This window comes from Gossypium raimondii, chromosome 1, assembly GCF_025698545.1.
Source record: "Gossypium raimondii isolate GPD5lz chromosome 1, ASM2569854v1, whole genome shotgun sequence".
NCBI lineage: Eukaryota > Viridiplantae > Streptophyta > Magnoliopsida > Malvales > Malvaceae > Gossypium > Gossypium raimondii.
Window position 1 is genome coordinate 30,754,722 of NC_068565.1, and position 72,089 is coordinate 30,826,810.

The following is a 72,089-nucleotide window of genomic DNA, read 5'->3' on the forward strand; positions in this document are numbered from 1 at the left end:
CTCTTAGCATTCTCACTAAATATCTATTAATAGCTTACCTTAATGCTATATAATGCAATATATCATAAATATGCATTAACTAATATTATTTTTGGGTCATAGACATACAAACCGAAAACTCGCATCATCCGTCATCGACTCTCACCTTCCCTTTCCCGTTCGACTATCCTACATTGTTTTTAGGTACAACTAATAATTCAGAAATGATATAATATCAAATTCTATTCAAATCACATTCAATTTCAAGGTCATATATATTTTACAAATTATTCAATTTAATCCTCTATCTCGATACTCAATCAAATTCATATCAATCTTTTTCAGTCAATCATAATCAAATATAAATTCATTAAATATCTCAAATTGCAATTCATCATATTCAAATTATCAATCTATTTATCATTTCTTTACGATTTAATCAATATCGCACCTCCTTGCACTAAATTATAAACAATTAAAATTACAACCACACAAAAACGATTTCATAATTCAAGAATATGATACAATTATACATAACCATACTCTATGAACTTACTTGGTTAAAATAGTAAACAAATTGAAACTTTAAGGGCTATTGAACAATTTTCTTTTTCCGCGATTATTTTTGATTTGGTCCAATTTCCAATCAATACAATTATTCCATTCAATTGATCAATTCAACACATCTTACATCAGCCTATTATAGACATACATCAATTCAATTTTATTTTTAGATTCCCATAAAGTTTTACATTTTATTCAATTTAGTCCTTAAAACTAAAATAGTTATATCTTTCAAATTAAAGCTTTGATTTACAATCTACTTCTAATTACATCCTTCCTTAGCCCTCTATCATCTATAATTATAGAAATTTAACATTAAATTTTAAATTTTACACTTTAGTCCCTATATTAAAAACTAACATTTAAACTTTACAAATTAGCCCTTTTCATTTCTAAGCTTAAAAGCTAATGTTTTAACATCAAAACTTCAAGCATTCATCAATGACAACATTTTGAAACTTTAACAATTTAATGAATTGATACATGAGTTAGCTAGATTAAGCTCCAATGATCACAAAAACATAAAGATTACAAGAAAAAGACTAAATTGCACTAACTAAATTAAGCTCCAAAGATTGAACCCTTAAAGTCGAAACTTCTTCTTCTTCAATTTCTATTTCGGCTGCATCTAGCTGAAAAGAGAAAAATGGTTTCTCTTTCTCTCCACTACACTTAACATATAATTTGTTTTATTTTTATTATTTATATTATAATTTAATCAAATTTTATAACACAATTCTTATAAAACCACTAAGCCATCGTCCACCGACATTCTTAAAGTGGTAAAATTGCCAGTTTAGGCCCTAGTTCATGTTCTAATTAAAAATTCTATAGCAATTGAACTTTCATCACTTTTACAATTTAGTTCTTATACCTTAATTAATCGCTAATTCAGTAAAATTATCTATCCAAGATTAAATTTACCTATACAATAATTCTGTAAATATTTAATAAAAATATTTACAAGTTGGGTTTACAAAAAAGAGGTCCCAAAATCGTATTTTTCTGATCCAATGACTTTATGATCATTGCACTTGTACATTAATTAAATATCAATTAAAAAAATAGAAGAACCAAACTTTAATTAAATTTCATACTAACCTCGTAAAATATTAAATAATATTTACAGACTTGAACATCGAAAATGAGGTTTCGACACCATTGACTTTCGAGTTGTTACAAAAACAGCACAATAAACAAGTTTAAAACACTATTTCAAGCATATTTAACACTTTAAATCATGTATTCACAAGCTTGTACTCATCATTACTAAATTCATGCATCAACTTCATTTACTTGGCATGTAAGCAACACCTCAAACATGTATAACATGACAAATATGGCATGCATATCACAATATCCCTAGTTATAACACACATTCACAACACCATACATGTATGATCACATTCAAGATACAAGCTTTCATTGTGATAAGTACTCAAAACATCAAAATAAGTTCAAAGACTAAACTATGGCACTAGATACATGCCACTTGCTACAAAACATATAAAAAGCTATACAAACTTTGCTAAGTCAAGAATTGAGTCCCAGATGTTATTGTATTTCTCGAGTCCTCGAGATCTAACGTTACATAGGCACGAAAATAAAAAAAATTGTACGTCAAGCAATAGGGAACATGATTCAAAACAATAAAAATTTATAACTGAATTAAACATGTACATTAAACATGAAGTTCAAAAATAGCTTAAACCATATCTACATTTCTTGTCTCGTGTTTTTGTTAACATGCTTTCATGCTTGATATCATGTTACATATCATCATCTTGAATTCAACTATAATGCCATCTCAATTACATATAAATTAAAACATGTCATATGAACAAATTTCTTCTTTCATTTCATACTCAAATCCATTGATTCATTTTATATCTGCATCAGCCCTCAGGGCTTGTAATAATAAAAATCGCATGGTCTTTCGCATGTTATCTTTTAATGCTTAGTTTTCATAAACAACTTCACAATAAACATCTAACATTCAATATTCAATGGTATCAAGCAATTCAAATGATTCATAATCCCTGCTAACGAGACACAGACTCAAGATGGATACATGGAATAACCAACCATCACACTCATATAACCGGCACTACGTCCGAAGTATAATGTGCTTCACGCCTCATCAATATAAGCCGAAGTAATAAATTTTCGTGTGTGTCCTCCTAGCACCTCATCGGTACATTCAAAGTAATGTGTACTCTGCATCTCATCGATATAAAATCGAAGTAAACCCTATACACTAATCCTATGGCATGCCAACTATACATGACTCTATCTGAGTACTTTAATAGGGTATTCACTGTTTCAAAGCATACATGATTCACATGTTATAAACCTTTTCATAGCAAGTTCATGTCAATCAAACCATTTGCATATTATTACATAACATTTTCATGCTTTCACATATAATATACAATTAATATGACAATTCTCATCATTCACATATATCATTTACCACATTCATTTCATATACATGTACACATATCCTCAATTTAACCATAACACAAATACTTACCAAGTCATGAGACAAGTATTGTTGTTACTTTAATTAAGTTATATTTAATTAGCCATATACATATTGAATTCGAAGTCATGAAAGCACAAACTAGGATAAGGTTACTCGTTTATAGACTTCACTTTTCCTTTATCCCACAACATCTAGACGCCGTCTTTAGCAACGTACGATAATTCAATTATAGAAACTATATTATTTTTCACACAATCACATGAAAAACACATCAGTTAAACATAATTTGCATTTTATTCATTTTAGTCCCTATAAGCCCTAATTTCTGAAATGTCTATAATTCTCGATATTTAGCATCAAATCAAAATTCAACTTCATATTCTTTCATTAGGGACCTTGTACTTTTAATCTATAGCATAATTTCTTAATAGCTTTCAATTTATTCAATTTGGTTTTTAATGTCACAAATCAACTATATAGTTTAGTTGGATTTCTAATAAAATCCAAAACTTTCCTTTACTTCTTAACTTACCCCTAACATAACCCAAGTTTATTAATCAACAACTCCTAACATTATCAAGCTTGATTTTACAGAAACCATAAATGGTAACTTAACATATACTTAACATTTTGATAATCTAAAACTTGGGTATGATAGACTAAGCTCAAATAACCAAAATTTTATAAAAGTTATGAAGAGAGGATTCAATTACCTATTTCAATTTTGGACTGAAATGTAAAAGAAAGTAAAAGGGAAATTTCTTTCTTTCTTTCAAGCTTTGGATGGCAAATAAGGAAGAATATGACACACGCCCATGTGAAGGCTACAAACGGCCCTATGAAGGGGACAAACGCCCGTGTGAGCAGCTCGTGTAACTCACTATCCAAAAGTGCTAAAATTAAGTGCAGAGTAGACAGGACCGTTTAGAAATCTCACAGGCCCGTCTAGCTAAGGGACATGACCGAGGGGCCAAGGCACACGCCCGTGTAAAAATCGATAAAATCCCCAAATCGTAACCACACGGCTGTGTGGCACCAAAAATTTTCCAAAAACCTTAATTCCCAATTTCACACGGTCATGTGAACCACCCATGTGCGACACACGACCGTGTGAACCACCCATGTGCGACACATGCCCGTGTGGCCACCCGTGTGATCACGAAACCACACCAAAATAAGCTGCAAAATGTTCCTTTGATGTCGAAACGATCCCCAACCCTTAATAACTCAGAAATACACCAAAAACACTCAGAATTTCAAGCAATTCTACAACAATCAGCACTTCAATTGGTCAATTTAAAAAACACACGAAATACGTTAAATTTCACAGAAACAAATCAAAAATTCAATAACGAAAAGAGAGTTTTCGAACAAACACCTTAGACATGATAGCAAACACTAGAATCGTTCAATTCACTCCTCCAAACCAATTCAAAAACCTCAATTAGTATACAAATTAACGAAATTTTCAATTCAATAACAAAATAGAAAATGTAAGAGACATTATCAAAACCCCCCAAAAGCAAAACCTACTTTCTTCTCTTCTGATTTATCGAACACCCGAGAACAAAACTCCCTTGACAACCAACAACAATGATAAAATGGAAGAAGTAAAGAATCAAAATAAACCGAATATTTCCTTGACAATCTTTTTGGGATTTTTTTTCTATTCTCAAAATAAAAATAAATTAAAATAGCTAAAACTAATAAATAATTTAGCAACTAAAAAAAACAAATCTAAAAAAAATTACTCCCTTAAACATACACAAAGATTCAAACCCAGAACCCAGAGGCAAACTAACACACATCTAACCACCAAACCAACAAGCTCATTCTAATACTAGAGCGCGAAGATAAACACAATAGATCAACCTACTCACTGCCCCTAACCACAAAGCTCAAAACTTCTAACCCTAAAATTTAGGGTGTTACATAATAAATTATAATGATAATGATGAGCGGATTTAATCATAATGTTCCAATAACTTGTGGAGTAATAGTGGTTAAAATAATCGTTAAGTCCATTGTTTAATTGCTAATCAAGCTTCACGTATTTTCTAAATTAAAATTCAATATCGATTACACTTTTAAAATTTAGTCCCTGTACTGTAATTAATCACTTTCTCAATTCAATTATTCAACCGTCCATTAGTATATTTTCCAATTAAATACGAAAATTCTTCTATTCATAAATTCACTAACTCAATTTATGAGATTCTGTTGTGGAACCGTGTTTTCCGACAACAACTAAAAATCGAGTCATTACAAGATATACCAATATCATTCCAAGGACACGATGAGGACATCGTTAGAATAGGTGAAAGAGAATGTCACCACTAGCACATAGAGGATCGTAACCAACATACAAAAACAACCCAAGGCAATTGTTTGAGTAAATTGGGCTTACTTAACCCACTAGGAATGACTCAATTCTTGGAACATTATGGAAATCCCATTTACTTGAAAGCCTAGTGACCTAGTAAACACTCCACTAGGAATAACTCAATTCTTGGAACATTATGGCAATTGTTATCAGGTTATTTTATAATCATAAGGGTAAGATTATAGAGAGTTCAAATTCCTTAGGAATTTATCTTGTAAATAGACAGAGCCAAGTGATGTAATTCAATGTGTATTGTTAGATGTAGCGAAGCTCAACTTTAAATAGAGACCTTTTCCACCTGATTTTGTAACTTGTATCATTCAAAATTCATTAACCAAATTGAGATCATTGATTTACTACATAGCTTTCTTGAGCATTATTTTCTTTCTTGCTCGTTCTGCATAGTCACATAACTTTCTTGAAGCAAATTTATAGCCTAAATTGCATGATTTGCTAGGCTAAAGTTCTAAGTCAGTTACAATTAAAAATGATTTTTTCGAAAAAATAAATTTGGAAGGAAAGAAATAAAAGAAGAAAAGCAAAAAGTAAAAAGTTCGAAGTTTGAAGTTTCAAGGTTCTTTTTAAATTTTATTTTATTTTTATTTCTTTTAATTTTCTATTTTAACTTTTTTTTTCAATAGATTCATTTTAAAGTTTTTTCTAAAAGGAAAAATTCATTTTAAATTATGCTCCAAACTTGACATTTAATGATTTTAATAGAAAAAAATCTACTCAATATAACTTTGGCATATCAAAGATTAGGAACAAACCAATCAATTGTATTGATTGAATCAAAAACCGATTAATACATCAACCCAGGCAAAGACAACAAAAAATCAGTTGACAGGAGAATCTTTGCATACTGTTTAAACCAAGATATATACTCTTTAATAATTTTTTATTTTTCAATTTTTATAAACTTTTAACATTCTATTTTATTTGATCGAAGTGAACCGATCAAACTGAAATTAAAAAAAAACTAATAAACTAAACAATTCGGCAACCAATCTGATTTCAAAAATATCACAATTAACTCCAAAATATAACAACAAATTTTGACTCTAGATTGTCTGGATCTGTGAACTACTCTGGAAAGATAACAAGTTATAAACGGCTGCACTAACTACGAGATTTTTCTTCGTTTAGTACCATTTGCCTGTTCAATAGATGAGTTATTTAATATCCTAGAATAAAAAAAATCATTAAAAATCATTGTATAATTGCTATTTAAGAGTGTTCATGATTTTTCTGTACATCCGTGACAACCTCACACTCGATTTGGTTCCTAACAGAAAGCTTTATAATGGAACTTCAAAAAAAAAAAAAAAAAAAGCAGCACTACAACAAAACTGACTAATTTTACAGATCTCTAGGGGTAGGCTATCAAATGAGGGGTTTGGGGAAAAAATTTGTACAACAATGTTGTTCCAAATCAATTTATTTTGTTTGGTTTGTTCAATATGAGTTATTTAATATCCTAGAATAAAAAAATCATTAAAAATCATTTGTATAATTGCCATTTAAGAGTGTTCATGATTTTTCTGTACATCCGTGACAACCTCACACTCGATTTGGTTCCTAAAAGAAAGCTTTATAATGGAACTTCAAAAAAAAAAAAAAAAAACAGCACTACATCAAATTCACTAATTTTACAGATCTCTAGGGCTAGGCTATCAAATGAGGGGCTTGGGGAAAAAATTTGTACAACAATGTTGTTCCAAATCAATTTATTTTGTTTGGTTTTGGCTTTGGCTTCGACCTCATGCTAGCTCTGCGAGCAACATCCCATGCTTTCTGAGGTGCATATACACCGAGTTGTGAAGCAAAAAAGGACTCGTAACCAGGAGAGTCAAAGGCAAAGCCCGTGTGTTTGGATAATTCCCTTGGTAATTGAGATAAAGCATAGCTTCTAGCCTCATCTGGTGTAAGCTGATTATCAATTCCCAGTAAATCTGTACGACCACTATCATCAGCTTCATCCTTGTGAATTTCCTGAACAATCTGATAATCATAGGGGAAGAACCATCTTTGCACACTGGAAACAAAAGTAAACACGTTAAGAAAAAATCATACAGCATAGAAAATAAGAGCGAGGAAAAAGAATGGGCTATGTATGGCTTTAATTTTGGCAGCTAATACAAACACAACTTGAAACTCATGCCTTGGAAATCTATTGCGCACCTAACAGCCTTATAGTGTTAAATGATTTTCATGCAGCAAATTATGTCAGAGTAGAGAACTTGCAGTTATTTCTCATTCTTACCCTAAGTAAAGGAAATCTCCCAGAAGTGCAGCAACAGGAACAAGAAGAAGAGTGATGTAGAAATAGAATGTACTCATCAAGACGTATATGACCCAAAAGATATTCTCCTGCAGTAGCAAATACAGCCATTAAGTTGCATGCCTCAATCCAAATGGAGAGAGAAAGCTGATGAAATGTGATTATCCACTTACCTGTCGATCATATGGAGTCATAATACCAGAATATAAGAAAATAAACAAGAACCACGCTACAATGCTTCCTCCAACACTAATGTAATGCCATCTTGTGATTGAATTACAGATCATAAGAAGGCGCAAATTGACAGTTACTACAACACACGTGAAGGCCATTGTGCTGACATCCCATAGACCAAACATTTTACCAGATGAACCTTGACTTGTAGAACTGGAAACTGTCACAAAGTAGTAGAAGACTAGAGATTGATAGACAGCAAAAAAGGCCCATATTGCAACAACTCTCCACTTGAAGAACATATTTTTTATTCCCTCCTTGTATAATTCAGGGTACCTCTTTGAAAGGGATGAACTGACATCCTGGACATCAAACAAAGTCTTGAATAAATCAAGCTTATAACAGGGGAACAAAATTCTATTAAATAAATGGAAAATTTGCGGTACCTTATCAAAAAGGCCAACAATAATCACCGGTAGTGCAGTGAATATGACATTATACAACGACTGGAACCAATCGTCATAGAATCTTTGACCAGAAAATCCAGTATAAAAGGTGAACCAAAACTGAGTCAAAGTGAATGTAAGATTCTTGTAAAAGAAATACGTCACAACCTGCAAAACAGGGTGCCATGAATATCATCACCAAGCAGCAGTTTTAAATTGCTTTGAAGGGAAAAGAAAAGTCAAACCCTGCATGATATAAAAGATAACACCAAGGCCCATACATCCAACAAAAAATGTTAAATGTTTCTGAAAAGAAACTCAAACCTTGCATAATCTAATATAAGACCATCGTCCATGAACAAGGAGCAAATCTTTAAGAAAACGAAACTGAGCAATTGCAAAATCACTAGCCATAACTGCTTGCATCCCCTCAAGCCCACTAATCCCAACACCAATATGAGCAGCTTGAATCATGCTAACATCATTGGCACCATCACCGATACTAAGTGTAATTTTACGTGCACCTTTCTTGACTAGACTTGTTACCTGCAAATGCAAAAGTAAATTTAGATGTTACTTTCAAAACAACAGAAGTTAAACCATATTTCCTCTTTCCTATCAATAGTTTGAACTACATTTTCTTTTCTTACATTGAAAGAAAAAAAACAAAATTTTAATCATAGTTTCATATGAACTTCAGCACTCAAAGAGAGCTCATTAAAATAATCCTAGTCATCACAGAGAAAATTGGTTTAGGGCAGAGTTAACACACCAAACACTGTTAGTTTGATAAAGTTCTAAAAATGCATGTAATGGCGCCAATCCTCAAAACCTGTCAACATTGCAAAACATTGTTCAAAATAATATAGACCACAGCGAACCCAGTCACTTCACCAAGGTATCTTCAGAAAAATGTCATGCCATTTGCAAATTGTCATCAATTTACTAAATTGACCTTTTATCCATACATACCAACACCACTGAAAGCTAAATTAATGATGTTTCATTTCAGTTACCATCAGGAACCTACCTGAGCTTTCTGTAGAGGGGAGACTCGACAGCAAACAACCGAAGAACAATTCAAGCTCAAATTGAGAAGCATTATTCGTAAACTTGGGTCTAAAGCATACATCAGACATTTTCCATCTATAATAAGTGCTAATTTTGGTCCAGAGACACCGTGAAAATATTGCTGTGCCTCATCAAGGCACTTCTTCAGTTGTTTTTTAACTTCCTCCTTGATAAAGCGTGCAATTTCCACTTGGTCCCCCTGATAAGTAAAAGAATAAACATGAATATATAGAATAGTTTGTATTACAGTAAATCCTAAACTAAAAGCAACTAAAGAAAGACTAGTTTTAAATGCTTACCCTTTCTTCAACTTCTCTAATAGCATCTGTTTCAGAGCTGATAATGAATTGTTTCATCTCATTGTTTAGTAAGTTGCATGCTGCGACATTATTAGAAACAAAAGAGAAATGAAGATTGTTAACCATACAAGGACTGAATACATTATCTGATTCCAAGGAAAATTGACGCAAAATAGAATCTCCCATTGAATCTTACCATAAGCTATATTTATTGCAGTTTCCATCTTGTCCCCTGTTAGCACCCAAATCTTAATCCCAGCTCGGGAAAGAGTCTCAATGCAATCTGGCACTCCTTCTTGAAGCTTGTCTTCTATCGCAGTTGCACCAATTAAAATGAGATCCTTTTCTATGAGTTCAGCTACCTGCATAAGTTACAAAAATGTGCATGATATAATAATCATTAAATTACATCTCTATAGAGGTAACTCATCTTTCCAGTAACAGTAACCTGAAAGTTCAAAGCTGATTAAAAAAACCCTAATTCCCTAATCCAGTTAAGCCTAATACAACTACAATGAAATCATGATTCCTGGCTTCATGGATAATAAAAAACTCACCCTTGGTAAAAAATATAAAGAACCACTTTTGAAAGAAATATTTTATTTATAATTAAGCTAATGTTTAAAAATAAAAATCATGTAAAAACATTTGAACTAGAAAATAGAATTATATCTATCAAAATTATAATAAAAGAATACAAAAATATATATTTCACATGACATTAAAGAAAGGTTCAAAGAAAACACGAGATTTAGTTTTGAACTTGGCAAAAGGTATTAGCTTGAAAGTATAAAATTATAATATAAGATATATATAATTTTGATAGAAATCTTGATTCACATATTAAGTGGGTCATATTGATTGTATCTGATCTTACATGTCAAGTAATTCCCTAAACCAGATACAACTAGAATGGAACCATGATTACTGGCTTCATGGATAATAAAAAGCCACCTTTCATCAAAAATATTAAGAACCACTTTCGACAGATGCATTTATTTATAATTAAGCTAATGTTTAAAATATAAATTATGTAGAAATATTTGAACTAGAAAATAAAATTATATCTATTAAAATTATAATAAAAGAAAACAAAAATATATATTTCACATAACATTAAAAAAGGTTCAAAGAAAACACTAGATTTTATTCGAACTTGGCAAAAAGGTATTAGCTTGAAAGTATAAAAATTATAATATAAGATAAATATAATTTTGAGAGAATCTTGATTCACATATTAAGTGGGTAATATTGACTGTATCCAATGTTACATATCACATAATCTTGGTCATAAAAGTTTCCTACAATTTAGATGGGAATTAGATATTCCTCCAAGACAATGATCTGATCACTCTCAGTGATCCAAGATCCCTGCTACAGAATCACCGAGTAGAGAGTCCTTTCCAAGTATCTCATAAATCTAAGTTTCTTGACCATACATCTAATTCAGATTCAAAATGCCTTTCCCTTCCCAGCTAACAGAAGAAATATTCTCCCTATAGATTCACTTATTGCAACCTTGTCAGATTAACTTTGCACCATTAGCCATGTTATGGCTTGAGAAAACCTCCTATTAAAAGCAAACAAACCTCCACAACTTTCATCCCAAAAGGACTGAAATGCCACAGAAGTCAGCTTGATCTTAGTCCCTTGTACTAAGGGGTATATAACTATATTAGGTTTTGACCAAATTAAGATCAAGACCAAGCCATTTCATTTCACAAGATGTTCCTATCATTTAAGTAAAGTGGATCATCCAAAAGATAAGGTGACATTAACAGCAAAGCCAGCCTAGTAAAGAATAACAGATTAGCGCCAAGATTTCAGTAAACAAAATCATTACAGCATTATTATGAAAATAGTAAATAAATAAAAAATAAAAATCAAAGCAAATAATAAATGAATCAATATAATTCTTTAAATGAAGAGAAGATAAAAATATCATTATTACAAAAGAAAAAAATATATACTTAGTTTCTTCAAGGAGAAAATGATACCACATAGATAAACATACCTCATCCAACTTCCTTTCACGATCTCGTAGAGATGACTTGGCTTGGATGAATTTCTCATTCCAGCTCTCATAAACGTCTGGAGCTAGATCTTTATAGGCTAGGCAAAGGGTTCGTAATCCAGCAGAGCCAAATTTTTCCAAATGTTCCCTGGTCACCTTCTTTAAGTCATCACTTCCACCCACCAACCTCTCATAAATGACAGTATCAGCTCCCTGTGAAAAGCATGGTTCTGGCCCAGTGTCATCCTTGTTTTTTTTTCCCCGAGAAAACATTTTTAATGCTCATACTATTTGAAAACTTCTGAAGATTCAGTACCTTACAGTATAGTACCAGCCTTCCATCTGGATAACGGCATACAACAGATTGGCGCTTCCTCGTACTATTTAGTAAAGAAAATGAGTTACACATTAGTGCCAACCAGAAAGAACTCATACAAAATGATAGGAGCAAAGATGCATCCAAACCTATTGAACTCGAGAACATTTAAAATCTCATAAGACACATCTTGGATTTTACCCATCCTCTCCACATGAGATTCACGAACATATATCATTGTAGGGGTACGCCTACAAAAGGAAAGAAAAAAAAAAGAGCGTCAAATCAAGCTGCAAAATCATGCAGCAACAGTAACCTCCTCAACCTAGCTCACACCAAAAAGGAAACAACAATCATAATGCCCAGAAAAAACGATCAAAATTTGTCAGAGATGAAGCAGGAGCTTTGTTTTCTAATATTTTATTATTTCAGTTTTATTTATTGAGTTATATTATGGATGGCTAGGATTACTAGTTATCTTTAGGGTTTAAACCTAGGACTAAGAATTAAACTTTATTTGCAAGAAATCCTAGCAACTTCAGTTGCAAGAAAGGAAACCTATATAACTAAGTTATAGGCTGCACAACCATCATTATTATTCTCATTATTTTCTTTAAATTAATAGAAAAACGAGGTCTTCTATAACCCTAAGTTTTCTAGAGTTTCATGTGTCCTATTTGTTTGTTTAGTCCTAATTCTTTAATTGCTGCTGTTTTCTCCACTAAACGACATCAATTTTGGTGTCAGAGCCTAATTAGATCCTAGGTTTATATTAGGGTTTGCTTTTAAGCCATGGTTGGAAGAACAGAGTTTGAGAAGGAAATCAAGATTAAAAAAAAGATTTGGCCGTGCTACTAAGTGCGATTAAAAAATTGTCCGGTGCAGTTTATGCTTGGTTGCGACATCAACTAAAAGGAACCTTCATGGAGATTTCGAAAGGTGCCCACAACTAGTTTGATATACCGGAAGGTAGTCTCACTGATAAATCTGATTCTAGTGAGAAAGAAAACCCCTTTCATGATTGAGGTGGATTGAAGGAACAGTTGGCACATGGCCCTGAATTAAACAAAGATGAAAGTAAAGTTGAAGTTACCGATTTTCTTTGTAAGATGTATGTGGAAGATCAAGATTATGATCTAGTAGAACCAATCTATGATGAATATCCTGAAGAAAGTGAAGAAGATGATGTGTATCCAGTTAAGAAAAAGCCTTGGGTTGTCCAAGGAATGATAGCAAAAATATCAGCAGAGGATTGGAGGCAAGTAAAAAATCTCTTGAATATCCCAAGGGATACAACATCATGTGATAATTTTGGAGTAAAAAGGATTGATTCAATTTCCATAATTGAATCAAATTCTGCCATGAAAAAATTCAGTGTTGAGCTCAAGAAAAAGCTGGAAAGTTTGAAGGCAAGTCATATTGTGAAGGCGGTGCAGTCTTTTGAAGAAAAAATACCTGCAATCAACACGAAAGTTGTTGCTGAAATTCGAGTTCCGATGGTTTCTAGAGAAAGTCGGTGGATGAAATTCATGAAATGGGTAGAAGTGAGGACTTATTGTTGATAATTTCACGTGAATGTTTGCCTTGGCATCTGAACAACAGTTATTTGTTTGAACCTCTTGATCTAATTTGTTTTTGCTCTAAGACAACATTTATGTGTAGGTTGGACTTGTTTGCTTATGATCATGCCTCAAAGTCTCTTATCTTGGTGGAGAATTGAATGTTACTTGGAATTCTACATGCAAGGGGGGAGATCAGTTCTTTTGGCTTTAGGACTGTAGCATGAGACATTCAATGATTTCAGCTTTCATCTTTTGGGCCTATTCAATTACTAAGTTTTGTGATGGTAAGTTAAAAGTCAGCTTGTCCTTACTCTGAAAGATGCCTATGCTGTCACTGCTATGGGAGAATGTACTGCATACAAGTTCATATATTTGCAATGATGCTGCATTCATATAAGCATTACTGTGATGCTATAATCCAACAGGGTTCATTGCCAAATCGTTCAAGCAAGGTTGCTGGGAGTGTGGTTGATAAATAATGTACAACTTTTCCATTAATTTGATACGAAGGTTGTGTTGAAATATGTGAAACCCATATATTTTGGGATATAATTTTAGGTAGATAAATCTTATTTAGATAGATAAATCTTAGAATAAATCATTTGAGATATTCTAGGAATATTTTATTTTATCTTTTAGTAATTTATTAGAATAAGGGAATTATTTTCCTTATGGTTTAGTAGTTTATTAGAATAAGGGAATTATTTTCCCAATTAGGTTATGACTCTTTTATTTATTTAAATTCAATTGTTTAGTTAATAAAAGACAGAACAGTTTTATTAAATACTCTCTCGAAAACTTTCAGGTTGTTATACTCTGACATATTTGCAGATTCTCAAGCTCCTATATTAGCTCTGCTTCATGCACTGTTGAGGGGTTTCCCAAGGTCCAATAATTCCAGCTTTGAACCAATGAAAATCTTCTCAAATGATGCTGGAAAATGGGTACAGGTACTGAGAGTTGTACTGCTAACCTCAACCATCATCCTTATCAACTCCTAGGTATTCAAATACATGAAACTCATCTATTTTGGAATATATTTAAAAGTTATTTAGGTAGATAAATCTTAGAATTCATTTGAGATATTTTAGAAATATTTTATTTTATCTTTTAGTAGTTTATTAAAATAAATTAATTATTTTCCCAATTAGGTTATGACTTTTTTCTCTATTTAAATTCAATTCTTCAGTTAATAAAAAACATAACAATTTTATTAAATACTCTTTTGAAAATTTTCATAACATCTGAACTAGGTTAAATCTCTAGTAACATAATGGTTAAAACAATCTTCACTAGAGATAAGAGATCCAGCAATCAAACGGAGGTAGAAAGTTTTGCCATTAAAACAACTATCGAGAGCGCAATGACTCAAGGGACAGATGCGTCTCACCTCTCTTTTCAGCTGACATCTCACAAGCTGAATGACAAGAATTATCTCAAATGGTCGCAGTCCGTAAAGTTAGCAATTGATGGGTGCAGCAAGTTAGGTCATTTAACTGGAGAAGTCAAGCAACCACAGGTGTGCAATCCAAAGATAAGCAAGTGGAGGTCAGAAAAATATATGACAATTGCGTGGCTTATTAATTCCATGAAAGCATTCATAGGTAAACCTTTTCTTTTTCTCTCGACTGTTAAAGATTTTTGGGACACTGTGAAAGACACCTATTTAAATTTAGAAAACGTTTCACAAATCTTTGAGTTAAAAATAAAACTCTAGAAACCTAGACAAAGAGAAGCAAAAGTTACTTTTTATTATAACGAGATGATATCTCTTTGGTAAGAATTGGATTAGTGTTATAATGATGAATAGGAGTATCTCGGAGATGGTATAAATGCTACGAAAAAAGAAGAGAAAGAAAGCTTATTTATTTCTGGCTAGTTTAAATAAAGAATTTGATGAAATGAGATCTCAAATCTTAGGGATAAAGCCACTTCTAAGACTATGAGATTTTTTCTGACGTTAGAAGAGAGGAGACAAGGGAAAAAGTAGTGTTAAGGCTAGAATTTTAACTAATGATGATAATTCTACTCTTGTAACTGTTAAAAAATAATGATGATAGTGAAAAAAGAAAAAAAAAACATTGGTGCGATCACTGCAAAAAATATTGGCACACTTGAAAAATGTGTTGAAAGCTCCATGAAAAACCGGCGAATGAAAAAAAAAGAGTGGCAATGGTCATGGTTCACAATCAGGGGATAGTAGAGCTTTCCAAACGACTAATGAAAATTATAAAGGCCATAGTTCTCTAGAACGGTCTCCATTCACTAAGGAACAATTAGAGCATCTACACAAGCTTTTTCAATTATCACAGTTTCGGATGAATTCTTCTATTCCTAACTCATCCAATAATCCTTCTTCCTCATTTACCCATCAGATACTGATTTTTCTATTTTTTTTCAGTGTCAAGCCTTGTAAAACAAACACGTGGATCATTGATTCTAGAGCTAGTGATCACATGACTAGTAGTCATTTTCTTTTCTCAACTTACACACCTTGTGCAAGAAACAAAAAGATCATAGTACCAGATGGGTCGTTCTCGGCAATAGTCGAAAAAGGCACTGTTAAAATTTCGCTTTACTTAGTTTTACATGATATTTTACATGTGTCAAATCTAGTTTGTAATCTCATATCGGTTAGTAAATTATCTTAGTCCTCGAATTGTCATGTTATATTTGACTCCTCTATGTGTAAATTTCAAGACATGGTCTCGAGGAGGATGATTGACAATACAAAATAATCTGGTGGAATTTACTTTCTTCACGACGACCATCTAAGTCAACCAACAACTACTTTATATTTAAATTTTGTTTCTAGTTTTAATAAGGTTATGATTTGACATTATAGGCTTAGACATCCTAATTTTTACTATTTAAGATATTTGTTACCTAATCTATTTAAAAATAAGTCTTTCTTCATATCACTGTGAATTTTGTGAATTGACTAAACATCATCGGTCATTCTTTCCACCTAAAAGATATAAAGTTTCCAAACCTTTTTCGTTAATTCATAGTGATGTTTGAGGACCTTCGAAAGTCTCAACTTTTTCAAGAAAACATTGGTTTCTCACATTTATTGATGATTATACTCGCATTTGTTGGATATTTTTATTAAAAAATAAGTCTAAAGTTAAAAATGTGTTTAAGATCCTTGCACTCAAATATGCAAATTACACGCTTTCATTATTTTGGTCTCAGAGCCAAGATGGTGGTCTCCACTGGTTATTCCTATAACCGCAACAATCCACCACCCCTACCACCATCGATGCCCATCCTACAACTGCTGACACATCCAATGAAGTTGTTTTACAGCAGCTCGCTTACATTACATCCAAGGGGAGGCCATTGACGCTTCCATGAGAGCCCAATCTAAGTGAAAAGGACTAGAAACCTCATTGGGGCAACGTGCAGTAAGCTAAACTTTTGGGACAGACGAAGCAAAAGATGAGAATGATTCCCCACGATGGTTCAGGTATTCTTCTCAACAGCCACCTACGAAAATTAGATTTTCCCGATTCAATGGTGGGGATCCCAACAGCTGGATTTTGAAAGCTGAGAAGCATTACCGGTATTGTCAAACTCCCAATTATCTCAAGGTTGATGTTGCAACTATGTATCTGGTAGGGGACGCACTAGATTTTTTTGCTAAGGTCAACAATAAGCAAACAAGAACCATACAACAATACCAACAAAAATTTGCTAAACACTCTGCTCATGTTAAAAATTGGCCTGAACACATTATCTTTTGGGGATTTTCTTAATGGATTACACAACGATCTCAAGGCTAATGTCAGAATCCACAAACCACAATTCATCTATAAAGCCATGAGTTTGGCACTTGAGTTCAAACAGAAGTTGAGCACTTCTAGTGGACCTCAAAACTTTACTTGGGTTGTTATACCAAACCTAGTCCAGCAATTGTTGTCCCAATAACACCGCACCCTCAAAATCTACAAACCTTCGAACATCAAAAAACCAGGTTTGATCCTCTACCCCGTGGCCATGGGATGTTGAACATCATAATACAGCACCACCTTTGAAAACATGTTTGAAAGAAAAACAGGACAGCAAGTGGTAACTTTATGGACTTTGAAAAAGTCAACAAAGAAGAAACCAACTGCTTACTGAATTACTTCGGAGTTACACAATTCATGGACTCTTCTCCACCTTCTACATGTTCAGCTTAACAAACACCATTAGCACCTTCAACACTTCCATTACGTTACTAAATTTAAGGAATTTGTTATGCTTTCAGTAGTTTAAATTTTTGTTGTATTGTTTAAGTTGTTATTAAGGGAAAAATATTCTAAATTCTTTAATTGGAGTTTTGTCCTCTCCAGACAAACAACCTACTTGGGTGTTTAAGATCCTTGCACTCAAATATGCAAATTACATTGTTTTATCTTACTATAACTCCTATCACATGTGGGGGATTTTTATCAAAGGCTGTCAAAGAATTTCACAAGAACACTAATCAATTATTGGGAGAATTGCACAAGAAGCAAAAGCAAGGGCCAAATATACAAGTATTGGAATGCTAGAGTAAGGATTGTAAGCAATACTAATGATTGATTTATTATCACAATACAGCCTCATTGGTCCTTTCTATTTTATTCTTAAGTCATCTAAGATTATCTTCAACTGGAGTAACTCACATATTCCTAACGCCATTGATCTGAACTCTGCCTTTGTGCTTGATCTTGCTATCTCGTTTTGTTTCTTTTGTTTCTTCTCCATGTTACAAGATTCCCACCTAATAGAGTATAGTAATCAAACGTTGATCTCCTGTCGACCAAAGATCCTACGTAATCTGCATCAGTATAAGCTTTTAACGTCACACATGTGCAGGTTTGTCGCTTAAACAACATTCCTCTTGTTGGGCTGCCTTTCAAGTATTCTCTTGTTTGCTGCTTTAAGGTGTGATTCTTCAAGATTGTGCATAAATTGGCTTACCACGCTCACTGCAAATCCTATATCTGGTCTTGTGTGCCAGATATATCAACCTCCGAACAAGCCTCTGATAAGATCCTCTATCTACGATGGGACCTTCTAGAGCATCAAATTCGGCTGGGCCTCAATTGGTTTACAACCAATCTTCCTTGTTTCTTTCAACAAGTCGAGCATGTACTTTTGCTGGGAGCTGAAAATTCTTTGCTTTGAAAGCACTACTTCAATGCCTAGAAAGTATTTTAATTTTCCTAGCTCTTTGATGTCAAACTCTTTCAGACATTGCTTCAAATTGTTCATCTATTCTACATCATTACCAGTTACGATGATGTCATCTACATAAACTAACAATGTTGTAACTCTCCCAGAATCTGAGTGTCTCACGAACAAGATATGGTCTCCTTGACATTGCTTGTATCTCAACGATACCATTACCTTAGCAAACCTCCCAAACCAAGCTCGTAGTGATTGTTTGAGCTCATAAAGAGCTTTCTTCAGTTTGCACACCATTCCCTCTTTAGATTCAAATCCAGGAGAAACTTCCATGTAAATTCCTCTTCTAGATACCATGGAGGAACGCATTTTTTATATCAAATTATTGTAGATTCCACTCAAAATTACCAGCTAACGACAAACGTATCAGTAGTATGTTCATTTTTTGCAATAGGGGCAAATGTCCCAAGATAATCAATGCCATAGGTTTGAGTGTATCTTTTGGCCACCAATGTTGCCTTGTATCTTTCTACTGAGCCTTCAGCTTTGTATTTTATAGTGAAAACCCACCTACATCAGACCAGTTTCTTCCCTTTTGGCACTTCAACTAAACTCCCATGTTCTGTTCTTCTTAAGGGCTTTCATCTCAATTTTCATAGCATCCTCCCATCTCTTATCTCCTAAGGCTCTATGGTTTAGAGATAGATTTGGATACGACATGAAAAAGATAAAGTGGATGTTTTGTGCAAGTTCTTGTTCCTTTCTTAAGTGAAATTGGCTGGTCTTCAGTACTCGATTTTTTTTGCTTGTCTGCTGGTTCAATTGGCTCAACACTTGGTGTGACACTACCGGTTAGTTTGAAAGTGGTTTCGGGAAATTGGGCAACAGCACGAATAGGAGATTATACTTGTACTGGTCGAGAGACTAGTATTTTCCTCCAAGAATAAACCTGTAGTGGTTGAAGGTTATCTTGGTTTCCCTTATCTTTCATCATTTCAATTGATTTAACTGACTCGATTGATGGAGAAGTAAGAGAAGTGGACTCAAAAAAAACAAATTCAGTTGCCATGAATGGTTTTAATTGTAACGAAGTGGGCTCAGAGACGGTTATGGGTATAGACACATCAAGAAGAAACATATATTTTGCTTTATCTTCATTCAAGGTCTCCCCCTGAATAAGCCTGTTGGAAAAAAGGATTCATCCTCGACAAAAGTAACATCAACCAAGACAGAGAATTTTTTAGTAGGTGGAACATTTATAACCCTTTTGTGTGGAAGAATATCAAATAAAAATGCATCGAAGAGCACGTGGATCCAATTTACTCCTATTGTGAGAATGAACATGGACAAACTCAACACCCAAAGATTTGAGGAATAAAATTGTTTCAATAGAAAATTTTAGGAAAATTTTTTTGAGAATATCAATAGGACTTTTGAACCCAAGTACACGTGTCGGGAACCTATTAATAAGAAAGGCAGTGGTTAATACAGCTTCACCCAAGTATTGTTTTGGAACATTCTTGTGAAACAACAATGATCTAGTGATCTATAGGAGATACCATTCTTTCGCTCACCCCTTCGTTTTGTTGTGGAGTGGTAACACATTAGGGTTCAAGAATAATCCTTGTCTTTTGAAAGAATGGCGATCGAAATCCATTAATTTTTACATCAAACTGAGTATTGATTATGTTGTAAAAAAGAAAACCAATTTAATTAAGTTATAGGTTTCACAATCATTATAATTCTTATTATTTTCTTTGAATTAATAGAAAAACTAGAGGTTTTCTATAACCCTAAGTTTTTTAGAGTTCCATCTTTCCTATTCGTTTGTTCAGCCCTAATTCTTTTTATTGTTGTTTTCTCTCCAAAACCACATCAATAGAAGTATGATTTGACAAATCTATACTCATTTCCTTTGCTAGCTGTCTATCAAAAGTCATAAGTAATTGCCAAATTTGAGGGATCATCTCATTTGTACAAGACATTGAGTTGATGAACTTTAGGAAAAAGCAACCAAATAGTAGCACTATCCCTTGGAAAGAAAATTAACAACTAATAATCAAGAACCACCAAAATAAGTTGCTTCATTAACATTTTTCCTTTCCTTAAGAAATAGAATCATCTAGGAAAGAAAATTGAACCATTCGATAAAAGCTTGAAAAAAATTTATCAGATTTATAAAAACATTTGGTTCACTTGGTACATTGACATCAAGATAGGTATGCTTTACTTCAAAAGCTACCTAAAACAAGAAAAAGACCAGGGATGAATCAAATTTACTTTAGTTAAGTGGAAAACATGCAATCCAATGTTTCAAACAAACAGATTAAAACTAAATCAAAATCAAGTTGAATTCAATTAAATTGTTAATTAGAATTCTCACAAAAATAAATCCTTCCACTTCCGAATGAGACATTGGAAAACCCTAACCTGTAAAAGAAGTAGCCAAAATGCTTTGCGGCCAAAACCAATGCAGCCTCATCTGGGGATGCAGCTTGATATTTGATTTTCTCAGGGGACTCATCACCTTCAGGGAGCACAGTGTGGCATATGGCAAGGCACCTAAAAAATTCCTACAATGAAGAAACAAAACATGCCTTAAAACTTTGTAGTTAATAAATTAGACTATTGTATTATTTCAATTAGGTAGGTATCCAGCAAAAAGTATAACTAGGTTCAAAAATAAATACTAATGAAAAGAAAGAAAGCTAAATTTCAATCATGTTTTATGCACTCCTAAATTACACTATGTGCAATAAACAAATGAATAATGCAATTATATAAAAAGGGAACCTGATAATCAACACTAGAAGATGGGCCCATCATAGGCTCTATTTGTCTACAAACACTAGCTTTGATTATCATATTATATAAAGAAAGAGCCTTGTTATTATAAATTAAGCTTAATAATGCACTAGGACATATTTTGCCTACTCAAAACTAGTTGAGAAGAAAATAGCTTAAAAATTTGAGGAATACATGAATGTGTGCACACATCCATTGGTAATGCCACAAATATACAATTAAGGAATATCAAAAATTGGCAAAGATATCCAGCATCTAATTGACCGTCCAAAGTAACTTATGTAATATTGAACAATGTATATGTTGACAGCTTATCTCAGCATTACTGATTTTTAAAGATTAGATTAACTTAAAATTAGGATTATTGATTTAATGTATTAATTATATTTCCTTAGTTAGGTCTATTCATTTAGTATAAATTGCCATGAAAATATTTCTGTTGGAATATACAAGAGAAAAGGATTCTTATTATCAACATGGTATCAAGAGCTTGAGAATCCAAATTTTTGGAGCCTATGTTTTCAAAATTCCCGAACCCTAGAAAATCCAATTTCGTAATCTCCATTTTCTGACCTATTTTTTTCTCATCGCCCCCTTCAACAAAGTCACAATCTCATCTTCGACGAAACCTCAAAACCTTATGACCAAACTCCCTGCATGTGGCTCTCACGCGCCACCCACAGCTTCGGCATATTTGCTCACACGCCGACGCATGCAACTCACATCCGCCGAGTTTGATTCTCCAACCACCACGATTGGCTTTGTTGGTGTTTTTCAGGTCTTCCTTGTTATTGGCTCTTGTGCATTCTTTTTTTTGAGAAAAAAGTGACAGAATTAAAAATATATATTATTTATGATAACCCCTCGAATCTAACATCCAATTTTTTAAAGTAAGGTAACGCTTTTAATATTCATATTAATGCTTACTAATGAATTATTGATTCTGATGCAAATATACACATGACAAGTTCCTCTAAAAGTTTTTTAAACTACTTCTCAAGTCAAACAAAAGAAGTGTCATGATAGCCAATGAGTCTATTACTCTTGTAATTGGATCAAGTTCTGTCAACTATACACCCAATATTAAACTATCCTCTGTTCTACATGTTCCTCATTTTCCGGTTGACATTTTATCTGTTAGTGCCATCACAAATACCTTCTCTGATCCTTGTGTATTCTAAGACCTTCAAACAGAGAAGAAGATTGACAATGGTAGATTACATGTTGACTTATATGTTGAAGAGCAATAGTGAATCTGTTCAAGCCTTTTTTGGAGGTAACAAGGTTATCAACCAAGAAATAATGCAATGGCATAAGCAGTTAGGACACGTATCATTTTTTGTTATGTAAAAGTTATATCCTAGATTATATTCAGAAACTTGGTTTGATTCATTATTTTGTGAAGTTTGTGAGTTTGCTAAACACACTAAAAATTCTTATCCTTTGAGAAATAATAGAAGTAATACTCCTTTTATGACTATTCATTCTGATGTTTGGGGACCAACTCAACATACATCATTATCTAGTGATTTGTGATTTGTTACTTTTATCGATTGTTGCCCTAAGATGACTTGGGTGTATTTGCTAAAATCGAAAAATGATATGTTTACATACTTTCAATATTTTCATAAAATGGCGTGTACTTAATTTGATGCTAAGATACAGTTTTTTAGAAATAACAATGGTACAGAGTACAATTTTAATACCTATTTGGAGTCTTATGAGATAATCCATCAAACAACTTGTCCCGATACTAGTTCATAGAATGGGGTTGCTAAAAGGAAAAACAGACATTTGCTAGAAGTTGCCCGATCTCTTATGTTTTCCATGAACCATCCAAAACTATTCTGGGGGGACACAATTCTTGTAGTCGCCTACCTTATTAATAAAATGCCACTCAGAACCCTTAATTTCAAAAGTCCCTTAAAAACTTTACAAGGTAAAAATAATTATAATGTTCCTCCTAGGATATTTGGATTATCTGATACATCCATGATCAGAAAGCAGGCAAATTAGATTCACAAGCCCTTAAATGCGTGTTCATTGAGTATTCTCCAACACAAAAGGTTACAAGTGTTATCATCCTCCTTCACGAAAAACTGTCATTAGTATGGATGTTACATTCAGAGAAACTGAGCCCTATTATGGTACAACTCAATCACCTCTTCAGGTGGAGAACAATGAAAAAGAAGTGATACCTGACTTAGTAACTATTGAAAACCTTATTCCAAAAATCACCATTGTTCAAAGGGAAGCTACTGTTCTAGAAAACACTATTGTTCAAAAAGAGATTGTTGGGCGTTTGGACAAACCAGATTTAAAGAAGTATGCAAGAAGGCTTAGAACAAAAAAAGTCATCATGCAACCTACTATGTGCCAAAACTCCTCATCTTCTGGTGAGTTACCCCCTAATGATTTAGATAAACCTATTGCCCAAAGAAAAGGAGTTAAATCCTGTACTAAACACCCTATGTCTAACTTTATTTCTTATGACTCATTGTCCCCGCCGTATAAAGCCTTTGTCTTGTCTTTGTCCTCTATGTCTATTCCACAGGATTGGCGTGAAGCATTTGAAGATCCCAAGTGGAAAGAAACCATGGTTGAAGAAACAAAGACACTAGTAAAGAATGAGAACTGGGAGCTAGTAACTCCTCTAGAAGGCAAGAATTTGGTGGGATGCAAATGGGTGTTTACCATGAAACAAAAGTATGATGGTTCGATTGAAAGGTACAAAGCCAAATTGGTTGCTAAAGGCTTCACTCAAACTTATGGACTAAACTATAAAGAAACATTTGCCCCTGTTGCCAAAATGAACACCATCAAAATTATGTTTTATTGTGCAGCCAACCTTGACTAGAATCTACAACAACTTGATGTGAAGAATGCATTCCTACATGGAGACTACGAGGAAGTACATATAAAGATTCCTCTTGGATTTGATAATGCAATAATGCAGGGAAAAGTATGTAGATTGAAGAAAGCCTTGTATGGATTGAAATAATTTCCTAAAGCATGTTTTGACAGATTTCAAAAAACTACGATCAGAAAAGTTGACTACTGGCATCTTAGGCTTAAGTCATGTAGCCTCTGACAAGTAATTAGCTGATGTGTTCAATAAAGGACTTAACAATAGAAGCTATCATAATTTGGTTTGCAAATTGGACATGTGTGACATCTATGCACCAACTTGAGGGGGAGTGTCGACAGCTTATCTCAACTAATCTCATTACTGATTTTTAGGGATTAAATTATCTTAAAATTAGGATTATTGATTTAATGTATTGATTATGTTTCCTTAGTTAGGTCTATTCTTTTAGTATAAATAGCTATGTAAATTTTTCTGTTGGAATATACAAGATAAAAGGATTACTATTCTCAACACTATATTATTTTCCATTTTGAATTTATAGTAGAAAATATCCATTCTCCCCTTAGACTTAAAATAGTATAATGTTAGAACCTAAAACTACTTGTTTCTATCTATTAAAAAATTCAACAATTAAGGTAAACTGTTAATGACCGGGCAACTCAGATGTCATGTCATCCAATACAGCATATGATTCTTCAATTTACTCTTTTACCATATTTAAAGATCACAGTGAAATGGAATTAGACAAATAATTCATAATGTTCACTCATGCATGGCTTAACAACAATTTACAATAAAGCCAATACCCAACATCCAAGAAAGATCATGCCAATGGACAACATTGCCATATATGAACAAAACAAAACAAAACAAAATTGTGGTTGACAAATACCAAGTACTGTGGATGAAGGCAAACTTGTCAATCCCTACAGCTGAGCACTCAAAATTGTTTTTAAAACTTTATGGATCTCAACTTCAAATCTATATGAGACTATTGAGATGAAGCTCAATTAATTGATAAAATATCAACCCTGATTACTAGGCTATGTTCAAGATCATGGTTGAAAATACAATTGAAAGCTTGCTATCAGTTTTACTTCTAAATGAACTTTCTCAACTAAATTTCAAAAAAAAAGGCTTATGTCACGGTTTGGCCCCCGCTTATACCCCTATTTTTTCACTTTAGTACCTAAACTTTTTTATCCTATTTCAATTCCTAAGCTATTACTCCATTACAATTTTTATTTAAAAATTTAACAATGTTAAAAAAAGTGACCAACCAATGAAAACATGCCAGGCGACATTCCTTTACACATGGCAATTGTTGATGTGGCTAGAGATGAGCATTTGATCAAGTCGAGTCAAATCAAGAGAAAAAAATTTGAATTAATCGAGTTGACAAGTCTTATTTTATCATCCTAACTTGATTTGAAAATTTTTCAAATCAAGTCGAATCGAGTGAAATTGTTCAAGTTAAATTAAAAAAATTTAACTTTTCCAAAGCAAAATAAGAAAAAAATACTTTAGTATGATAAACTTGAATCATTAATTAACTTATTTAGGTTCCCAAAATTATTATTTTAAAAAAATTAAATTTTAACTTCCTTTATATATTCTTTAGATTTTTTAAAAGAATTTTACAATTTTAAAAAAATATAAATTTTGGAATTTTATAAACCTTTTGATTTTTTTTTTTTGCAATTTTGTTGAGAGACTAATTTGTTCATTTTCAAAATTGACAAGGACCAAAGAGGTATTTAGATCATCTGTTATTCAATTGTAAAATTCAATTCGACTCCAACTCAAAACTTGTATTACTTATTCGAGTTTACTCCAAAAACTCGATTCAATTTTTTTGAATCAACTCGAGTTTTGCTCACCCCTAGATATGGCATCCATTAAAAATTCAAGATTCAAATATACATTAACTTATTAAATTCAAAAATTTCAATTTTTTATAATATATAAATTATATAAGATGAAAAATTATAAAACATTATAAAAATATAAAATATCAAATATATATAAATTCACAAATATTATATAAAATTCAAGACATATAAGTACTATAAATTTTATTAAATTAAAATTTTCAATTTTTATAATATATCAATTTATAATATAAAATATTATAAAAAGTAATTAAAATATAAATAATTCAAAGAAGAAATAAAGGAAAAAAATTCTAAAATTTAAAAATATATTAAAATGGTCAACAATCAACAGTTGATCAATGTCGGTCAAAAGCAAATCAATGATCGGTCAATATCAACAAACGACCAGTGGTCAATCAACAGTCAATCACCACATTATCGATCAATGGCCACATCATTGCTGTCATGGAAAAGAAGCAGGCACATGGTGTATTCTGATTGGTTTGGTATGCCACTTTTTTTAACACTATAATCTTTTTGGACTAAAAACTATAATGAAAGAATAAGCACGAAAAGGGATTAAAAAAAACACTTAGATAGCAAAATAGAGAAACAAGTATAATTCTAAGGCCAAATCATGATATAAGCAAAAAAAAAAAGATCTTCTAATCATCAACATTCAAATACCATAATTGCAACATAAAATATTGATAGTGATGTCATAAATATGCCATACATGCATTTTAGGTATATTAACTAAAAGCAGGGCAATAAAAACATATCCAACTAGATAAAACACCTTATACATCGAAATGAAAGTACTTAAAACGTAAATCAACTCCTACAACCACCAAGTATCAAACATGACTAACAAGCAAAAGTCCTTTTAAGAAAATCATAAAAAGTACATCTTATTCTTACCCCCTTAAAACAACACTTTAAACATAATGAGATTGAACATGCGTTTACCAATGAGAACCCGTAAGTACAATGATTCACAGTCAAAATAAGTCCATAATGGTAAGAAATAAAAGCCTTGTAGTAGCAAATCTTTCACATTAATAGTAAAATGCAACTATATATTGCTTATATTGCCAATGACCATAGAAAAATACCACTATAAATCATTATTAATGTTTCAGATTAATAGTAAAAGACTAGTAAAAATACCTTGCAAGCTTCAGGATTAGGCTCATTTCTCCAAGCACCTCGCATGAGCCTAACATCATCAAAATTGAAACCCTTTTCCCGCACAGAATTGATTGATGTTGGCACCTATAAAAGCTGTTATGAGAACAAGAACACCAGTCCCTAGCAATATAGCTAAATTTACTTAAGGAAAATATTCATTTCTTCATAAAGAGATATAAAAGACAATACCTCTTGGACCTTAATGCCTTTTCGTTCTGCAACACCCCTCTCAATTTCAGTCATACCTGTTCCATAGATTTCACCTCCAATCGTGCACTTGAAGAACTCCATTAAATTTCTTGTCAAAGTTCCAGTTTTATCAGAAAAAATGTATTCCACCTTATAATACCAGAAATTCAAAATGATTCAGAGAGACAAAAAAAGAAAAGTACTTGCATATCATTCAAGTCAGAAAATATTACATCTCCTTACCTGTCCAAGTTCCTCATTCAAATTAGATGTCCTAGCTAAAGCGGGGGTGTCGGTTTCAGCATGATACATATTTAAATCCTTGTTGATAAATTGAGTGGACTGAATAAACTTGACCATCTAAAATTGCATGTAAAATCCAGTAAGATATATATATATATATTTGCATTGATAAAGCAAGTAATCAAATAAACGAAAGGAAAAAAAAAGGGCCAACCTCAATAGAAACATATAGAGATATCGGGATAATTGTCGAGTATAATGTAAGTAGGGTCAACATGGTCAAAAGAACAACCTGTAAAACCGGCAAAGAGGAAAGTTAAAGTTTCATGTGTGTTATGAGTGTGCATGGGTATGTGATAGAAACCCAGAACCAACAAACATATATTACCAGAAATCTTCTGTTTGGATTGAACTGATCTTCCACACTTTTACTGAGACCTAAGAAGTAGTACTTTCGGTCAATGAATACACCGCTGCAAAATTTCAAGCAGTGAACATCATTATCAAAAAAAAAAAGCACAAAACAATTGGAAGAAATCCAACATTTAATGACATGTATTGTTAAGTACAGACTAGCAATTTCCCGGACCTGCCTATTGCTCCAATCAGACACATAGTGAAAAGAGTACCAAAGAGAGTGAGAATAAGTTTGTCAAGTTTCCTCTCTAATGTACTTCTTTTTGAAGGAACATTCATGGAATTCATCATAACCTGCAAACTCATCCCAAATTCCCACAAAATGGCATTAACTTAGAAGAGCAGAACAAAAAGATAAAGGGAAGAAAATAACACATTTGGCTGCCTTGGAGTGAATAAACATTCACAAAACCTTCTAAGCTCAGCCAGTTACAAAATGATTATATGGACGCAAATGTCAGGCTGAAAATATTTGAATACGATAGAAAATATTTTTGGTTAATATTTACAAATTTCCTATAAAGCAATATATATCAGCATGTTATTTGTTCCAGCATACTTCTTAGAAGAGACAGTGTAAAACTTTTATAACGAACCTTCGTTTCATGGCCAGTAAAAATAACAACCCCAACTACAAACTCAGTGTTTTTCAGACTGCAACCCTGAAATCAAATTGCCAATTCCACAGGCAGTTAAGTTCATCAGTGGAAAGAGAACATCAAATACAGCAGTTACTAATTAATTAAAGATTAGCAAAACACAATTAACAGACCCATAAAGTTAAAAGAATGTTATAAAGTGACATTATATCACTATTCCTACCAATACTTATCATATCATATTTAAGTGCAAAAAAGAAAGTCCATATGCTCCTGGAAAAATCCAGAGGCCAAAAGAAAATATTAACTTCAAAGTGATATAACTTGCTATATAAGAAGATCAATTGCTGATGAAAAAAAGATGGAAACACATAAAAGTAAAGAGCTTATGATGGAAGGGAAAAAATCAGAATATACCCTCAGTAAAATCTGATTTGGAGAAAGAGGCAATGTTTGATTGTCGATTACAAGATTGCCAGTGAATGTGTACAAAGAGTTGTTTGGTTGCTCACACTGCACTTCACCTGCAGTTAACAAAGAGTACTGCTATTTATAAGATCAGAAGAAGAAACATGGATAAAATTAGATTTTGAAAGCAACTTCAGACAAAGCCCATCAAACTCAAATGGAAAAAAAAAATGTTCACTGACAAAATTCTACACACCCTTCCATGTATATAGAGGATCCTTGGTGGGCAATATCCTCGTAGTTATGCCATAAAAGTGAGGAATTGAAGCAACATAATACATAAATAGACACAAACACATTGACATACAAAAACATACACATATGAATTGAGCTTTCATTAAGGCAAATGCTTTTTTAGCGCTTTGAGCCTCAGGCAATATAAAAGTTCTAATGCTTAGAGTGCATCTTGCACCTTTGACAACACTGTATCACACAATCATATTGAGTTTAATAACATAGAAAAAAAAACTAATTCCTTCCAAACTATGTGTGGTGCAACAAAGGAGTCTCAAATTGTACTCAATATTAAGAACATTGATGATATTGGATATTGCATCAACTTTTAGGCTTTTTATATTAGAAATTTTAATTTTTCATTAATAGAACTTTAACTAATGGCTTTCATTGTCATAAGGTTTTAAGGAAAAAATCATGAAAGGTTTATATAGAATGTAAATGAAGTAGATATTTTAAGTATTTACAATGGTAAGATATGCATTAAAGTTGGAATGGAAAGAGCCAAACGTAAAAACAATTAGAAGTACAATAATGACAAGTTAGAATCAGAAAGTAAAAGTTATTATGATTAAATTGTAGATGAAAACCAGTGACACCATATCTATCAAGGCAAATGAGCGGTTAAAACTAAATGGAAAAGATAGGGGTAAACTGCTGTAAATATGAAAAGCAACAGATACCAATAAATTTAGGTTCCATTTGGTAGATGCTTTGCTATTTGCTATGTCTTCCCTCTTTTGGTCATTTCTCCTATCTATTTTACGTTCCATCCAAAAAATGCAAGTAGCAAAAGCATCAACTAAATCAAGCATTAGCAACCTTATGGCCTTATCATGGGAAAATGGTAGAAGAAAAATTTTCACAAACCCCAACACGAGCCAAAGGTTGGTTCCCCATTCTCCAACACTAACTTAAACTCCAATATGGTGATCAGTCTATAATATCCCCATTGTAGCTTAATAACTGAAACCTAACTACTGGATAAAAATATGTAAATAGAGATTTTTATGTCTTTTTTTTCACATTAAAAAGAATTATTCACTCAACTCATCAATTGACTCTTTTATCAGGTATACTTTGTTTTTCTTTTCTTCTTTTTTTCCTTTTACAACACATAGAGGGTGTATTAAAATCTAAGGTTTAGGTTTATTTGATATTAATTACAAATATAAATAGAATAAATATTAATTCATAATACACAACTTTGACCTTATTCATTATTTTAGTTTAGCTGTTAATACAAAGGCAAATAGCATCAAAGACCCATAACAGTGACAGACACAGCATCAAGGATATCTCTGAATAAACATCAAGTTTTTTATGTTAAACAATCATGCAACAATGGAATTTTGAAATAATTAAAAGGCTTAACCTTTAAATTCACAGGCTTTTTCAGGAGTGACATAATCCCAAGTCCTTTCTAGCGCCTTCCTGATTTTTAGATTTGTTTCCCCATCCAAATTTGCAGTCTGCAATCAAATGGCCAAATTGGTTTTTTGGAAATAAGGCACTCAATGATACATAACATGAGGAGGGCACTCATTTTCATAAATAGAATAAAAATAGAAACATAAAATTACTCCGAATATGATCCGAAAAAGGAAATTACCTCAATGTAGCAAACACCATCAGCATTTGTACTAGCAAGTAAAAGCATATCTGCAGGAAAAAACCCGTCTTGCTTAACCTGAAAAAAGGGAAAGATTACACGCTAAATTCTCATATATTTATGCAGGCGGTGATATAAATCAACTTAACAAGACTCAATCATTATAATATTATACTGCAACATATATAAGGAAAATGACAAGCAACATATATTTAATATTTTTAGTCTCCAGATGGATGGTTAGAAAAAGGAAAAGGCAAAGGGCAAATTATAGGTCATTTGGTTGATACAAACCAAGTTACTATAATAAACGATGGCAGCATAGCAACACTTCATGAGAACTACGGTGGGGGAAACACAGTCATGAACTGGATATGCATATAACATGCCTTAGACAGAATTTATGTAACGACAAATTAATACACTAAAGTATATCTTAACTTCAAATCAATTAAAATTTTTACAACATGAAACTGGTAGAAAATGAAGCATATTAATCCAAGGACAAAATGTTAACAACGGGAAAAGGAGATACATTTGAAAATACTTTCTAGATATCACCAGAATGAAGGGGGGAATGGGAAGTCGGTGTCACAGTAAATAAAGACAGTCTTCAGCGATGCATACACAATGAATCTTGAAGAATTCTTCTTCAATATCCATTTGATCTCAGTAAGACTGGAAAAAAATAATCAACAAAGTGTATCTAGAAACTCACCCTGATAATATCTCCAACCTGCAACTTCTTCCATGGAATAGACTCCCACCTTTGATCTTGCAACACATCTACAGGAGTGCTATTTATTGCCATATCGTTCTGGAAACGTTTCTGTTGTAGACAATAAGGGAAAGAAAGAATAATAAGAGTTCAGCATAAAATCCAAATTATAGAAGTCAAAGCTCAAGCTATCCCTTCCAGAGCTTTACACCCTGGGCACCCCAAAACCTACCAAACCAAAAATAAATGAGAAAAAATGAAGTTGAGATGGGTCCAAGCCGAAGAAAAGAAAAAACAAAAAACTATGCTATGACTAATATGAATTGTAGTACTCACCCAGTCCTCAAATGCCTCCTTAATAAGAGAAACTAATAGCACCAGGCTCAGAGGAACAACATTTGTTACAGGATGCACAGGACTGCATTGATCAAAAAATGAAGTTGTTACATAACAGAGGTCACCAATAACAAATCAGTACTACAAATCATTATTACCAAAAATATCACACCAGAGGAAAGAGGAAGGGGGCAAAAAGAGAGGTTTCACATGCTAGAGAATAGATGTGAAGTAAATGCAATTGATGAGCACAAGGAAAAAGTAGAAGATGAATAAGGGGAATGCATAATAATATCTAAAAGGTTGAGTTCCAATCTCTACTAAAAGCAGCTGATTCAGCTCCTAGTGAAGACTATTTTTTAAAAAAATTTATTACAGTATTATAAAACTTCACGGAAACAATCTGAATGAGGAAACATAATAACTCTTTGTAAAACTGGAAGCAATACCAAAAGTTCTATTGGAAGGTTATAAATTTTAAGGAATGGAAACATGAGATACATGAGATGAGCAGGACATCAAAAAGAACACTATTAATAGTTATGTCAGCTTCTGTATGGATAACACTCACAGTTCCAACATCTATTTTATATAAATAAATAAAATAGAGTACATTAGATTAGACCAATGAAAAGTTAAAAATAGGCTTAAGGGTGTAAAAAGCCCTCAAAAATTTTCAAAAAACGCAATTAAGCCCCTGCTTTTTTTTGCACTCAATTGGGTACTTGAACTTTCAAAATGCATTAAAAAGGCCCTCAGACTTTTTCAAAAAAAAGCAATTAAGCCCCTGCTTTTTTCTGCATTCAATTGGGTACTTGAACTATCAAAAAGCATCAAAAAGACCCTTTAACCATTAATGTTAAGGGCCCCTAATTCTTTTTCAGTTAAAGCCACAACGTGTCACAACCATGGCGTGACATGTGGCAAAAAATTAAAATCAATAAAAGTTATAAAAATTATTAAATTTTAATAAAAAATATTAAAAATTAGAAAACAATTATAAAAATCGTAAAAAAATTTATAAAATGAATCAAAAAGGCCCTTTAACCATTAACTTTAACAGTTGACCATTAAAGTTAACAACCCCAGTTTTTTTCAATTAAAGCCATCATATGTCACAACACAACGTGACATGTGGCGAAAAATGATAAATAAAAAAATCAATATTTTTTACAACTTTTATTGATTTTTATTTTTTATCATTTTTTTGCCACATGTCACGCCGTGGTTGTAACACGTGATGGCTTTAACTGGAAAAAATTAGAGGCAGTTAACTTTAAAGGTCAACTGTTAAAGTTAACGGTCAAAGGGTCTTTTTGATGCATTTTGGCAGTTCAAATATCCAATTAAGTGTAAAAAAAAAAAGAGCAGGGGCTTAATTGCTTTTTTTGAAAATGTTTGAGGGACTTTTTAATGCATTTTGAAAGTTCAAGTACCCAATTGAGTGCAAAAAAAAAAAAAAAAAAGCAGAGGCTTAATTGCTTTTTTTGAAAAAGTTTGAAAGCTTTTTACACCCTTAAGCCTTAAAAATATTTCACTCAAAGCTGAAGATTGATAGATCTTAGACAACACATAAGTTATCACATGCAAAAAGAATTCACCAAAGCACCAACCCACAAACCCTACATCATGTGAAGACCAGAAACAGGAAAGTTGAACAAATTAAGGTAATAATACTTCCAGCACCCCAGTAGAAAAGCTCTTTGTAATTACCAAAGGCAACAACACTCAGTTATATGGTAGAAAAAACATACCTATATGGAGTTGCTGATAGGATCGAAACCATAAGAAAGTACAAGTTAGCAACCCGCCTGAACTGTCAGATTAAAACAGCACTTTGTCAGGATAGGAAGTAAGCAGAATCTAGGAGCTCTTGACTCTAACCAAATACACACAAGTAAATCAAGTTAGACTTCTACCTCATATTCCAAACCAAATAAAATAAAAGCAGTGGTTAATACAGTGAGGCAGTAACTTATTACAAAAATGGTCCATACGGCAGTTTTAGAGTATCACTAATACATGTTTGAAGTTTGAACATCCTCAAATTTGCCAATAGGAATTGGAAAAAGTAGTCCCTGAACAAGGAATGGTAGCCATGGGGTAATTTAACAGATTTAAACCTGGTAATGGTTCTCCTTTTACACAATCCCGTAAAATATTTAATTGTTCCACTTGTATTCCTTAAGTTAGGATGGCCCACCAAGAATGAAATCAAATTAAATTGACTCACTTTAAGATGTTTAGCTCTTAAGAGAAAAATATATCAATATACTAAAAAGCAATAATTAAAATTTCTGGAGTTATAAATAAAAGATCATACACTCCTCCTGACTCCTATAGTTATGATTGTATGTGTTCAAAGTGTAGCTAGAAATGATTATATGATACTAGGATTTGATATGGAAAAGGAGAATCTTCGACAGAAGGTGGTAACCAAAATATTTTTATTTATTATTCTTAAAGAAAAGGAGTAAAACTCTTTTCTTTAAAACAACCAATATTAGTTAAGAATAGAAACAATACCTCCTACAGGAGTTGCCTAACCTCTTTAGCACAAATTTCTAAGCCAAGAATTAGTTTGACATGCAAAAGGCAATTTTAAAAAGTCTATAAGGATAACCGTAACCATTTTCCAAACTTTATCATAATCATGCCTATTCTGATATGGAAACGAATAACCAGAACCATATCCATTGCGTAAATTCATACGATTAATGTTATACCATTTATCCGGTTAGCTTTCTCAAAACCAATAACTATATCATATGAAGCCAAAAAAGAATCACAAATTTATTCATTAATGTAATATCAATTGAAGAAAATAATTTTCTAGAAAAACCTTTCCTAAATTTTATATCCTGATTTTGATTGCAAAATTAGATCTGAAGAAAAGGATATTTATATGGGTATTTAAATGTTATTCTTGATTCCATATTCACCATACTTACCTACATAGTTACAGTCAGGGTTATTATTAGAACCATAAATCATACAACCCTACCCATTTCACTGCTGGAGAACTCCCATAAATTTACCTGTTCATAAAGCCCCTTTGGCAGAAAGGTGAAAAAGTTGTACTTGGTAGTTGATACAGAATTCCCCTAAAACAATAGATACCGCACTAATGAGAACATCCAACTTATCAGAATCAGATGCAATCAACAAAAGTATGAATACAAACAAAACTTCCGGAAAACAAAAAGTTCTTACACAATCAATGCAAATTCAATCATAATGCTATTTATACAGAACATAGTGCTTACGTATGAGCATACGAAATAAGCATCAAGCACTTCTGTTGGTGCAAGTGCATTTATCAATGAAAAGTACATTTTTATATGCTACTCATGCATATCATTAATTGAACTTCCCAAATACTTATAGCTTGTTTGACTGCTCCATATGGCATAGAACTTTAACACTTGAGTTGTAAGCAGAGTAATTGTAAAAGATTAATCCATGGACATATCAATACCTGGAATCACATCAAATCAAATAACTATGGAAAACTAATTTTTCAAAAATTTCAACAAAATGAATCTCCAAACAAGGTAATTCCTATTTCTGGGTATTTCCTAAATGGAAAGGCATGTCTTTGGATAATCAATGAATAAAAAAGATGAACCTGAAGAAAGAGAAATAATGAATAAAAAATATGATGTTATCTAGTTGATCCCGACATCGCAACATATTTCACCTCCCATTAGTGAATCCAACTTCATATAAAGAGGAAAAGAATCACAATTCTGCTGTGACTGGCCGTCTATGGCACATGTCACACTCAGAAAAAGAGCTCACAGAAGATCAGTACAACTGTTCATCTCAAAACAGATTAAATAATACAAAACCCACAACAATAAGAAACTTAAGCTACAGATGAGAGTCCTGGAAAAGGATTAAATAATCTCCAGAAGCGACATAAATGATACAAAACCCACTTACCGCATGCACACACTCTCATAGACTACTAGCATAAGCTCAAATTTGAAAAAGATAAAACATTAAGAGGAAAAGATATGACCTCACAAGGTGAAGGACATTGGAGTGAGCATTCAGTCAACTTGGTCGGTTTTGCAATAAATTACAAAAATCGTTTAAACTGAATTAAAATAAAAAACCAACAAAACCAACCAAATCAACTAGTTTAGCAGAAAAAAAGGAAACCAAAATAAGTCGGTTGGTTCAGTCTGTTTAATCGGTTATTTATTGTATATAATATAATGTACAACATTATAATATAAATCAAATATTATATAAATGTATTTTTACTATACATTTAAAACTAAAATTAAAAGGGTTGAATAGTTTGGTTTATTTGGTTTTAACAAATTTAAGAACCAATAATCGCCTAAGTAACAGTATTAAACATTTCACAAAACCAATTAATTTCAAAACAGACTAACCTTAACTGACTTAACCAAATTTGATCAGTCCGATTAGTTTAATTGATTTAAACCGATTAGTGCTCAACCCTAAAAGGACATAGATACTTCGACAGCATAAACAAACAAATCTGTATTTCAACAAAGGTTTCTCCTTGTCCAATATACAAAGGTATTGTCTTCATAGTGCAGCATTCCTTTCTGACTTTGAAAGAAAATGTTCAATAAAACTGCATGCACACATCAACAAAAATAGACAAGTTTAAGTAATATGCCATTTATCTTTTAACTATATTTTAGGATTTTAGCTTAAAATTTTCAGATCCAAAAGATCACTGCATTCTCTAAAACTTAGAGTTAGCACCAATAATTTACTCTCTTTAAGATGTTTACAAGATCAATACTCTCCTAAGATACTATAAAAAATGAAGATATTAAACCCCAAATCAGGCGTTTAAGATTAACTAAAATATCACATTGATACAATAAAATGATTTAGGTAGCGGTCTTCACTTTTTATTATAGTTAATGTGTGAACTTCACTCCTAACATTCGAACCAAGGGATAATTCTCCTAGCTACACTTGCTCGAGGAGTAAGATTACTCTTCTCATGGTTTTACAATTCCTTCACTTTAGCACTACCCAGATAAAGTTCTGGTGTCACCAGCCTAACATAAACAATAACATCTCTGATCCCAAAGGATCCGGTCAAATTAACATATTACAGAAAATTAAAAACAAAAGCGAGAAAACCGCGCAACAACTTCCAATTAATTAAAGCCGAAAAACTAGAAGCCTAAAGCATGCATCTCCTGATGGTAGCATTAGTTTCGTAAACATTTAAACAAATTCTAATTCAAAACACTTCGTATTTTCGAGGAAATCAAAACACCAAACAGGAATCGCATGCGGAAAACATTAAAAAGATCACAAATTAAAATATAACATATAAATACCCTGTATCGATGGGCGAAATTAGCGTCGCGGTCATTGCAGTAGATGGTGCGGAAGGCGGGCGCCTGGGGCTGAACCCGACCCAGCGTAACAGTTCGAGACGGCTCCCGCTGGTTCAAGCTATGACTACGACCCTGCTGCGATCTCGTCGATGACCTAATGTTATCCCATCCACTCATCTTCCTTCCTTTCTTTCAGAGATCCCAAAACAAAAGTATCAAAGAAAAGAAAAATCAAAAGAAATCGGGAAACGCAGATTCAGAAGTCGGCTCCAGATTGCTTTTGCTTCTGCTAGGCCAGTTGGCTTCTCGATTTGGTAGAGTTCGATTGAAGGCGAAGTCTCCTTTGCAACGATGAAACAGAGAGAGGCCTCCCCTTCAATTCAATTTCCTTTTATTTTTTTTCTTTGCCCTTCAGGATTTTTCGACTTTTTTACTGTAGTATTTACCTTTCTCTTTCTTTGTTTGTTTGCTTAAACAAATGATTCCCTTGAATTTGGATTGTTTAAACATGACTAATCTCGAACCGCGTTATTATTTGCTTAGACGTTTCTGCGCGTGGCTCTCTTCACTGCGGCCAATCAAAAGAGGCTTTGCTACTTTCCGACTTAATCAGGCACGTGGAGAGGTGACGTGGGAGTGTAAAGGTCAATTGGAAGACTTGGTTGAGGAAGCACCAAATAGGACTTTTCATGAAACGGCGGCGTTTGGCCAATATTTCGTGGACTGTCCTGTTGCTAGCGTACCAGAGAAGAAGCTAAATTATGCACTGCCCTCTAATCTCCTTTCTCCACTTTCAACCTTTCCGTTTATATATTTATCATACGCAAGATTTGTACTAATTTTCGTAAAATATAGTCGAAGGAAAAGGATCAATTTCACTTTTTAGATACAATCTAACTCAATAAAAAGAATTGTTTTCTTTCTTTTCTATTTGACTAAAAACAGAAATCGAAAAAGAAAAGCTTATTTCAAGAATTATTAGCAATATGATGTGAAAGCCAAAGTAAGTAAATTTTAAGAGAGAAATGTTGGTGATGGAGAAGGATTTTGATTCACTCGGGACGATAAAATAACAAAGATAATTCTTCTCATACCGATGCTTCTAACAATGTTTAAAGATCTCAAAGCTTTGCATTTAGAGTTTCTCAAGAGAATTTTAGCATCCAAGATACGGACTAGGAAGATATATGGGCGTTAATTTTTACTCAAATATTATTTTTTCCTTGTTCTTTTCTTCCTTTTTAATTACCTTTTATACTTGAATTTGATTTAGTCACCATACTCTCTCAATAGATCACAAACGGTTGATGCCTATATTTATTTCATTTTTGGCATCTACCTTTTATTATGTTCTGTTCATTTTCATATATGCTACTTTAACCTTATGAATTTAATTGGCAATGATGATTTTGTGTAGGGAATTAACCCGTGTATGCAACGAACAAGAAAAATAATTAAGAGATTAAAAAGATCAATACACAAATTTAACGTAAAAAAATTCCTCAAAGGAGGATAAAAAATCACGGGTAAAAGGATATTTCACTATAATAATGAAGAGTACAAGAGAATAAAAGAATTAAAACAAAACTCAAAACCCCGAAAGAAAAACCCTTCAAAACTCAAAAAACAGAATTCTCGCAATCTAAATATTTCTGTTCTATAAAAATTAGAGTAATTAAGACCTATTTATAGGCTGAAATTCGTAGCTTTTATAACTAGAATATCCTTAGGTTGATCAGAATTTAAGTGGGAAACTAAAAGAGAGTTTAACTGAGAGAAGAAAGTCGAGATACTTGAGGAGCACGTCGCCACATCGTGAGACGGTGTTTGGTCATCAAGACGAGGGGAGGATTGCATCATCTGGACGAGAACTTTCTTCTCGTCATGACGTCAGCTACTCGTCAAGACGAAGAGCTTCTTCTCACTGCGACATCACATACTGTTTTGGTCGAAATGTAAGGTATACTTCCACAAATCTCCACATTGACTTGTATTTCACTTAACTCTCTTGCCAAGCCCTATAATGGGCCTAATTTGATCTTTTTCAGATACTAACCAAGTCCAAATAATGCTCAAACTTTGAAACTAGAATACTCTTTGTCAACATGTTGAACGTATTATGTTCTGTGTCAATTTTGTGAATCTGAGCATCTCCTTGAATGATCACCTCTCAAACAAAATGATAACGAATGTCTATATGCTTTGTCCTTTCATGGTGTATTTGGTCTTTCGTGAGATGTGTAGCACTTTGACTATCACAATATACAATTGTTGCCCCTTTTTCACTTAGCAGTTTACTAAACAGGCATTTTAACTAAATTGCTTCTCTTATAGCTTCGGTAATTACCATGTACTCTACTTCAATAGTAGATAAGGCTACTGTAACTTGAAATGTAGCTTTCCAACTGATGGCACAATCTCCAAAAGCGAATAGATAACCTGTGACAAATGTCCTTCAATCTAAGTCTTCTGCATAATCTGAATCAACATATCCGACTAAACCCCTTTTTTTTCTTTCAAACTCTAAGCACATATTAGAAGTACATCATAAATATCTAAATATCCACTTAACTACATGTTAGTGTAACTTACTCAATTTGGCCATTTATCTACTAACAACACTAACAACATGTGAAATATAGAGACGAGTACATACCATTGCATACATCAAACTTCCAACTGCGCTTGAATAAAGTACTTTTAACATGTACCTTTCTTATTCTTCGTTTTGGGGAGAATATAAAATTGACAATTTAAAATGTGCAGCAAAGGGAATACTTACTAGTTTTGAGTCTTGCATCCTAAATCACTCAAGGATCTTTTTTATGTGCCTTTGTTATGATAAAAACAATATTTCGGAATGTTTATCCCTTGAAATTTCCATCTTCAAAAGTTTCTTTACTGCACCTAAAACTTTCATCTCAAACTTAGAGTTAAGCATGGTTTTAAGTCTTTCAATTTAGGATGGATCATTAGCCGCAATCAATATATCATCAACATAAAACAGCAAATATATGAATGAACACCATCATTAAGACATTGTAAATATACACAATTGTTATATTTACTTCGTAAAAAACCAATACTTAACATGAAGGAGTCAAAATTTTTGTATAACATCCTGAGATAGGGCCTAGAAGTTTTGGCCTCGCTAATAAAAGTTCGCCGAAGGAGGAATATCAATAAGAAGTTCACTAGAGATTCGATGAAGCGGTGTACGCTAAGAGATGCGGTAAGAGGGTTCGTCAGATTCATTGGAAGTTGTGTTCTCCAGTTTGTTTGGCAAGCTAGGGTTCACTAGTTTGTATGGCAAGCTAAGGGTTCGTTAATTCAATTGTGAACTGGGGTTCCCTAATCAAAAAGTTAAGTCAGACTCAAATTAGGAAATAAAGACATTGTGTATTTAGGAATAATTTTTGTGCAAGTAACCTTCTTCTAAACCTACTAATGTTCCTAAGTCAAGTAGGCTATCCTAGGATCACTAAGATACTTAGTGCTTATAAATACAACATTTATTCTATAAAAAATTCCCTCATCAATATTCTATTGTCAAGTCACTATTCCAAGCCAAGTTTGTTGCAACCAAGGTAAACCTCTATCCTGTTCAGGTTGATTGTCTAAAAAGCTAGGTTCGCTTACATGTGTGAATTCTGTAAATTTTGACCATTTAAGTAATTTGTGTGTTTATGTATGTTGCGGACCAGCTAGACCATCTACCAGCAAGGATAATGGCAAAGCTAAGCTTGTTTAATTCTCAAACTTTTCGATGAGTGGTTAAGAATTGCCATAAGTGTGTTAACTATTATGTTTTTCAGTATGAATGCTCAAGTTTCGTAACTTGTGTGAGAACTGTTATGTTTTCCAAAAAATTTGTTTTTAAACTAAAGTTCCATGAGTAAGCTTTTCTTAAAACCTTATTTTTAACGTTTTGATACTCTGTTTTCAAGATATGTTTTTACACGTGCTCCTATGCAAGCCTACGTTTGTAAGCATGTTTTAAAAGTATAGTTTTATAAGCTATATTTTTGTGAGCTCTATGGGATAAGTTTTTGTGTGAGCTCTTTTGCGAGCCCTTACATTGGATATATTGGTATACAAAGGATTGTGAGTACTCACCTATAAGTTCTGTGATTTGGGCGTTAAGGCTCTAAGACATGTGAAGAGATAAGGGAATTTCGAGCTATGATCCATTCAATAGGACATGTTGGCGTACAGGAGAGTGTTAAGCTTATGCTCCACTTATGGGACATGTTAAGGACCCTTTGAGTTATTCTGAGGAATTATAAAGAGATTTGCATATCCAATAGATAAGACAAGATAAGAAAAGTGTGTTAAGATAAGTGCGAGGACATATTTTATGTTTATTAGCCTTTCTGATAAGACAAGTATGTGAGCATGATTCATTCTATACAAGATTTGTTTTCAAACAATAACAAGCTAAGTTTTTAAGTATGATTTTCAGAAAGCATATGCAAAACTATTTTTACAAATATATGTTTTCTAACAAGCAGGATCTCTTGCGCCTCTACAGTGAACCCAACAAATGATACAATTTTTCAGACTAAGTCTTATTTTCATTTTAAACTCTGTATTTTCAAGCATACTTTGACGATTCCTAATTATTCACCCACTCCTTTTTTACTTTGTAGGTAAGTAGGTCGTGGATGGTAATGGCAAGGTAGATGACTTGCAAGGCTCATCCCTAAGTAGATATTGGCAAACTTAGGAGATAAGCGATGGGGTTTTATTTATGTGGGTTTAGAGTTATTATAATTCTATTCTTGAAATAATTTTCCTTACAGTTTTAGTTTATTATTCTGTGAACCTGGAAGTAAAACCTTTATTTTTAACTTCTTCTTAGCGCGAATAAAGTTGGTGTTTCTTTATTTCTCCATACATGCATACCATGTTGTTTTGTTCCAAATTTTTCAAAGTATGTATTAATATCCTATGTGAACCCATGCTTTATGTTGTACTATGAACTCATACATTATTCTATTAGGTGAACCTAAGTTGTATGATGTATGCAAACCTAAGTTGTGGTGCGAACCTTAGTAATGACTTTCATGTACTTGTAAAAGTGTGTACCCTAAATACCTTTTTATTTATTTCATGCGAACCGCTAAGTTTTATTATTTAGTTGACATACGAATCCTACCTCTATTTGTTTTAAGCTGGCATGTTCTATAATCTATGTATGAATTTATCAAATGTTGTGTTATAACTTAGCACTTTATATGTCACAAGTAAGTGGTGTGTTGGAGGTTAGGTTGGGAGATAATGGAGAGCCACTTCGGTGGCTAATGTAGCTCACCAAATTCGGGTTAAACCTACTCGGTCGAGTTTGGAGTGTTACATTTTGCACCACTATTGAAGAGACTACTTCAGAGCATACAATAATTTTTTAAAAAGGAAAACATGATATTCCTTACCTTCAGTTCTAAAGCCTTCCAGTTGCTGCATGTAGATGTCCTCCTCAAGGTCACCATGAAGGAAAGCAGTGTTCATATCTAACTATTCTAACTATAGTTGTTTGATGAAACAATAGCCAAAAGTGCACGAATGGACATATGTTTCACAACAGGGGAGAAAACATCATGAAAATCAACTCCCTCCACTTGACTATAGCCCTTTGCGACCAATCTTGCCTTGTACCTAGTATTGTTCAAACTCAAACTTTCCTTTTTCTTTAATACCCATTTGCAGCCAACTTTTTTCTTACCTATGTGTGGTTTAACTAGCTTCCAAGTTTTTTTTCTAAAGTGATTCCAACTCTTCTTCCATAGCAACGAGCCATTTGCTAATTGAAGGCCTTAACTACCTTAGAATAACACGAAGTGTCGATTGATTCAATGTTCTCTTCAACACTTAAAGCGTATGTCACTAGGTTTCCTTCATAGTATTTTTATAGTGTTGGAATTTCTTCCCTTTTCATGTCATAAACCAACTTATAGTTAGTTAATTGAGATAGTGATGATACCTGAGAGTTGGATGAAGTCCCAAACTAATTTGAAATAGCTCCAGCTTCGCAAGAACTAAGATTTGATCACTTTGCCATGAAGCCACTTGCTTCCACGTCGTGATGAGGAGTCTGTTCATCATGGCGTTACTTACTATTTCAACTTTTAACTTTACCTTGCTTGAGACATTCTGGTTTATTGTGTTTTTAAAAATAAGTTATCCTTTTTCAAAACGATTCATGGTCGATTCGTCAAACTTAACATCTTTGCTAACAATAATTTTGTTGGTTTCTGGACACCATAGTTTGAAATCTTTTGTATCGGCAGAGTAACTCAGATAAATACACTTTACAACCCTTGAATTAAACTTTCCTTGGCTAACTTTAGCATAAGTAGGACAATCGAAAATTCTAAGATTAGAATAATTGGGAGGATTACCATAACACCCATAACCCTTATCCGTCCCCGGAACAATGTTATGAAGCATTACCAAAATTTAAAAAATAAATACGAACATTTTATAACATTTAATAACATATCAGAAACCAATCATAAAATACTCATATTGTCCCTTGTATGAGCCCTCGAGGCCCAATATACACCATAGAAGTGAATTGAGACTAAAACGGATACTTAGGGAATTTTTCTCAAAATCTCAAAATTTTTCTTAGGAGTAGGGGACACATGCCCGTGTGGCCAGCCTTATGGCTCACACAGCCAGGAGACACACTCGTGTCTTCGGCCGTGTAGGCATTCAATCTGAGGCATATGGCTGTGTCCTAGCCCATGTCCGTACCAGTGTAACTCTCTGACTTGGGTCATACGGCCAATCACACGCCTGTGTGCTAGGCCGTGTGCAAGGTGCAGGGGTCATACAGCCAAGCCACACGCCTGTGTGCTAGGCCATGTGCAAAAACTTGGGCATTCTATTTCGAAATTTTAAGATACAGTGGACACACGGCCATACCACATGCCCATGTGCTAGGCTGTGTGTCACACACGACTGAGACACACGCCCGTGTGGATGAAAATAGGCCATTTTATGGCCTCTTTTCTCACCCATTCCTGACTTCAACCTACACACCTCAAATTTCATACATATAGGCCATAGCAAAATCTCTAAAACAACCAATTCCTAACTTTAATATAGTCATATTATCACATATATTCTAACATTCTAATTAGAACATGAAACAATTCACGCATGCAACTACTTATATCAACATGTTTTGCCAATTTATTCATCACTAAACCTAGGAATTATCCATCCATTAACCACATTAATACTATACCAAACATGATAAAACCATTTATATATAAGTTAACTTGAAACATAATCAAAATGTAATTATTGACGTTTATACAACCATTTCAATCCCTATACATGTCATACAAACCATAATATGTATTGCAAAATCTACCGGAACAAGTTGGATAGTGTGGCTCGATGTGTTGATCTGACCTCCCGACTTCTCGAAAATCTACAAAGAACATTAAACAACACAAGTAAGCTTAATGAAGCTTAGTAAGTTAATTGGCTTTTAAATATAAATCTTATCGAATATACTATAACAATTCAGTTAAGTAAATCATTCAATATACTATTCTTGCCAAACACAACTTCAATCGATGAATTCACTTATTTCAGATTGATATCAATAATAACTATAAATCTTCAGACATTAATTCCATATGTCACTTACCAACCTTTATCAAATCGGAGAACGTCTTACGGATATGAGTACATCATATACAGAAGCACATAAGTGCTAAACGAAAACCCATAAGGTTTGAATGGAAGCTTATAAGAGCTGAACGGAAACCTATAAGGGTTAAACTGAAGCTCAAAAGAGCTAAACGAAAGCCCCTTATGGTTAAACGGAAACTCATATGAGTTAATTGAAGCTCATAAGAGCTAAAAAAAAGTAAACACGAAAGTTCGTAATAAATGCAGAACCTCGGTTTACTTGGGCAATTTGGCGTCAATTCCTCATTTGCACTGAACGACTGTACTCAATCCCACATTCCGTTCGTTTCGAACATTCAATTCAATTTCATAACTTTAACAACAATTTTATTTTCAACAAATGATATGAATAAATACATAATACCATTCATCAACTTAACATATAATATTAAATTTTAACCATACGAATTTACCTGGGTTAAATTGTGGAATTTGTAGTAGTTCAGGGACTATTATGCTAATTTCTCTTTTCACGATTATCTACAAGCTCTTGATATGAAGTAATAATATGAAAATCAGCTTTTGGGAACCTCCTATGGCGTTTTTAGCTAAAGAATTGTGAAGAAATTGCTAGAAACTCTTTTAATTGCTTATTTATTTGTTTAATTTTAACAAAATTTCCAATTTTCCCCTGTTTCACCTAATTTCATGATTTTTCTCTGCTTATGCCGCCCCAGCCATCCTCTTTGGGATAATTTGCTCTTTTAGTCCTCCCTTATTTATCACTTAAGCCATTTAACCATTATTTCTTTAATTAACAAGTTTTGCACCTTTTTCAATCTAGTCCTTTTTAATTAATTAAATATCAAAACGTTAAAATTTTCCAACGAAACTTTAATACTAACTCAATGACACTCCGTAAATATTTATAAAAATACTTACGGCTCGATTTATGAAATCGAGGTCTTGATACCTCGTTTTCAAAACCACTTAACTTAATACTTTCCTCTAAAACACAAATCACTATTTCAAAAGTCTTCCTAAAATCACATTTAACTCATAAATACTAAATAATAAAATTTTCAAACTCACTCGTTGGATTTAATGATCTCAAACCACTGTTTCCGACACCACCGAAATTGGGTTGTTACATTACCTGACCATATATCCTTTGGAACTTTATCGTTCAATGCTTGATGTGGAGATTGACTTACCAAATAGCTTGTCAAATTTACGACTTCAGCCCAAAACTTCTTCCCTAAACCTACATTTGAAACCATGCATCAGACCTTTTCGAATAAGGTTTTGTTCATTCTTTTTGCAACTCTATTATGTTGCGAAGTACCTACAATGGTGCAATGTCTCTCTATCCCTTCTCGTTTATAGTAGTCATTAAACTTAGATGAACAAAAATCAAGTCTATTTTCCATTCTCAACCGCTTCACGGACTTCTTGATCTTTTTTTCTAACAGTGTTTTCCACTACTTGAAGATTCAGAAAACTTTTTTTTCTGTTTTAGGAAATAAACCCGAACTTTCTGGAATATGTATAAATAAAAGTTAGAAAATAGTTATTACCTCCCTTTAAGATGTCAAGAGTCGGACCCCAGAAATTGGAATGGATGTAGTCAAGAGCCCTTTTTGCCTTGTGCACTACTAGATCAAAACTTACACGCATCTGCTTCCCGTAAGTGCAGTGTTCGTAGAAACCTAACTTACCAATTCTAGTGTCTCCAAAAATACCTTGTTTACAAAATGTCATTATATATTTCTCACTTATATGACAGACTCGCATGTGCTAGAGTTTGGTTGAATTAGAATCTATAGAGAAATAATCATGTTGAGTCATCGCGACGTAGGGATGGTTCCCATCATAACGTGGCAATGTTTTTGACTCTTTTTGGGTAATTGCAGCCACACTAGTTACCGTTGACCATTGTAGAACGTATAGGTGATAACTCTTGAAAAGAGTTATATTTCATGCCTTTAGACGTAGCTAATTGCTTGTACTTAAGTACATTTTGTTGCATTTTATGACATTTTAGTTATCATTTTTAATATTGCATTAGGACTTGGACTGTGTTGGAATTAGGTGCTTTTAATCGCTTACGGTGGAGCTTTTTGTCTGCTGGTATGGCAGGAACAAGTTTTGGAATGAGAAAATAAAAGAGTGAAGTTTTGTTAGGGGAAAGTGCAGATAGTGTGCCAGCACGGATGCTGTGGTAATGCTAGGAAGACCAAGTCAACATTTTTTGCGCAACAGTCCTAGCTCAAATTCAAACTTGTACTAGATAAATCCCCTAAAAGATGAGAAAATAATCATGAGCTGTTAGCCGACCCTGGCCTAATCTATCTATAAAAGCCGATGAAGGGGACCTCACAAATGGAAAACAAAAAAGTGGGAGATATCCCTAGGTGTGAATAAGGGTTTGGCTACACAAAGGAAATGAAGTCGAAGGCAGGTCTTCTTAGCCATCATAGGACGTCGTGTTGCCGAATTGTGGACTGGGCAAGCGAAAGCTGTTTCCTGAAGTTCTTCTATTATTTCCATTAGTGTTCCTTCGAAAGATTGAATTGAAGTAGTTGAATAGAATGTCGGATAATATTTTGGTTCGAATTTTATTTCCCAGCCCATGAGCTAAATCTCATAGGGTTAGGATTACTTTCGATGAAACCTTAATCTGTGTTTTTGGATACAATATATCTCTAATTTACTTTACTGTTTCATTTTATTGTTCTTATTTCTTAATTAAAATGCAAACGATCTCTAGACATAGAAGACTATTCGCATACTTATAAATTGATTCTAATTTCGAAAGGGTTGGATTGGTTGGATTAAAATTAAATGAAGTGAGCACGTATTTGATAGACACTTGTAGTCAACTCTAGACATAGAGTCATGATCATACAAAAAGAACCCATGCAAGATATCTAAAAAGCCTATAGGCATGGGCAAGGTAACTTGAGGTTTTTCTTTCGTGAGAGGTAGGCCATTACATATTTTGTGTAGTAGAGTAGATACGCCAAGGCATTATTGATAGTAAGGGTCGATTCTGGGTAATCCCGACCTTCCAAATCAACATCACTCTATCTTTATTCTTTGTCGTAGTAACTTTGCCACAACATATTTAGTTGTTTATTTCTTTGTTTACATTCTATTCGGATAATCACTCTTATTATTTCTATTATATTTCTGCTCTCAGTTTTGCCATAGCATTTCCAATTATTCATCAATTCCATCTATCGCATACATCATCATTCCTTTAAATTATCACTACATACTTACCTTAGTTTACCATAGCATCTTATTCATCAGTCTTGCCATAACATTAACCATATTACAATAACTTGACCAATTTTGTGCCTCAATCTGATATTCGTTGGAACAATACTCACTCATCACTTTATTTCTTGGACTGATGTATATACTTGCACAAATCACATATCATTTCACACGCGACAAGTTTTTGGTAACAAATGAATACCTTGAGTTTAGGTAACAAATGAATTGAGTGCATTAGGAGATATTTGCTATGGCCAGAAAGCATACATGAGTACTTAGGAGATTTTTTTAAGGAAAATTTTCTGCACTATCTTTGTTGAAACAAACCTTTGACATTCAAATCAGTTTTAGGAAAAGAGAATATTGCTTAAAACGGAGGTATAAATTGTTTTTTGAATAGTTAGGCAGTACAAGAAGGGTTTTTTCTTGCCAAGGCAAAATGGGTGCATTCATGCATTTAGGTGTATTTTTCTTAAGGGCAAGCAATAAATTAGGTTTGAGGGTTATATTTCTTGCAATGAAAAGAGTTATATTTCATGCCTTTAGACCTAGCTAATTGCGTGTACTTATGTACATCTTGTTACATTTTAGGACATTTAAGTTAGCATTTTTAATATTGTATTAGGACTTCGACAGTATTGGAATTAGGTGCTTTTAATCGCTTGCAGTGGAGTTTTTTGTGTGTTGGTGTGGCAGGAACAGGTTTGGAATGAGGAAATAAAGGAGTGAAGTTTTGTCAGGGCAAAGTGCAGACAGTTTGCCAACACGGATGCTGTGGCAATGCCGAGAAGACGAAGTCAACATTTTTTGCGCAACAGTCCCAACTAAAATTCAAATTTGTACCAGATAAATCCCTTAAAAAGAGGAGAAGATGATCATGAGCTGTTAGCTGACACTAGCCTAATCTATCTATAAAAGCCAATGAAGGGGACCTCACAAATGGTGAACAGAAAAGTGGGAGAGATCCTTAGGCGTGAATAAGGGTTCGACTGCGGAAAGGAAAGGAAGTCGAAGGTAGGTCTTCTTAGCCATCACAGGACGCTGTCCTGCTGAAGTGTGGACTAGGAAAACAAAAGTTGTTTCCTGAAGTTCTTCCATTAGTGTTCCTTCGAAAGATTGAATTGAACTAGTTAAACTAAATGTCGGATAATATTTTGGTTTGAAATTTTATTTCCCAGCCCATGAGCTAAATCTCATGGTGTTGGGATTACTTTCGATGAAACCTTAATATGTTTTTTTGGATGCAGTATATCTCTAATTTACTTTACTACTTCATCTGATTGTTCTTATTTCTTAATTAAAATGCAAACGATCTCTAGACATAGAAGACTGTTCGCATACTTATAATTTGATTCTAATAACGAAAGGGTTGGATTGGTTGGATTGAAATTAAATGAAATGAGCAAGTATTTAATAGACACTTATAGTCGACTCTAAACATAGTGTCAGTCATACAGAAGGAACCCATGCAAGATATTTAAAAAGCCTATAGACATGGGGAAGTGGAAACACAAAAATCTATAGACTTTTTCAGCACCTTTTGAGCCCTAATTCGTGCTGTTTCGTAGTAATTTTTGTCAAAATTCATACTATAATTATAAAATAATTAATTTTCACTTAAATTATTAACATATTAAATTTTAATTATTTTTATAGTAAATTTACACAAATTTGGTCTATTTTGGACAGTTTTGCACAAATGGTGAAAATTGGCTCGGTAGACACCTCGAGAGGCTTGAACCATTGGGGCTATATTGTGCATCAAGTGATCAAGAGCAAGGGTAATAATATTTTCCAAACATGGATGGTCCAAAAATATGTATTGAAATTATTTTATAATTAATTTTGATCCAAACTTAATTAGGTTAAAAATTAATTATAAGACTGAAGATTAAAAGAGGCCCATTTGTGCTAAGTAAAGAAGACTGATCCACTTAGCAAATGGGGTAGCCCAAACCGTCCATAGAGCTGACCCAATCAGCTAATTTTAGCTGATTTTTAGACTTGCAAAATAACCCTTTAAATTTCCTTAAAACCCTATTCAAACCCCTCCACTTTTTGTGCCTTCAAACATTTTCCCGTAGCTTAAAATAGCAGGTTTGAGCCATTCAAACTTGCACCATTTGTGGCTGGCCAAAGGAAGAGGAGTGGTTGCTATTTATTTGATATTTTTAGCAGTCATTCCCACATATAAATACCCCTCCTCCCTTCCTCATTCAACACAACTTCATTCCCACACATCTTTCTCTTTCACTCACTTTTTCTCTTCCATTCCCTTTCTTATTTTCCCATTTCCCTTTCCGATTTTCCTCCTGGAAAAGAACCTTATTCCACCTTGGAATAGCATCATTCAATTTTTTGTAGAGGCCTTGGTTCAACAGAACGAGCAGAGAAGAAGAGGAACACACTAGTCTGGCTTCAGAGAAACGCTGGATTTGCTTTCTAGTTCTCTTCTCTTTAATTTTCTTGTTTATGTTGTAATTATGAACATGAATAATTGTTTTGTTGTTGTTCTTGTTCTAATTAAAATATCTTAAATTAATTTGTGTTATATTGATTTCATTCTGTCCTCTTAAATTATTAAAATCATGTTTGTGTTGTTATAGGCCTTGGTAAGTAGTTCAATTAAATAAAACCATGCTTATGTTATACTTGCATTATAAAATGTAAGGTAACAAATAAATTAATTATTAAACGTATTGAAATTATAATTGATTTACACAATATTTAATTGATGCATGTTTAATCTTCTAAGGTAGCTGAAGGTTAAATTAGTGATGGTATTAAACTGTACACTAGCCTTGCATAATTTGCAAGATTATTGTGATTAAACTGTTTCAATATTGAAATATATTGTTACCTCACTTAATCTTATATGTTCTTATGAAGATTGATTAATTATTTGAACTGACATTGAAAAATGTTCAAGAGATTGGTTAATTTAGTAACTATGTATGTGCAGTAGTTAACAAATTACCAAGTTGCCGTGAAAATATTCGTAACAACAAGAACATGGGTTTAGTAATTTTAAGTTAAGGAATCTAACTGATCTAGCACAATTATGTCATATTGATTAAAACTCATCTTTTTGAAATCGTGCTTTGGAATTTTTACTTCTATTTCGATTAATTAGTTAATTTTTAGTTTTTTTTTAAATCACTTCTTCAAAACAAAATATTTTTCCCATCACCAAAGTGTTTGATTTACATTTCATAAATATTTTTCTTTCATAGTCCTTATGGGTATGATAACTCGACATTTACTTGTCACTTTATTACTTAATAACGATTGTGTATACTTGCACATTTCCTTCGTTCTAGAAAGGTAACTTTAGGTTTTTCTTTCGTGAGAGGCAGGCCATTTTAGAACTCTTCTACGCAATAGAGTAGATACGCCAGGGCATTATTGACAGTAAGGGTCGATTCTAGGTAATCCCAACCTTCCGAATTAACATTACTCTATCCTTATTCTTTGTCATAGTAACTTTGCCACAACATATTCAGTTGTTTATTTCTTTGTTTACATTCTATTCGGATAATCACTCTCGTTATTGTCATTACATTTCTGCTCTCAATTTTGCCATAACATTTCCAATTATTCATCAATTCCATCTATCACATACATCATCATTCCTTTAAATTATCACTGCATACTTATCTTAGTTTATCATAGCATCTTATTCTTCAGTTTTGTCATTACATTAACCATATTGCAATAACTTGATCAATTTTGTGCCTCAATCTGCTCTTCGTGGGAGTGATACTCACTCATCACTTTACTATTTGAACTGACGTGTATACTTGCACAAATCACATATCATTTCACATGCGACAATAGGCTGACCTTTTTTTTCTGAACTCTCATTACAATAAGATCTCCACAGGAAACTTTTAAGCCGTTTGACTCAATGGCTATCTTGCAACCATTAGAATCCAAAATTCCCAATGCGATGAGATTTTTCTTAAGTCGGGTACAATCCTAACATCTGACAGTGTCCGAATTATTTCGTCGTGCATCCTGATTTGTACTGTTCCTATGTCATTTATCTTTTATGGAGAATTAGTCCCCATCAACACTATTATACCTTCAATGAAATTGTATGTGGAGAACAAGTCCCCATTGGGACACATGTGATAGGAGCACCTTGAATCTAGGATCCATCCAGAAGTAAGCTTGGAGGTTGTGCTCGTCAACACTAATAAGAAATCATCACCTCTATTTTTGACTACACTAGCATTAATAACTTTAGCCTTTTGCTTATCTTTCTCATTGTTTTTGGCATTCCTTTTAATCTTATTTTTAAGTTTATAGCATTTCGACTTGATGTGACCATTTTTCTTGTAATAGCCACATTCTTTGTCTCTACTTTTGAATTTAGATCTCGCCTTAGACTTGCTTCAATCTTGCTTTCTGGATTATTGTATGCCCATTGCAACTAGAATTGAGGCCTAACTGTCTAACCATTTCTTTGGGCCTAACTCGTTGTCGAGTTTATCCTTGCTCAGTAGATTCTCTTTCACATCCTCAAATGAGAGATGATCTCCTCCATAAATCAGAGTTTCTTTGAAAGTTTTATAAGAAGAGGGCAAATAACATAATAATAACATAACTTGATCCTAGTTGCTAATCTCTACTTCGAGATTCTTTAGATCATTTAGAAGAGTAACAAACTCACTAATATGAGTTCTAATGGACTCACCTTCGACCATTCTAAAAATGTAGAGACGTTGTTTTAACACTAACCTATTGGCCAATGATTTCAACATATAAAAGGCTTCAAGTTTCTTCCATAATGTATACGTTGTTTTCTCTTTCAAAGCCTCCTATAACACATTATTTGTTAGACATAATTAAATTATGGATAGAGCTTTTTTATCTAACCTATCCCATTCTGACTGTTCCATGTCCGCGAGTTTCTCCTCTATTACAATCTTCTTGAGATTGCTTTGAATCAGTATTGTTGCCAGAAAAACTAGCCATAAACTTAAGTTTGTGATATCATCAAACTTATCAATATCTAACCTTTATGTTGCCATCTCTGAACGAGTTAAATGCAAAAAGATCAACACACAAATTTAACGTTGAAAAAATCCTGAAAGAAGGATTAAAAACCATAGGCAGAAAGATATTTCACTATAATAATAGAATAGTATAAAAGGAGAGAATCAAAATAAAACCCAAAACCTCGAAAGAGAAACCACTTCAAAACTCAAAGAATAGAATTCTCTCAATCTGAATTTTTCTGTTCTATAAAACCTAGAGTAAATAAGGCCAATTTATAGGTTGAAATCCTTGACTTTTATAACTAGAATATCCCTGGGTTGATCAGAGTTTAAGTGGAAAACTAAAATAGAGTTTAACTGAAAGAAGAAAGCCAAGATACTTGAAGAACAAGCCACCACTTTGTTTGGTTATTGAGATTAGGAGGATCGCGTCATCAGGAGGAGGACTTTCTTCTCGTCGTGATGTCGGCTACTTGTCGAGACGAATAGCTTTTTCCCGTTGTGACGTCACATACTATTTTGGTCGAAATGTGAGGCATACTTCCACATTTTGGATGAATTGCACTTTTTTGGATAAATTTAGCTATTTTGGTGCATTTTGTGAGTTTTAACTAGTGATATAAGTTGTTTGAGTGAAAGTCACAAATCATTTTGCCTTTAAATGTTAGTTTAATCTTGCAATTTAGTTTTCCATCTTTCTTTGTCACTTATGAGAAATAAAAATACTTGATGATTTAATATAGTTTGGTATGATTTGAAAGTGCATTCCAATTTGGAAGCCTTTATATGCATCATGCAACATACAAACATGCGATAAATTTTTAATTACCTGTTTTAGTATTCTTTTTATTTGTAAAGGGCATTGGGTGAAAGCATTCATCTGAACATGATTGCATTTTTACTTGGATAGATATTTTAAAACATGTTACACCTTCAAATTATGACAACTTTAACTTAAAACATATGCATATTCGGAGTTTTAGGGCATCCTTGGTTGAGTGGAAAAATGAAAATAAAATAAATTTTGAGCATGCTTGGTAGGAAAGAAAAGTAAGAGGAAAGAAAATAGAAAAGATGATAATTTTCCATCCTAATGCATAAATATAAATCCTTCCAAATTGAAATGATAAGAGGAGAAAAAAATGAGAGAGACATATGTGAGTTCAAAATTATGCATTTTTTCAAAAATTTCAGTTATTCCTTACATATTTCAACTCTACTAAGCAATGAAAGGAAAGAAAATCACTTTTCTTTTAATTTTTCATATTTCCTACCAAACACTCCTATGGAAAGAATAATTATATTTTCTATCTTTCTATTTTTCTATCCTTTAACTTTCCTTCTTGAGAATTTTCTTTCTACTCTACCAAGCAAAGACATAGTTTTTAGGGAAGAATGTTATTTTTAAAAGATGTTATCTTTCATTTTGTTGCATTCCTCTTCCTGGTCTATCTCTTGCGTAAGAACTTAACCTATCAAATAATAAGAATTGCTTACAAACGAACTACAACTACTTCAAGGGCCTAGATCCTATGTTGGTATGGTTGTGAAAGTTGTGGGTAAAAGCAAAGTTCTAGTCTAAGTATGTGATTTTTTTATTTGTACTTAGTTTGCAACTCTTTTTAGTCAATTCTTATCTAAACTAATTGCCTAGCACATATGTATTTTTTAATAAAAATTTCTTAAGCTTTAAATTCATATTGGTGGTTCTCACTATGTTTTTAAATGATCATTTATAACCATTTCTTTTATTAACAAACATTTTCATAGCAAAGATTCAAGCATAGTCTTTAGCCTTTTATCAAACTAAATTTCCAAATTCATGATTTTACATATGTTTCCACATTTTAGTTCACATTTAATATTGTGTCGACTCTATCAACAATTTACAAGGTTAGCAATTAATTAACCCAATTTTACCATAAAGTCATATTTATAAATTTCTCCATATTAATACCATATTTCACAAATTTTTTTATATATTCCAAGTCATTCTAGAAGTCATCCATCGCAACCAAATTCTGATACCTCATTATTAGATATTTTTGGTGCGTTATAACCAAGGCATATTTGAAAAAAGAAGAACTAAATTGCTCTGTTATGTTATTCTTCTAGGCTTAGGCTATACAATTTTTATACAAAGGGGAGTGTTCTTTTTTCAATTCCATGAGATCTGTAATCTCAAAAAAATTAGGAGCTAATTTATTCTATCCTAAAATACATCAGGAGTAAATTATTCTAACCTAAAATAGAGCAGAAATCATGGGATATACATAGAAATTATAGACGTATAGAAAAGATATTTTAAATTTTCAACATTCACTCTCAAGATGGTGAATAGATATTTTTCATTCTTTTCTTTCATGTATTGTATTCAAAGTTGGAAGTAGGAATTCCCTTAGTTAAGACACCTTCCAATTGATTACTTGATGTTATATATAAAGTGCAAATCATGTCGATGTCCATATTTTCTTTAATAAAGTGTTTATCTATTTCGATGTGCTTTGTGTGATCATGTTGCACTAGATTGTGTGCAATGTTGATGGCAAACTTGTTGTCACAATAGAGTTTCATAGGTCATTCCCACTTGATTTTAAGGTAATCAAGTATTATTTTGAGCCATAACAATTCAAAAATTCCATGAGCCATAGCTCTAAACTCTACTTCGGCACTTGATCTTGCAATAACCGATTGCTTCTTACTCCTCCATATTACTAGGTTCCCACAAAAAATTTACAATATCTTGAAGTTGATTTATGATTTACAACAGACCCTGCATAATCAACATTAGTATATGCCTCTATGAGTAATCTTTCATTTTTCTTGAAAAATTCCTTTACTAAATGTTCCTTTGAGATAGGAAAAAATTCTGTTGACAACCTGCAAGTGTTTCTCTCTTGGATCATGCATGAATTGACTTACTACACCTACTACAAATGCTATATCTGACCTTGTATGGGACAAGTATATTAGTTTCCCAACCAACTGTTGATATCTTCCCTTATATACAGTGCCATCATCATTTTTTTCACTCAATCTCAAGTTAAGCTCAATAAGTGTGCTTGTTGCCTTGCATCTAAGATTGCTTAGTTCTTTAAGCAAGTCTAAGACATACTTTTGTTGGGAAATAAAGATGCCTTTACTTAATTATGCCACCTCAATTCCTAAAAATACTTCAGCCTCCCTACTTCTTTAATATCAAACTCCTTTACTAATCACTTTTTGAGTGTTTCTCTTTCAATTTGATCATTCCTAGTGATAATGATGTCATTTACATATATAAGTAGAATTGTAACTCCTTTTGAATGTTTTATGAACAAGGTATGATCTCCTTGACTTTGTTTTATGAACACCTCTTCTTCTAAGTCCCCAATGTAAGAACACATTCTTAACATCAAATTGTTGTAAACACCAACCAATGTTAGTAGCTAAAGACAAAAGAACATGCACAATATTCTTTTTTTATGGGTGCAAAGTGTTGGAAAAAAATCCTATTTGGAAACAGTTTTCTTGCATAGCGAAAAATTAAAATTTTGAAAATCAACCCAATTTATGATATTTATAGCAATAAACCTTAGATCAAAATTGTACTTGTTTTTGTGAATAAGCGAATCTTTGATGTTTTCCCGCTTTCAACCGAACAATCTTCTCCATTATTCTCATACCATTAACTGCTTCAAGTGTGGGCTCGAACCAATTTAATCAAAACACAGAACTAGAAAAAATTTTCTTTTCTTTTTGGGTTGAGAACGAAATTTCTCTCTTTTTTAATAGAAACCGGTAGAATTGTTATTTCAGAAAAATATATTTAATAGTTGAGAATAAATTCTCTTTATTTCTTAGTAGAGTAACAATCTCTCAAAGTTCTATATAATGCCCTACCTGTGCCATCTATTTATAAGAAGAAAAGGTAGAACCCTTATTGAGTTGTAGTGATTTATTTCAAATAGAAAAAGAACTTCCTACTTAGAGTAAGGGTGGAGTGGATGGTGCATCCTAGCATTCCTACTATGGCTGCCGCCCCTTTCATGTCATATGAGGGGTTTTAGGCTTTTCTCACATTGGATCCAATTGCGAGTACTTCCTAGGTTTTTTGACCAGTACTCTGTAATTTGATCCAACCAAATTTGGTTTTTTTATTTCCCAAAATAAACTTTAATATTCTATAATAAATAATTTCTCATCCCTATTTTATCCCCAATAAAATTTTGATGATTTTACCCTCGGTAAATTTTTTTACAATTTTAACCTTGGTAAAATTTCAAGAAAATATGTTTAATATTTCATAACTTAATGTGTTAACTGTTAACGAATGGTTTATTTTGATTTTCGGGCTTTAAAATAGCTTAAAAACATAAACTCATTCTTCCGATCATTTTTCAGTTATCTATATAAAATTGCAAATGGATCATTTTCCATTTCCATTTCCATTTCCATTTTTGGAAACCTATATTTATTTCCAAATTATTACAATTTTCCATTTCGGAAAAACCATAATCATTCTTGAATGTTTTCCATTTCTCTTTTCCTATTCATTCTATTCATTTCTAGTTTCAACAATCTGAGAAGATTCAACACCTTTAGAAGCTGCTTTAACTCTTTTTATTGATTAGCCGTGAAGAATCCTTGAGAAAGTTGGAAGGAATTTAAGTTCAAGAAGGGATGTAAGGCGATTGAAGGAAGGTGAGAAGGGAATCTCTGGGTAATGGCTTGTAAATGGAAAGGGCGTGGGCAGTTGGGAGGAGTAAATGGAGATAATGTGGTTCCTATAAACTTATAGGATAAGTTGTGTGAAAAAGAGGGAAGAGAGAAGGGGGAAAAATAAAAAGGGTTTTGGAGGGAACCCTAGAATGACCTACCTTAAAAATTTTTGGCATTTTCTTCTTAGGTTGCCTAATTAACAGGACGAGGTCCAGCTATCTGAAATCTTTCCATTCACCTTTCTCTTTATTTTCACCCCATATTTCTCTTGCTTCAATGTACCCTTATCCACTTTGCTGTAGCATAATTCAATTTTGAATTATTGGGGCAAACACATATTAGTACTACCTCTATTGTGCTTGCACATTCATTCTTTCTCTGTAATTCCTTCGAAATCTATACACTAAAAGAACATAACCAAAGTTGAAAATAAAATCAAGTAAGTAAAAATAAAAATTGTAAAAACAAAATTACAGTAAATCAAGTAACGAAAATAAGGAAAATAAAACAGGAAAGAAAGGTTGAGTTTAAACATCTCTAAGGTTAATAGATTGTTTGTCTCGATCCACATAAGCGCCCTAGTAATGCTTTAAGCATTGTCCATTGACCTTAAAAATTATCCCAGTCTTGATATCGTTAATGTCCACTACAGCATGAGGATAGGCCTTGATCACGTCAAAAGGTCTTGAGCATCGTGATTTTAACTTACCAGGGAACAACTTCAACCTTGAGTTGAATAGCAACACTTGTTGCCCTTATTCAAATTTCCTTGGCACGATCCTCTTGCTGTGCCATCGCTTGGTCTTCTCCTTATAGAGGTTAGAGTCCCATAAGCTTGGGATCTGAATTCTTCCATTTCATTAAGCTCTAACAGTCTTTTATGTCCGATGGCTATCCAATCCATATTCAGCTTTTTAATTGCCTAAAATGCCTTGTGCTCTAACTCAACAGCCAAGTGACATGGCTTACTATAAACAAGCTTAAAAGGTGACATTTCGAATGGTGTTTTGAAGACAGTACAATAAGCACACAAGGCTTAATCTAATCTCAAGGACTAATCCTTTCGAGTTGGTTTCACCACCCTTTTCAAAATCTGCTTAATCCCCCTATTAGAAATCTCAGCTTGTCCATTTGTTTGTGGGTGATATACTGTGGCAAGTTTGTTCTTCACCCCATACCTGTGCAAAGCATTAGTGACAAGTTTGCAATAAAAATTAGACCCCTCATCACTAATGATGGCTCGAGGCGTACCAAATCTCGTGAGGATGTTCTTGTGTAAGAACTTCATCACAGACTTGGCATCATTGGTAGGACGGGCTATAGCTTCTACCCACTTGGGGACATAGTTGACAGCCACTAGTATGTATAGGTTGCTAAATGAGGGTGGAAATGGACCCATAAAGTCTATCCCCCATACATCAAACAACTCAACCTCTAGAATGTTTTGCAATGTCATTTCATGTCTTCTTGAAACATTACCAGTTCTTTGACATCGATCATATGCTTTATAAAAGCTATGGGCATCCTTGAATAAACTTCGCCAATAAAATCTTGACTGAAGTACTTTAGTAGTAATTCTCATTCCTCCAAAATATCATCCATAAGGGGCTAAATGGCAATGTATGTGTATTTCATCATCAGGGACACACTTCCCAATTATCTGATCAACACACTACTTGAATAGGAAGGGTTCATCCCAGTAATAATATCTTGCATCATGAAGGAATTTCCTTTTTGTTTAGCTGTTAATACTAGGTGGTAGCAGACTGCTTACTAAGAAGTTCACTATATCGACATACCAAGGTAATGCCGTGACAGCCAACAATTTCTCGGTTGGGAAGTCTTTCTTAATAAGCTCGACATTGCCATCATCATTTCTAGCTTCTAACCTAGATAGATGATCTATTACTTGATTCTCTGTTCCTTTTCTGCCTCGAATTTCTTGACCAAATTCTTGTAGCAAAAGAATCCACTTATTAGTCTCGATTTTGTGTTTTTTTTGGCTACTAAGTATTTAATTGCAGAATGATCGGTATACACTATGACCTAGTGCCTACTAAATATAATCTAAACTTATAAAATCAAACACAATAGCCAATAATTCTTTCTCAGTGGTAGTGTAATTTAGCTGTGCTTCTGTTAGAGTGCGGCTAGCATAGTAAATAGCATAAGAAATCTTACCTATCTGTTGCTCAAGCACTACTCCAATAGAAAAATCACTCGCGTCGCACATGAGCTCAAATGGTAGTGACTGATAACTCTTGAAAGAGTTATATTGTAACACCCCGACCCGAGTCCGTCGCGGGATTAGAGTTACGAGGCATTACCAATCAAAATCCGACCCAAAATTATTATTACCAAAATTAGTCAACAATTTATTTACAAAATTGGACCAGATATTAAAACATTAATAGACACAATAATTCCACTTTTGGACAGTAATAATCCTCCTCCTAACAGCAACATTTAACAACTAAAATACAATAAGTGTCTTACATCGGACAACCAACGATTCACATCACAACCTTAGCATATTAATTATCTAAATACAATAATTATGCCCTAATTTGGACAGTCAATGCTTCATAATATAACAAAGACATATTAATTAGCTAATAACTTGTCTTAAGTTCAACTTTATCTCCTCATGCAAGTACAAACCGAACAGACATGTAAGTTAACTTCAATTTTTTTATATATACATCGAAAGCAATAATGAATGAACATCAAACTAAATAAAATTTTAAAGTATGGAGTTCAATGATTAAATAACACTTACTTATCTATCATAGCTTATACTATAATCAAATATGTATAATTAAAATCTCCATTTTAATGACCTTTAAAACTATATGCATAGACACCAAAATAGGTCAAAACAAAGTAAGCCATTTTCGCATGGCTCATATTCACATATCCCAAAATTAAATATATTAACTAGACTATACCTACCATAGGTTCGAATTCAAAATATATAAAATACCAAAGACGGTCGATAGTGTGATAGACTATGCTGACAATCCTCGAGCTCGTAAGTGACTTCAAAATCTATAAAACAGAGGTAAACAAATACAACACACGTTAATCTATTTAAGCTTTGTAAATCATGAGCAAAAATTCATATATATATACTTATACTTATTCCATCATTAAGTTAAAATAAACCAAAATCATTTATATATTTATATATAAATCAAATGCATATAATCACTTAATTTAACATATTCAGATCACCGGCACTTAGCCTGCTAGGTTTATAACCTGATTCATATCACCGGCATTTAGCCTACTAGGCTTATAGCCTGATTCAGATCACCGGCACTTAGCCTGCTAGGCTTATAGCCTGATTCAGATCACCAATTCCAAACTTGATAATTCAATGATTCAACCGAATACATTTATATATATATATATATCTTTATATTATAGATTCAACTACTACCATCATAATATTTAACTTCCATTATACTTAAATAATATATATTTCACATTCGAACATATTAAAATAATCTAAGCTAATAACTTCGTTCCTTTGATTCAGATCACCGGCACTTAGCCTGCTAGGCTTATAGCCTGATTCAGATCACAAATTTCAATTTCACATATACAAAATATTTCCTCAAATAATTCTTTATAACAAACACATGTTCATTGTAGTTCATGTCCAATCAATTAAAAGTTTATAAATCATGTCTTCAATTCAATTCAAACACTTATAAATTTATAAACACACATATATATTTATATATTATTACTTAACTAAATTCAATACAAGAACTTAACATATATATATATATCCACCTATTCAAAAATAACTTTTACATGTATATCCGTACATATATGCAAGACTACCCATATATATATTTAACATTCACACCTTGAAATATGTTCAAAACCTATTCAAACATATATACGTATATGTTTCAACTCACACATATATATATACTTATTCGAAATTATCTATGCAAATGCAATATACATACTTTTAATCAAACTCAAAGATTATACATGAATGTACATATATATTCAATTTTGTGTTTACATTTATAATCCTCATATCATCAAATATTTTCAATAACATAAACATATTGATACATGTTTAATATTCAAACAATGTATATATATTTTCTATATACCATTCGTACTTACAATTAATTCAAAGACTTATATAGGCATATATTCATATATTCGAATATGGTATATACATATATACCATTTATATTTCAAACTTATTCAATCAAATTATTTTTAATTATAGATCAACAAAAATAAAATAGATATACATACATATATATTGATTTAAATACGTTAAATAACTAGTAGACTTACCTCAGACGATGGAAAATCGAAGTCGGACGATTATTCGACTAATTTGGCTTTTCCCCGATCTAACTCCGATTTCTTTGGTTCTCGATCTAAATATATTCAAAATAAGATAATTTATTTATTAACACATTCAATTTAGTCCTATTTACTCAATTTCACTAAAAATTCCAATACAAAACATATTAATCTATCACATATCTTTCATTTTTCATCATCAACTATTACAAAGTCCAAGCATTCATCAATGGCACATTTCAAAATCATCAACAATTCACAAAATTAAAACATGGGTTTTGAAGAACACAAAGCAACGATCTTAAAAACGTAAAAATTATTAAAAACCGAACAAAGAACTAACCTCAATCAAGCTTTTATATGACCGAATGTAGCTAGGTTTTCTTTCTTTTTCTTTTGTTTACTTTCGGCTAGTGAAGAAGATGATAACCTTGAATTTTTCTTTGTTTTTAATTAACATATATTAGTTTGTTTTATTTATTTACCTTATTAACCTTTAATAAATAATTTATATTTCATATAACATAAGGATATAATTGTCCATAGCCACCCACTATCATTTCAAATGGTCTAATTGACATTTAAGACCCCCATTTTTAAAAGACAACATCAATTAGGTATTTTTAGATTTAACCCCTAAATTTTCATTTTACGCAATTAAACCCTTTTTATCAAATTGAACATTCAAACGATTAAATTTCCACACGAATTTTTCACACCTATAACTTAACATATAATAGACACTAAAAATAATATTAAAATATTTTTTTGATTCGGATTTGTGGTCCCGAAACCACTATTCTGATTAGGGTCAAAACCGGGTTGTTACAACTCTCCCCCTTTAGGGATTTTCGTCCCCGAAAATTCTTACCGGTGAATAGGTATGGATAACGCTCTTTCATCGTATCTTCTGACTCCCAAGTTGCTTCTTCAACTCCGTGTTTATGCCACAATACTTTAACTAACGAAATTTTCTTATTTCGTAATTCTTTGATCTCACGAGCCAGAATGCTAATCGGTTATTCTTCATATGACATATTAGAGTTAATTTCAATCTCCGTCGGACTAATCACATGTGAAGGATCAGATCGGTATCTACGGAGCATCGAAACATGGAATACATTATGAATCTTTTCTAACTCAGGCGGTAACATCAATCTATAAGCAACCGGTCCAACACGCTCTATAATCTCGTACGGTCCAATGAATCTCGGACTCAATTTGCCTTTACGACCGAATCTGAGTATTTTCTTCCACGGTGAGACTTTCAAAAACACTTTATCCCCGATCTGAGATTCTATATCCTTTCTTTTCAAATCCGCATAAGATTTCTGACGATCCGATGCTGATTTCAGACTATCCCGAGTCACTTTCACTTTTTGTTCAGTCTCTTTAATCAAATCAACCCCGTGTATCTTATTTTCACTGAGCTCGGTCCAATACAATGGTGTACGACATTTACGGCCGTACAAAGCCTCGTAAGGTGCCATTTTGATACTAGATTGAAAGCTATTATTATAAGCAAATTCAATCAAAAATAAGTATCGTTCCCACTTACCTTCAAACTCGAGAATGCAACATCTCAACATATCCTCAAGCATCTGAATGATTCGTTCGGATTGACCATCTATCTGCGAATGGAAAGCTGTGCTAAAATGTAGTTTCATACCTAAAGCATTTTGTAGTTTCTTTCAAAATCGCGATGTGAATCTCGGATCTCTGTCTGAAATAATAGAAATAGGCACACCATGCAATCTCACAATTTGAGAAACATACAATTCAGCAAGTTTATCGAGTGCGAAATCTGTGCGAATCGGAATAAAGTGTGTCGATTTTGTCAACCTATCAACAATAACCCAGATTGCATCTTTCTTGCTCGGTGTCAACGGTAAACCGGATACAAAATCCATCGTAACTCGGTCCCATTTCCATTCAGGTATCATGATCGACTGAAGCAATCCAGATGGTACTTGATGCTCGGCTTTTACTTGCTGACATATTAAACATTTCGAAACAAAGTTAGAAATGTCTCGTTTCATACTATGCCACCAATAGTGCTGTTTCAGATCGTTATACATTTTTGTGCTACCCGAATGAACAGAAAATCGACTATTATGAGCTTCATTCAAAATTATTTGAATTAACTCTGAATTTTTCAGAACACATAATCGGTTTCTGAATCTCAAACAATCCTCAGCATCAACTAGAAACTCTGAATCAACATTTAAGTCACACTGAGCTCGTTTCGCAATTAAATCATCATCGACTTTCTGAGCTTCACAAATCTGTTGAACAATTAACGGTTTTGCTTTCAACTTAGCTACTATCGCACCATCATCAGACATAGCCATATGCACGTTCATTGCACGCAAAGCAAACAGTGATTTTCGACTTAGGGCATCAGCAACAACATTAGCCTTTCCCGGATGATAGTCAATCACAAGCTCGTAATCTTTTAGCAATTCTAACCATCTTATTGTCTCAAATTCAGATCTTTCTGAGTCATCAAATACTTCAGGCTTTTGTGATCGGAATAAACATGACATTTTTCACCAAACAGATAGTGGCGCCATATTTTCAACGCAAATACAATAGCGGCCAATTCCAAATCGTGTGTTGGATAGTTCTTTTCGTGCGGCTTTAACTGCCTCGAGGCATAGGCTACAACTTTGCCTTCTGCATCAAAACACAGCCCAAACCATTTAAGGATGCATCACTATAGATAACAAACTCTTTACCCGATTCTGGCTGAGCTAAGACTGGAGCTTCGGTCAAAAGAGTTTTCAACTGATCAAAGCTTTCTTGACACTTTTCTGACCACTCAAACTTACTGGATTTACATACAATCTAAATATCAAAGAGAAGTTGGAGTGTGACGAGAATTCCTGCATTTCTGCCTTTATTTTCTTGATTTCTGTGATTCAAACTTACTTTCAAATGTTGATGAATGATTTTATTTTGATGTTAAGTTTTCCACCCATGAACTAAATCTTTTATGGGTTGGAGTTATTTGGGTAAATGTTTTATCATCTTTAATGCCCGTGATTTGAGATTGTCTATGTCACTGTTTCATTTAATTTATGCTTATTTGAAATACATGCATGCAAGCTCTAGACATAGTTGATTGTGTACTGTGTTCTTAGATGTATTTTTAATTTTGAAAAGGTTAAATGTATTGGATCTTGAATCATTTGATGCAAATGAATACTTGACAAAATATTTCTAGCACTCTAGACATAGATGTTACGAGTTGTACAGAGAAGAATGTTCATTGTAGTTACTAATCCAAAATTCTGTAGACATATAGTAACTCAGATCTCTAGCTTAAGATCTAGCTATCAAAAGTGCCAGGTTACAGTAGTGACGCTCTGAGCAGTTGATTAGACAATAATTTTCCATGGCATTATTTTGATATGAACATTTCACCTGAATAATTCCTGCCCGATTCATTCAACAATAGAAAGACTCTTGCTTTTCTCTGTAATTTTCCACATCATTTTATTTTTCGTGTCAATTCTTTATTTTTAGCATTTGATTTCATTAATTCATTATACAAACATCTTATTCAACTTAATAGTATTTCATGTTATTCAGTATAGTCAATAGGATTATAATAGCTTAATTTCTTACCAATTTCCAATCCCTATGGAGATGATACTTTCTTATCACTTTATTACTTGATTAACGTGTACACTGGTACAATTGCATTAGTTATTTATATGCAACAGTGACCAATCTAGGGCCACTACTATTGGAGCTACCACCAGTCACTTCTTCAGCTCCTTGAAAGCAGACAGGCAAGTATCGTAAAAAAAGAAAGGTTTATTTTGTTCCAATAAGGTACACAAGGGATTAGAGATCTCAAAGAAGTATTTGATACATCTCCTATAGAATCTAGCATGCCCTAAAAAGCTCCTAATTTCCTTAACACTCATTGGAGGTGGTAGCTTCTCAATCATTTCGATTTTTTCCTTTTCAAGTTCGATTCCTTTATGAGAGACCTTATGCCTTAGGACAATGCCTACTCGCACCATGAAATGACACTTCTTCCAGTTTAAAATAAGGTTAGTCTCCTCACAACGTTGAAGTACCAACTCTAAGTTGTGCAAACAACCTTTCATTGAATACTGACATCATGCATCGTTGGAATGTTGCTGGTGCATTGCACATATCAAAGGGCATTCTTCTGAAGGAAAATGTACCATATGGATAGGTGAATATTGTTTTTTGTTGATCCTTTGGGGCAATTACAATCTGATTGTACCCAAAATATCTATCTAAGAAGTAGTAAAAATCTTTACCAGCTAATCGATTTAATATTTGATTAATGAAGGGCAGTGGAAAATGGTCTTTCCTTGTTGCTTTGTTGAGCTTGCGATAGTCCATACAGACTCGTCATCCCATGATAGTTCGTGTAGGTATAAGCTCATTATTATCGTTATTGACCACGGTGACACCTCCCTTCTTTGGAACATATTGGACTGGACTCACCCAAGAGCTATCTAAGATTGGGTAGATAATGCCAGCATCCAACCATTTGATTATGTCCTTTTTCACCACTTCCTTCAAAATAGGGTTCAACCTTATTTGCTACTCAATACAACTGCCATGGCAATTTTCTAGCAAAATTGTGTACATGCAGGTTGTGGGGTTGATTTCTTTAATATTTTCGATTGTCCATTCTAATGCTTTTATGAATTTCCTAAGTACAATTAACAATTGAAACTCTTGCTCATAAGTCAGCTCAGCAGATACAACCATAGGCAATGTGATATCCTTTCCCAAATAAGCGTAATTTAACTGAGCAGGTAGATGTTTCAACTCTAACATGGGTGGTTCTTTTATAGACAGTTTAGTAGGGCTGAAAGTTTGAGTAGATAAATCTAATGTGTCAAACCTCTTTCCAGGTCTATCGACAATTAGTTTGAATTCCAACAACTACTTGTGGTGTCCTAATGGCCCTTAATCATCAATATCATCTGGATTGATTCACTATGATATTTGTCATTGTACTTTTTCTCAAATTTCTCTTCCACAATAGAGTCTAACAAACTGACAACATTACACCCTTCTATATCATCAACACAGTTCAAAGATTGGAAAACATTAAAAGTGATTTGTTAGTCATTCACCCTCATAGTTAATTCTCCCTTTTGGACATCAATTACAGTCATACCTGTTGCAAGAAAAGGTCTACCCATAATAATAGGCACATCTTTGTTAGCTTTATAGTCTAATACAATGAAATCAGCAGAGAAAATGAATTTATCTACCCTTACTAGGACATCTTTGATTTTACCTTTTGGGTGTGTATATGATCAATCTGCCAATTGCAAGATCATACTCGTGGGTCTTGCTTCACCAATTCCCAGCATTTTGAACATAGACATGGGCATAAGTTTTATGCTCACTCCTAAATCACACAAGGCCTTCCCAACATATTGGTTACCAATTAGGCAAGGTATTGTGAAGCTTCTTGGGTCTTTCAACTTTGGAGGCAATTTATTTGTCAGCATAGCAGTGCACCCTTCAGTGAGACTGTTTCAAATTCTCCCAATCGTCTCTTCCTTGAAAGTATCTCTTTAATAAACTTGACATAGTTGGACATTTGCTTTAAGGCTTTCACCAAATGTATACTGATGTGAAGTTGCTTAAGAACATCCAAGAATTGCCTGAATTGTTGGTCTTGTCTATGATTCTAAAACTGTTGAGAAAATGGTGGGGATGGGCAAACTTCAGGTTGTCGTAAGTTTTTTGCCTGGGCATTATGTTCATCAATGCTATCTGAATTTTCTTTGGCATTGTTTGGTCTAGTTTTCTCATTTGTGGTGCTCTTCTTGTGTTGTTCAAGAGTTTTTCTTTGATCAGATTCTGAATTTGTTGTTTTAACAACAACACTCTTATCAACTCTATCTAGCTGTGTGCCACTTCTAATAGTATTTCTTTACAATGTTCTTTACCATGTGGTCTTGCATTCTCGATATCACTAGGTAAAGTTCCTAGTGTTCTTGAGTTCAAAGCATTAGTTATCTGTCCTACTTGGTTCTCTAAAGCTCGTAAAGATGACATTTAGCTCTGGATCACAACATTGTTCTTGGCCATATACTCCTTCAATAGAGATTCAATAGATGAGGAAGGAGATGATGTCTGCCTTTGTTGAACTCATTATGTAGGTCGTATAGACTGATGGAAACTAATTGAGACATTCATGGTATTAGGTCTGATAGCTATGTTGGAATTTCCAACTCCTTGATTGTACCACCGAAAATTTGGGTATTACTTCTAACCAGGATTATACGTGTTGGAATAATGGTTGTTATTCATATTGAAGTTGCCCATATAGTAGACAGATGCTGGGTTCGACGGACATTCTTCAAACACGTGATCCTCACCATAGTAAACACAAGATAACCCAACTACTTTCAACTTTTTCGCCTCACTAGGCTTTTGCATGGTCTTTATCATGTTGGCTAAAGAAGATACCTGAGCAGTAAGCGATGTAATCGCATCTAGTTCAAATTATCTAGCTACTCTCCTACCAGTTCCAACTCTTGTTGTGGGTTATTGATAATCGTTATTGGGAATTCTCTCCAAAATCTCGTATGCTTCATTGTAGGACTTGTCCAACAGAGTTTCATTAGCTAAGGCATCAACCACCATCCGTGTTTGTGCATTCAAACCATTATAGAACATCTCCATTTGGGTCCAATGTTGAAATCCATGCATAGGACATTTCTTAAGTAAATCTTTGAACTTTTCCCACGCTTCATATAGTGTTTCATCCTCTAGATGCCTGAAGGATGTTATGTCATTCCTCAGTTTAGCATTTATATTGGGTGGATTATATCGTAGCAAGAATCATTAACAGAGATCATTCCATAATTCTACTATTCCTTATGGGAAAGCGTTGAGCCATGTTCTAACACTATCTCTTAAAGAACAGGGAAACAACTTGAGTTTTAAGGCATCTTTAGGGACACCTTATTGTCTAAAAGAATCGCAGACCTCCAAGAAAAGTCTCAAGTGCAATCTAGAATTTGAAGGTCTAAGGAATATAGTTATTCAACAGGAATGCCTCTACACTGATAACTAGTAACAGACCTATTGTGATCACGGAATAAACAAATTAATAACTGAAAATACAAAAATTGCAATAAAAACTAAAATTGCCAATCGCCAATCCCCGACAACAGTGCCAAAAACTTGTCATGTGTGAATATGATGTGCAAATTGTGCAAGTATACATGTTGAATCAAGTAGTAAAATGATGAGTGAGTATCGTTCCTACAAGGATTGGATGGGTGTTCTTTGTCTAAGTTACCACAATTGAATAGAAAAGATAATTGCATTAAACAATATGTAAATTAAATTAAAATGGGATTAACATATTAGAAATAAGAGCAATGAAGTATACTAGTAGAGATTGCAATTGCAACACTTCAAACAAGACTACTAAAAATTTTAGCAAGATTGGAATATTGATCGTAAAGGCTGGGATTACTTAGGGATCAGTTCTAACCTGTGAACAATGTCGCGGAAAAACTATGGCAAACTTACTGTTCAATTGGGTACTAATGTGGTTTACATCTATCAAAAGCAAGACCTTAGGTTATTCACCCATATGGCGCTATACGTCTATAGGCTTGAGAGTATCAACTACTATTAAGCATAACCCTCTAAATCGTATAAAGTAAGACTCCCATTTCAACATTATGGTTCCCGTCGTACCGTTCCATACTAAGATATTTCGTGAAGATTTCTACCCTAGGTAGATCGAAAAGACCTTTACTTTGATTCACAGCCATGACGACCTCTACTTATCACTATTCTCAGGCGACGTTATTAAACAATCAGCCTTGAGTTGACATTTCCTCTCATAAAACTCTTATTGGTCTATAAGTCTTCAGGCTACTCTTTGCCGACTTATAAATTGAGATTGTACCTTATTTTTATTTGATAATTTATGTTATTTGAACGAATATTTAGGTTTAAGTGGTATATCCCTAAAGTCAAGTGGGTTTAGAAAAGGAGGTACCGAGACCTCATTTCTATAAACTAAGCCTATAAATATTTTATTAAATTTTTTGGAATGTTAATAGGGTCATATGAAACTTTGGTTAAGAAATTTTAACGTTTAAATAGTTAATTAATTGAAAAGGACTAAATTGTAAAATATGTAAATGTTGAACCCTATTAGCTAAAAAGGGTTAAATGGCTAAGGAATCTTAAATTAATGGATTAATGTCGTAATTATACCAAATTACTTTGTAATGGACGGTGGTGGCATTGTTTTTAATGAATTTTTAAGTATAATTAAAGGATAAACTTGTAATTATATAAATAAATTGAATAAAACAGAAAACAGAGAAAAAATGGTTTTATCTTAGTTGGAGAACCAAAACTCCATGGGAGCTTGAAATAAGCTTTCGACCAAGCTTGTCTCATCTTGCATGGTATGTGTTTTAAGCCCGTTTCTTATAATTTTATAATTTTGATATCGTTACAACTAGATCCAACTAACCCATATCTTCGTTTTTGAAACTGTTAAAGATTTTGAATTTAGCCATTGATGAATCTTAGTTATTTTTATGCTAAATGATGATTTTGTAGTCTTGATTTTTGTTTAGGACTATTTTGTAAAGTGATTTTATTTAATTTTTCGTTAAAGGATTAATTTGATAAAATATTAAAACCGACATGGAATTTTTGTGAATTGTTAATAATCTGGATTGTATCAAAATAGAAATAAGTTTGATTAGCATCGAGATTTTTAGAAATTTTGATAAATTTGGAAATTTGAGTTTAGGGCTAAATTACACAAAAGTTAAAATATTAGGAGTAATTTTGTAATTTCACAATAAAATGGGTTATAAGCTAGAATTAATGGTATTAAGTTAATTGGACTATTAATTGTATAAAAAGTTTTATTAGATCAAGAAACGAATCAAATGGACTAAATCGAAGAAAAGCTAAGGTGTCAGATTAATCGTTCGCTTTATTTTTACAACTGTTTTTGTCGAAGTAAGTTCGTTTGAGGATGGAAATTATTATCTTTTCCATTTTGGATGAATTTATGTTCAGTTAAAAATTAATTGATAAATATGTGATAAATTATTATCATGGTTCAAATAGAGGAATTAATCAAATTGAATGAAATGAGAGTTAATACTAATGTATTTAGTGATTTTGAATTATAGATTAATTGTTTATTTAAATGCTACTTTATTTAAAATTCATGGTAATTCGATTAATGAATATAATTCACTCGAGTTTTATAATGTTGTTTCTAGTTAATGGAATTATATATCTATATGTGAGATATCTTTGGTTATTAATATAACAATGAGAATTGCAAGTATGATACATATATATATATATATATATATGAAATTAAGAAGAGATTGTTAATAATAATTCTTGGATTTGAAATAAATTTTCCATGAATGTAATGAGTTCTATTGTATACGAAAATGAAGAAGTGCCCCTG

General features: G+C 33.0%; 1 protein-coding gene and 1 non-coding gene across 3 annotated transcripts; one reads left to right on the forward strand and one right to left on the reverse strand.

The window, feature by feature from the left end:
• Positions 1-6,891: 6,891 nt before the first annotated feature.
• On the reverse strand, positions 6,892-38,124 carry LOC105785566 (phospholipid-transporting ATPase 3). 2 transcript variants are annotated; one of them, XM_012611673.2, is made up of 27 exons: positions 37,629-38,123; positions 35,325-35,390; positions 34,041-34,102; positions 32,287-32,368; positions 31,951-32,061; positions 31,233-31,310; positions 30,996-31,092; positions 29,336-29,442; positions 28,916-28,981; positions 28,492-28,613; positions 28,291-28,375; positions 28,117-28,194; positions 27,903-28,019; positions 27,660-27,809; positions 27,450-27,554; positions 21,162-21,304; positions 12,162-12,263; positions 12,013-12,076; positions 11,697-11,909; positions 9,879-10,044; positions 9,683-9,762; positions 9,343-9,582; positions 8,637-8,858; positions 8,313-8,480; positions 7,866-8,228; positions 7,675-7,781; positions 6,892-7,446 (listed from the first exon to the last, which is right to left on the reverse strand). In XM_012611673.2, exons 1-27 carry the CDS (start codon positions 37,803-37,805, stop codon positions 7,134-7,136), a joined length of 3,684 nt encoding a protein of 1,227 aa, XP_012467127.1. In that variant the 5' UTR covers positions 37,806-38,123; the 3' UTR covers positions 6,892-7,133. The 2 variants fall into 2 exon arrangements, with proteins under 2 accessions (XP_012467127.1, XP_012467129.1); XM_012611675.2 differs by lacking the exon at positions 35,325-35,390 and having other exon boundaries at positions 37,629-38,124.
• Positions 38,125-69,317: 31,193 nt separating this feature from the next.
• On the forward strand, positions 69,318-69,424 carry LOC128032720 (small nucleolar RNA R71). The gene has a single exon (XR_008189011.1). It is a non-coding gene; the product is annotated as a small nucleolar RNA R71 (small nucleolar RNA).
• The last annotated feature ends 2,665 nt before the right edge of the window (positions 69,425-72,089 follow it).

Coding starts and splice junctions, on each gene's coding strand:
- LOC105785566 (XM_012611673.2), bottom strand. CDS start 37,805: ATGAGTGGATGGGATAACATTAGGTCATCGACGAGATCGCAGCAGGGT. Junction 21,305..27,449: donor CTAATCCTGAAGCTTGCAAG/GTATTTTTACTA, acceptor TCTTCATTGTAG/GAATTTTTTAGGTGCCTTGC. Junction 9,763..9,878: donor TGCAATAAATATAGCTTATG/GTAAGATTCAAT, acceptor ATAATGTCGCAG/CATGCAACTTACTAAACAAT.